The sequence below is a fragment of the Dipodomys spectabilis genome, unplaced genomic scaffold (assembly GCF_019054845.1).
Source record: "Dipodomys spectabilis isolate Male_0828 unplaced genomic scaffold, ASM1905484v1 ptg000262l, whole genome shotgun sequence".
NCBI classification, from domain to species: Eukaryota; Metazoa; Chordata; class Mammalia; order Rodentia; family Heteromyidae; genus Dipodomys; species Dipodomys spectabilis.
The window spans coordinates 383,630-454,957 of NW_024870939.1; the positions used below are offsets into that span (position 1 = coordinate 383,630).

General features: G+C 43.0%; 3 protein-coding genes across 4 annotated transcripts; all 3 read right to left on the reverse strand.

Annotated features, from left to right (window-relative positions):
* Positions 1 to 9,684: 9,684 nt before the first annotated feature.
* On the reverse strand, positions 9,685 to 31,848 carry Figla (folliculogenesis specific bHLH transcription factor). Its single transcript, XM_042699716.1, has 4 exons — positions 31,627 to 31,848; positions 27,529 to 27,681; positions 25,882 to 26,021; positions 9,685 to 10,075 (listed from the first exon to the last, which is right to left on the reverse strand). Exons 1-4 carry the CDS (start codon positions 31,846 to 31,848, stop codon positions 9,685 to 9,687), a joined length of 906 nt encoding a protein of 301 aa, XP_042555650.1.
* Positions 31,849 to 36,869: 5,021 nt separating this feature from the next.
* On the reverse strand, positions 36,870 to 48,460 carry LOC122125188 (C-type lectin domain family 4 member F-like). Of its 2 annotated transcripts, none has more exons than XM_042699759.1 (6): positions 48,378 to 48,460; positions 47,440 to 47,556; positions 43,575 to 44,690; positions 39,887 to 40,038; positions 38,294 to 38,412; positions 36,870 to 37,255 (listed from the first exon to the last, which is right to left on the reverse strand). In XM_042699759.1, the coding sequence occupies exons 1-6, from the start codon at positions 48,451 to 48,453 to the stop codon at positions 37,105 to 37,107; spliced, it is 1,731 nt and encodes a 576-aa protein (XP_042555693.1). In that variant the 5' UTR covers positions 48,454 to 48,460; the 3' UTR covers positions 36,870 to 37,104. The 2 variants fall into 2 exon arrangements, with proteins under 2 accessions (XP_042555693.1, XP_042555694.1); XM_042699760.1 differs by having other exon boundaries at positions 44,499 to 44,690; positions 48,378 to 48,453.
* A 5,203-nt stretch (positions 48,461 to 53,663) lies between these two features.
* On the reverse strand, positions 53,664 to 58,600 carry Cd207 (CD207 molecule). Its single transcript, XM_042699781.1, has 6 exons — positions 58,528 to 58,600; positions 58,315 to 58,431; positions 56,582 to 56,956; positions 55,809 to 55,960; positions 54,716 to 54,834; positions 53,664 to 54,006 (listed from the first exon to the last, which is right to left on the reverse strand). The coding sequence occupies exons 1-6, from the start codon at positions 58,598 to 58,600 to the stop codon at positions 53,829 to 53,831; spliced, it is 1,014 nt and encodes a 337-aa protein (XP_042555715.1). The 3' UTR covers positions 53,664 to 53,828.
* Positions 58,601 to 71,328: the final 12,728 nt, after the last annotated feature.

Genomic DNA, 71,328 nt, shown 5'->3' on the forward strand with positions numbered 1-71,328 from the left:
AGGAAATAAGAATGGCCAATAGACCATAAAGAAATACTCAACCTCTCTAGCCATAAAAGAAATGCACATCAAAACAACATTGAGATACCACCTCACCCCAGTTAGAATGGCAAAAATCAAGAACTCTAATAACAACAGATGCTAGAGGCGATGTGGCCAGAAGGGAACCCTGCTGCATTGTTGGTAGGAGTGTAAACTTGTTCAACAACTTTAGAAAGTAGTATGGAGGTTCCTCAAAAGACTCCACATAGAGCTCCCCTATGACCCAGCAATCCCACTTTTGGGCATTTACCCAAATGATCACAAACAAGGTCATAGGAAAGCTCCCAGCACAATTATGTTTATCACAGCATTATTTACCATAGCTAAGATATAGAACCAACACAGATGCCCCTCAATAGATGAATGGATCAAGAAAATGTGGTATATATACACAATGGAATTCTATGCCTCCATCAGAAAGAATGACATTGCTCCATTTGTTAGGAAATGAAAGACTTGGAAAAAATTATATTAAGTGAAGTAATCCAGGCCCAAAGAAACAAAGGTCCCATGGTTTCCCTTATTTGCAATAACTAGTATAAGTCTAGGACAAGCAGAAAAGGTCAAAAGCTACATACATATGACCATATAAGAGGATGTTAAGTGAAATGAACCCCAAGATAGGGACACAAGTGGTTTTTTTCTTGCTTGCTATTGTTTTTAGAATATTGAAAATGTACCATGTGATTTTTTTTGTTGCTTTGTATGTTCTTCTCCCACAGTATAACCCCTGTTTTCACTCTATTTGATGTCGATGCCCCTGCATCTTGTATATACATTTTTCTAATTTGGGGAGGGGAAGGGAAATAACAAAATGCTTATATAGGGATACAGGTTGACCCATTGTAACAATGAGATGTACAAGACACTATGTTGAAAACTAACTTTACAACTTGGGGGAGGGGGAGGAGTTGGGGAGGTGGGGAGGGAAGGGATGGTAGGGAAAACACAAAGGAGGAGGTAACAATGCTCCATAGGAAATATACTCATTACCTTACTCATCTAACTGTAACCTCTCTGTACAGTATTTTTATAATAAAAACATAAGTATATAAATTAACAAGAAGCCTTCTGTGTAATACTAGTGGAACACAGTAAATAATACTAACAACACAGCCTCCAAAATTAGCAACTTTAAAGAACTGGTGTCAGATCGTACAGTAGCTGCACTCCACCCTTGGAGCACCTCCATAATGATGCGGAGTCTTGCCTGGTAGCCCAGACTCACTTCAAGGTGCCACCTTGCTGCCTGCCATAGGGAAGCTGGGCAGTTGTCCTCCTCAGCTCTGCCTTACATAGGCACAACAGACCTCACCTGGCCTAAGAATGGCAGAATCCCGTGACTGACAGCCTGGAATGTGGGCCCCACCCTTTCAGCCTTTTCCAAGTGAATTCCCCTTCACCCTACCACAAGTCTTAGCTGTGAAAAACTTCAGAAAACCCTGCAATAACTGACCCATGGGAATTACAAAGGAGTAGGGGCAGTGAAACCTTCTTCTTCAACGTCAGACTCACTTTACGTGACTACTTTACCAAGGAAAAGGTCATGGAGACTGTCAAATATGAGAGGCACTAAGACAGTTAACGATTAGCACATGGACTTGTTCTGCAAATAGAAACCCTGCTTTCTCAGTCCTGTTATTGTTCTAGCAGATTAGCTGGGATCCCAATGCACAATAGCAACCAGGCTCTTTTGCATAAAATGAAGCTATAGATCACTTTATGACATGTCCACTTAATTAACTACTGCTTGCAGGGTGCCACTGTTGCAAAATCTGTGTTTCATTATAACTCAACTTAATAGATCTATCCTTTAACAATCTTCTCTAGTTGTTTTCATTTTGTGCTTGAAGTTGACTACTAGTTAACATAATGATTCAACATGAAAAGCTTCAATTTTAGTAAAACAGTAGCTTTTAATTATAGAAAAATAGAAAATGCATGAACTCTTAGAACGTGCTACAATGAACCCCGAGGACTTGTCACTTTGTCACCAGCAGTTTGCCCAGAAGATCCAGAGTCTGCCTTCTGAACCAATGTTATTATGCAGAGCACACCTCCCTGCACCCTAAAAAATTTACCAGGTTAGATGATATATTACGCTCTGCTTCAACAATTCCACCTCATTGTCAATCCTAATTTACCTCTAGCCCCATCTGTCATCCTGTCCTGACCCCACTATACAAAAAAAAAAATACTCTGAGATAAATTTTATACATTTGACTGTTTTCCCCATGAATATAATAGACATCTTGAGTTGTAAGGCCTTTGATATCCTTAAGCTTGATGTATCTTTAGTTTGGAACTAAAGTAGCAAATACAGTCATCTGTACTAACATATTTTGCAACCTGTAACATTAAAGTTAAGTTCTATATAGGAGGAGATCTAAACCTGTTTTCAGTCTTAATTGTTGCTAAGACTGAAAAGTGAGGCCAATTATCACTCAGGTGATGGAAATACAAAGAGAACTGTACTTTCCTGTGTATTGTAACTCCAAATTTCCTGAATGGACTCTGGCCACCCACTAATCCAGCTTTCTCTTCCAGGTGAAAATGCCAGTAGCTCCTCCCTCTGTGGATCCACTGTAAGGTCACTTAACTTTGTTCGTTTCTCACTTTCTGGGACTAAATCTAGTAAATCCATCTTACTGCTGGATTTATTACACACAGTTTTGACCAAGTACAGTTAAATTTCAAAGACAAATAAATAAATAAATCCCCCCACACATTGTGCAGCTCTGTTGGTATGGAATGCAGTCAGTTCTGCCTTACCCTCAGTTGTGTTGAAATTGCACCATCTGAGCATTTCCTTGCCCTCGAGCTTCTGACAAATCTGCCTCCCAAAAAGCAAATGATGTCCAAAACAGCAAGGTAAAAGTGAATGTGCGTCATTGAAGTGATAAACATTTTGAGATTTGTTGAAATGTGGCATGTCTTTTGTGGAAGTTGGGAGGTGTTTGGAGAAAACAATCAAGCACACACGGAACAGCAGTGAGCTCTCCATCCTGAGCACTCTGGGATTTTCCTCAACAGCAGTCTCCTTGGAACCACATACCGTGGACACCAAGGATCTATAAATTATCTTCCATAGCACTGTGTTCCTAGGAGAAGTGTTCAACTCTCATTTCATCCTAATCTCTTTTATAATATCAGCCAAACTTTTTAACAATCTGTCACTTCTGTTTTTTCTGCTTTCTAATGAGACATATCTGTGCTTATGAGAATTGTATTAAACTAAACAGCAACAATCGAGTGGAGTAAAAGAATGTTCTGATGTTTCTGTGCTACTTGAAATGGGAGAACATACTGAAACTGAATTATTAGGTACAAAATCTATCTGAGGCCATTTTTATACAAAAAAAAAACCCACCAAACTTCACCAGGCTTAGAATTTAAATTAATACGGATTTATCTTACTACTCTGCATGGATAGGTTGAAAAGTAATGCACCTGGCTTTGGTTACAACATGACAAGGTCCGCTCATGTAATCCTTGCTGGACTCCATTACATTAATCATAAGGAATAAAAACAGAATCCTAAGAGAAAGTAGGATATAACCAAAGGAAAGACTTCAACAACTTCCTAGAGGATAACAAAACATATGGTGACTAATGTCTAAGAAGACTGAGCCTAGATTCCAAGCAGAGGAGTCTAGAGCCATGGAAGCAGCCAATCTGTGTGTCAGAGTTGTAAAGATGTCTAAAAGTCTGAGATGGCAGATACTCTACAGAGAGCTAGAAGATGCTGAACACAGGCACAAAGTACAGATCCAATACAACCTCTCTCCTGGTCCACATACAATGGTCCACATTCGAGCATTCAAACATGGCTTACCTTTTTACTTTAAAATGCTATGCATATGCTGCTTTTTTAACTCATCAGCTTTGATCACAGATGGGCCCTCTTAAAATAAGGCCCATCATTCATTGCAGGAGGGGACTGGAGTAGAGGTGATGGTGCCCTCAGGGCAAGTCCTTCTCAGGGGTTGTCTTTGGCTCTCCAGATATTCTGTTATCTGTTATTCACCTACTTAGCCCAAGGGTTGCAATATTGGAGCCCTGGATAAGGACATAAGATCCTAGCATGTCACTTACTGTGCAGTATCAGCCCACATACATAATGAGCACATTAGAAGTTTTCAGCTTTTACAATTAGCTTATGGACAAACCATACAGACCAACTATGATGGTGAGACAGAATGAATATTTTATCCACTTTGACAATACAAAAGTAGATGTAGAACTAGAGGGAAAGAGTAGGTAGTAGCAAGAGTAGGTTGCAGTGAAGTGTGATCTTCTGAAGTAAAATTCAAGTGACACTGAAAACAGTTGAAGGAATGAAAAGTCTGATTCTAAGATATATGCCATCTGGTATGATCAAGAGAAAGGCAAGGAGGAGATGGAGGCTCAGCACAAATAAGCTTCATCTTCCACTTTCATGATAGAAAGTCACCAGATGATGACTGAAGTTAAGCAATTCAGAAACAGCTTATGTACAGATTAAGATACAAAGGTAATCACAGACAGAAGCCAAAACTAAAAGTGGTTTGGTATGGGATGAAGATTAGGAGTGGAGCAGGGATTGTTGCTTTACTTTAGAACTCCCTTTAGTCCTATTTGATTTATTAACTATGTGCATGCCTTGCCTTGAAACTAAACATTTCCCAGGCAGGGTGATACACACCTGTAATTCCAGCAGGACAATCAAAAGTCCGAGGTCAACCTGGGCTACACAGTGAGATCCTGTCTTTAAAAAAAAAAAGAAAAGAAAAGAAAGGAGACAGGAGATAAAAGAAAATAATGATCTATTTCATAAAATAAGAAAAAGGAAGTCTTGCCCAGCAAAGTCAAAGCGAGCATGGAATGGTTAAGTTGGCTACTGCATAACCATGGTAGCAGATGTAGCTAATTTAGGACACAAATGAGGGTGTTGGAAAGAGCGAAGAGAAACCTTGGCGTTCAGAGGGAAAGAGAATTCTAAATAAAGGGATGCTGAGATAATCAGTATGGATGCTCTGCCATCTGACACAGTGAAGAGGAAAGAACTGAAACCGCCCTAGCTTCTCCTGTGTCTTTTGACTGTAGGTTTTTTTTTTAAAGTAAACAACAAATCCTTATGGGGGCCTTGTGCCAAGTAAAGAAAACAAACATGAGGAAATTCACATTCAATAAAATAACACAGATGGAAAGCTATGTCCATTGTCAATGTAATTCTGTCTTCCTAAAGTCCCCATTGCATCTCAAAGTTCAATAACTTCATTTGTTCTTCCATAAAAACAATCTGTCAGTGACATTCAAATGCACTTGAATGGATTTTCCCTTCAATAAAACAGTTCACTATTGAACACCAGCATTTAACCACTCTTTCAAAATTCTACAGAAAAGTACCAAAAGAGTGTGAAAATAGGAACAAATTCGCTTCGCTCTGGGTTACCAGGAGCTGCCATCCACGCACAGGAACTGTGGAGATCTGCATCTTTGCAACATGGCCCTCCCCACACAGAAACATGACATTCTATTCCTTCAGTGTATAAAGAAGTTAGTACTTTCTGTGAAAAAAAAAATGTCCTTTTCATTAAGAACTTCACATGTTGGGATTCAATGAGGCAGCGTCCTTATGGTTTTAAATCTTTCCTTCCCTTTGATCAGATGTTGTTTCCAGCATGGTGAATTTTTTTTCCTATATTAATTAGTATTGCTGGAAGTTTGTCTATTTCACTGACTCTTTGCAAGAACCAACTTACTAGACAAAAGCTATGGGAGGACACACAATGGGGAAATGGGCTCATGAGAGATGCTGAAACAGAGCAGGCCTCCAGAGGATGTAGTGCCCAGCCCACCTCCCAGTGGAGTGGAGAGGAAGAAGAAGGAAGGCGGTAGTGGTAGACAAGTTCTAGCTTTATCCTGAGAGTAGAGGAATGATAAAACTCCATTTCTGTTTCAGAAAGATCAACTATAGACGGCAGCGGGAGGTCAGATTAGAAGCAGGGAAAAGAGGAGGGCATTTGAGTACTTTAGATTCCAGCCAGAAATCGTGCAGCTGAATGAAATAGAGTCCCAGGCAAATGAGCCCATGTGGTATGGAGGAACAAGCTCACCTACATGGGGATCAAAGTCTAGCGGGGTCTCAACGAAGCTACTAGAATTGGAATCATTATGTCAAAATGCTTGTCATGTTATCTTGGTCTTAAGGTACTTTTATTGGGGAGTTACTTGATCAGCATTAAATGGAAATATAATCCAGTTATGGCTAAAACCAACAACAGCGATTTACTCATTACATTCTTACTACAATACCTGCTGCTAATAAATTGCTGCAACTTGGTCTAAAGGAAAGTCGAATTGGCAGGAGTTCCTCATTCTCTGCCAACACAGCAGTGGTCATCAGGAACTGTTCTTTTGAGTTTGGCAAGCCTATGCCCTTTACAGATCAACCTCTAGCTCCCAAATTCAAACTTCCGGCCCTTCATCTATGCTGTGACCAACACACCAGACCTGCCCCTGGCTCAACTCAAAAGACAGAAGCAAGCTCAGGCCCCAATATCACTATGTGGCTTACCTTCAAGATGATCCAGAGCATATTTTTATTATTGCTGGAATAAAGCTATGCATTTTAGAGAATATAAGATCACTTAAAATACTTGTACCCTTAAGAGTGTGAGAAACCCATGGTGCAGTATCATGAGCTTATTCCCAGGGACACTACAAATTTAAAGGGGTGATACACACCATATCTGGTAAGATCCCTAAAGACTTTACCTCAAACACAGCATTTGAGAGATCCTGTCTGGTCTTAGAATCCTAAGAACTATTGTGGTTCTCTAAAGCTTTTATGCTTTTATATTATTCCGCATATGTGATGTTTTATGTTGTTTTTCCTACAATAAATCTGATCATAATTTATATTTTTTTATTTCGAGAGGGTTTTCTGTTTATTGTGGCTGTTTTGGGTTGTTTTTGGTAGTGGGGTTTGAATTCATGGTTTCATGCTTGATTGGCAGGCATTTCATTACTTGAGCCATGTCTTTAGCCCTTTTTTGTTTCAGATAGGGGTTTGTTTTTTGCCAGAAGAGTATCTGGACTGTATCTTCCTATTTATGCTCTCTGTAGTAGCTTGGGTGACAGTCATGAAACATCTTTTTTTGTTGTTGATAACATGAGGTTTTACCAGCTTTTTTGCCTTGTCTAGCTTCAAACCAAGATCTCCCCAACTAGCTAGGGTCAGAGGGGTGAGCTACCAGTACCCAGTTAAGAAATGACTTAATATCTATTTCTTGCATTTACCATTAAATGTCATTAGGGCAGAGACCCTGTCTACCCGTTACTTCTTTGTTCTCAGAACTTCTCACAGAACCTGGCACATAATAGGTTCTCACTGACTATTGAGTGAACAAGTGAGTTAAAGAATAAAATGAAGGAGCCATGGATTGGTCAATTACCTTTCTGCATAAGCTGCTAGAAGGCTTAGAACAGGATATTATTTCCTGTCCTAGCCAATATCTCCAACCTGAATTTCCTTTTTCCTACTTCTAAGTTAGACTACCTTGTTATAAACCTATGAATCCTTATAAACTGTCTTAAATCCTCTGTGAACCAAGACAAAAGATGTATTTTCCAAAATTACATATATATATATATATATATGCATATTAAAGCTTATCATTAAACCTTCTGCCAACAAAAATATTTGATCATCTGTAAACCTTAAGAATAGCTGAGCTTAGGCTGGGCACCAATGGCTACTCAGGAGGTTGAGATCTGAGGAGCATGGTTCAAAGCCAGTCCAGGCAGGAAAATCTGTGAGATTCTTATCTCCAATTAGTCACCTGAAAACACAAGTGGTGTTGTGGTTAAAAGTGGTAGAGTGCTAGCCTTGACTGCAAAAGCTCAGGGACAGCACCCAGGCCCTGAGTTCAAGCATCAGGACTGACAAAAAAATTAGCTGTAGCTTCACTAACTCCAGTATTATATTAATACTTAAAGCAAGTTTCAAACCATATCCAGAAACTCCAGATGGCATGATGGTCCAGGTACCACAAGCACATTTCCAATAAGGCCCCAATTCTGTGCACAAGAAAGAACATAGGGTTTGCTATTGTTATGGATTTAGGGTCAAAGAATGATTAGCTTTTGGTGTATTTTCAAAATGTGTTAACGTCATGCTCATAATGGAAAGTTTGCTTTCACTTGTGCTCTATGTTAGGGATATGGAATAAGAGTGCTGGGCAGGATCCTGGCTCATAGGTACGGAGAAAAGTCTGTTTGACAGAACAAAGGTAGAGTGCAAAAGCAAAAATACTGGGTTGGGAATGTCTATCAGTGATAGATTGCTTGCCTAGGCTGAGTGAGGTCCTGGGTTCTATTCCTAGTATGGTAAAACAAAGAAATAGCTAAATAAGTAAAAAGCATTTAGAAAGGAAATTGTACAAATACTGAATGGTTTAACCCCCAACTTATATTTTGTTAATCTCCAACTTATGCTATTCAGCTGCCACAAGACAGAAATTTCTCTGGTCAGACTCATTTAAAACACCTTCGCTTCAAATGTTGACCAGCTAATTTTTTTCCTTAAGTGGAATATAACTTCCAAATCCCATTAAAGTGAACACTTCTCACTGCATAAGTTAAAAATCTCACTAATCCCACCAGGCTCCACAAACTAGATGAAAACAGAGCTGAATCTCTCCTGTTGGACCCTCCACACACACTGTACCAAGTAACCCTTCCTTCTGGGCTCAAGGAAAAGGTCCACACAGGAAACTGAGCTTTGACTTCAAGGTTTATGAAGCTCATTTGAATCTTGGATGACAAACTGCCAGAGGAGGGAAGAGTGGGTGTAAAGAAACAGATGGGTAATAATCATGTGTCATAGATAAATGACATTTTTAAGGGAATTTGATAGGGTGTGGGCTGGGACTCTTTTTTTGTGGGCAATGTTTATTTATTTTTGGCAGAGGGTGGAGATGAGGTTTTAGAATAGGAAGGAGGAGAAAAAGCAAGACAATAGACCAGACAAGCGTCTGACCAGCATCCCAAAGCAGTCTGCTCCTCCCTCCCTTCCCTACAACCCCAGGTAGCCTGTGGATGAGATTTTCAAAACAAGCAGGGGACAAAAAGGAGAGAGAGAGGGAGAAAGAAAGAGGGAGGGAGGGGGAGAGAGGAAAAAAAGAAGACACTGCCTCCTGAACTGAAGGTAGCCTCCTCTCTGGTGGCAAGAAGGAGAGATGGAAGCTAAAGACCAGTAACATCTCCTCAGGCACAGTAGCCTTCACCCCCCTCCTGCCCCTCCCAAATGGTAGAATCACATACAAATTCAAGCCATGGGGGCTGCTCATGTGCCAGTCGCCCCAGCGAAATGTGGGCAAACCGCACGCACCACACCTGCTCCGCGTGCGCCCCTGCGCCCTGGGGTGGAGCACTGGCCTCCGGGAGAATGCGCCCAGCCCAGGCTGGACCGAGCCCACAGCACCGCTCACCAGGAGGGCGGAGGCCAGCCGAGCTGGAAGGGAAGGAACGATTAGGGAGGGGTGGCCCGCAGCCTGGCAGGGCAGATCAGGATCGAGGTAAAAGCAACATCCCATCGGCCCCATAGGGGGCCCTGCATTTGCAGCCCCAGGTTCCAAAGAGCTCCACGTTACACGGTCATCGCCAAATGTAAATCACTCGCCGCACAGCCGGGCTGCACCACCGATGCGCACGCACACAGCCCTTCTCCCGCTGGACCAGCGAGCAGTGGGATGCTGACCGGTCTCCAAAGCTATTCACCGCCGCCGCCGCCACGGCCCCTTCCCAGGACGGCCTTACCTCCAGCACGCCGCCGTCTCCATCTCCGGTCTGCCTCTGCAGGTTGGCGAGTGTTTCTGTGGCGTTGGGGAGGGAGCGGGGCGGGGTGAGGGGGTGCGCTTCTGGAGTCCGCCCGCTACTCTGCAGAGCAGCGTTTCCCACCCATCCCGCAGCCTCCCGGGTCAGATCTGCCCGGAGCCCCGCAGCGGAGCAACTCCAGCCCTCCTCGCCCGTGGGTCGGAGGGAAGTACTGCGCGGAGGCTGCCACTCCTTGACAAAAGGCTGCAATTCCCGCGCCTCCGTCCCTCACCGCCCTGCAGTCAGAATTAAATCCATTTCCCGCAGGAGGCTGGGAGGAAATGAGAGCTCTGGGCTGTGCGCGCTGACAAAAGGCAGCCCGGCAGCGCCCACAGCGCCCCCTCTAGCGGGCCGCGGCTGGCGTCCAGCGCTGCTGCTGCGGCTGCTGCAGTGTCCCCGCCCGCCCGCCCGCCCGCCCGCCCGCAATGCCACTGCCCTGATGCCGCAGACCCCGCGCAGCCCTGGGCCACGTCCACCTCGTTCCGCACAGCTCGCTGCTCAAAACCCAGCGCCTGCTGGCGCGAGGGCCCATTAGTGGGGAGAACACAGAAGTGGGGTTTTTGCTCAAGCCTGTCCCATCCAAGGATTTTTAACACAAAACAAAGTCATATTTGAGAGGTGGGTATTTTTTTTTTTTTTTGGAGGGCAGGGCCAGGTCTGGGAAAGACATCTTACAAAGATAACTATTAAGTGATGTTAAGTGGTGGCGGTGCTCTGAACTCCAAACCAAAATTCTCCTTGTTCTAATTCTGACTCCATTTCCAACTAGGACAAAATTTCTGTGGGGGCCCTGCCTGCCGTTCCAGGCTGTGGGCTCAGCTGGCTCCCCAGGCCCCTTCCCCTCCCTCTGCTCTCTTAGGCCACAGAGATACCGGTGAGGCGAGTGGGTAGCTGAATGGGGTGCTAGCTCCTGGCAGCACTCAGACCTGCTGTGTGACCTTGACGAAGCCATCCAGGCCCCTAGGCCGTGTTGTCTGCCCCCAGAAAATGACTATGCACTTGAGTTACCTAGGCTATTTTGTGAGTTTTCGGATGGTAATTTTCTACGCCTGACTCTCAGCGAGAGGGATGTCCAGCGCTTTCCGTCTCCATAACCTGCACCAGCTCTCCAAATCTCCCCCAGATCACCTTTGCCCTGCCTGCCTTGCTCTGTCTTGTACGGGTTCTCACTACATAGCTCAGGCTGGCTTCCAATTCAGACAGCTCCAGCCTCCCAACTGCTGGGATTACAGGGGTGGACCACCATACCAGGCCTTCTAAATGTTTTGTTTGAGGTAAAAGTGTCCAGACAAGTCTTCCAAATTAAACTACAGCCCTTCTTCTCCTTCTGGGTTTTTCAGCATCAAAGCTTTGAGATAATTTTTGTGCATAAGACATAAACTCACTGAACTCCATCACAGTGCTGTTAGGCAACCAGAATCTCTGAAATAAAATTTTAATGCCCTATTCTTTTAGCATTTAAGAGTTATCTCTGAGAGCTACTTTTGATTTAGAACAGAGAAAATGCTATCACAACCACCCTGGAACACCTGGCTAGCGTTTGGTTCCAGATGCCATGGAAGATTTGATCTTTCTTAGTCCCTCTTCATTACTACCCTGACATACCCATGATCCCCTCCATCAGAATCCAGAGTTGATAAACCTTCCTCCATTCTCTACTTGGAAACTTGTAGACAGTAACAACTAGCACAACAGCGCAAGGTGAAACTCATTCCCTTTTCCAGCCCCAGGACCTGAAGCCTGGTAGCCAAGGAAATCTGTAAGTTTATTGAGACTCTCCTGAGGGGCTGGCTATATCATCACTGACGCCAATGGTGATGGATTCTGAAGTCAGCTATTGTGGGCCACACCTGTAATTCCAGCTGCTCAGGAGGACCACAGCTCAAAGCTAACTTAGAACAAATGTTAATGTGAGACACTGTATTACAAAAAAAAAAAAACTAAACTAAAAACATAATGACCACAAAGGCTCAAAGAATAGAATCCTTGCTTTCCTGACTCCAAACTCCCATAAAAAGATCTGGGGAGCTCAATATGCTTCTCCAATGTGTAGAAATCACAGGTAGACTATTCCTCAATAGAACTCCAAAAAGGAATAGAGACATTTTGTTTAGTTCTGAAATAGCAGGTTTCATAAATCCTTCCAGTCATCTCTATCACTCAAAAATTTTCTCTTCCTAGTTAGTATGTTACTTCTCAAATAATAGCAAACACTCATTAGCCTCAGGCACTGTTCTGAAAGCTTTACCGGCATTTTTATTTAATTCTGTAGTAGCCAGGTGCCGGTGGCTCACACCTGTTATCCTAGCTACTCAGAAGGCTGAGATCTGAGTATCCAGTTCAAAGCCAGCCCAGGCAGGGAAGTCCACAAGACTGTTATCTCCAATTAACCATCAGAACACTAGAAGTGGCACTGTGGCTCAAGTGGTAGAGTGCTTGCCTTGAGCTGAAGAGCTCAGAGACAGTGCCCCAGTGTTCAAGTCCCATGACCGACAAATAATAATTATTCTATGGCAGTAGTTATTATTACAAACTCCATCTTACCAATGAAATATGGCACAGAAAGGTAATTTGCCCAAGGACTCACAACTATAAGATGATAGAGCCAGGTTTCAAACTCAAGCACTGTATCTCTAGAGTTTATGGATCCTGACTGCTGTGCTATATGGACTTCCCACAGAGGGAGGACAAGAAAATAGTTCTCTCAAAGAACAGATAATGTGACAAGCAGAAACATTTTCCTTTACTCCAAAATGATTCTGTCCCTCTAGCCATCACAGATTTTCAAAATTAAAACACACACACACACACATACACACAAATGTGTTCTGTTTCTAACAACTCCAACTGAACACTGATGCTGAGAACAGAGCTGTCCTGTGGCTTTAGGAATTGTTCAAATGACAGGCAAGAAACAAAACTTCCTTTAGTTCTACATTAGTGGTCTTACATTGGAGTTCCAAAATCCCCACCTCATTGAATTCCAACTGAAGGAAGTATAAAGGCTAACTCCACTCAATTTTATCAAACACTAACCTAAAAGATTAGGCGCCAAAACAATAGTGGGAGATTTAATATCCTATAGTATAGATAAAAAATTTAGCATTTACATTCCGTCTAACAGCGACACAACATATACTATTCCATAAAACAAGTCTCAACAAATTAAAAAAAACTTGAACTTATATCCTGTTTATTTTCTGATCATAATGGAATAAAACAAGAACAATGAAATTTTAGAAATCGTATTGTATATATGCATGGAGCCAGAACATATTCTTGAAGGATCAGTAGATCACTGAAGAGAAATATAAATTTTTACCAAATACATGCAAATGGTGGTACATGTCTATAATCCCAGCATGTAAAAGGTTGAGGCAGGAGGATTCTAAGTTCTAGGCAAGTCTGGCCTATATGAAAGGAGAATGTCCATCCTTTCCTGTCCAACCATTGTATTTTGGAAATACATATGTCTGCTTTTATAGATCACAGCTGGGGAATCATTTTTCCTCTGGATAGGAACCATATTTTAATTCTTACACATACCTTAGATGATATTTAGATAGGGCTTTGCCTTAAAATTTCAGATTTAGTGATACTCACTGGACATTATATGGAAAATGAACTATACAACTTGTGGGTGGGGATTGGAGGGAAAAACTGGGAAAGAGCAAGGGAAGGGGGGACATCCAAAAAAAAGTATTCTTTACCTGACTTATGTAACTGTAGCCCCTCTGTACTGTACATCACCTTTATGATAATAAAACTATCTCTGCATTAAAAAAAGACCTTAGATTTGATTTCAGAATGAGTTAATGATTTCATGCTGTTGGCATGGAATCAAAGTATGATAGGTCATGAATTTGGGGGAAGGTAAGTGGCAGAATACTCCAGACTAAATTGTGTTTTTTCAAAATTCATAGATACTAATTCCAATGTGACTACACTTACAGTATCTTTTGGGGGGCGCGGAGGAGTGGTGCAGAAGGGACACCCTGAGTCTTGAATTCAGGGCCTAGGTGCTATCCCTGAGCTTTTTTTTCTGAAGGCTGACATTCTACCGCTTGAGCCACAACTCCAGATCCAGCTCTTTGGTGGTTAATTGAAGAGTATCACAGTCTTGCCGGACTGGCTGTGAACTGCAATCTTCACATCTCAGCCTCCTAAGCTAACACTTGTTAAGTGTAGCCACTGGCTCCTAAGTTACAGTATCTTTTAATTAAGGACAAATCAAGTCCTAAGGGTATAGCCCTAATCCCTATAAGGTGCGTCTTTATAAAATGGTAGAGACCAGACCTAACCAAGTCCTTACTCTATAAAGACATGGGGAGAAGGCAGACATCTTCAAGCTAGGAACAACAGACTGTAAGAAACCAAACTCTGTCCTTGATGTTGAATTTCCTGATCTTTAAAATGACAATTCTGGTATTAAGTCACCTAGTCAATGGTATTCATTATGCTAGACTGAGATAATATACTTGTTGAGTCTTCCTATATGCAAGAGAAATGATTATACCCATCTATTTAGGACTGCAATAGGAAGAAACACAAAGCGAAGAGTGCAGACCCAGTTTATATGAGGTACCAGGTCTTTGTGAGCAACTATCAAAGGCCAACACTTTCCTAATGCTCAATGTGCTTGGGGCCATTTGTCCTTAGCTGGGCATTTAGAAAACCTTGAAAAATTTTGCTCTTTGAGCCAATGCATCCAACTCCCCACCTTTTTAAACCCTATATTCCAATTAAAGGTTAATTTCTTAAATTTTACTCTTATTCCTCAAAGTGAAGAAAACCATGAAATAAAAGATGTAGTAGGTATAGTCCTGAAAATATTAAAATGGAAATCCTTTCAGAGGTTGGCAGCAAAGGCTGAAGTCCTCAAAGTCTAGTTTTTCCTCTCATTATGCACAAAAATGGAGTTGAGTGAATGTGACAGGCAGGGCCATTTGAAGAGTAAATATAAAGTTTGAATTATTGTAATAATTTTTATTTTTAAAAAAGACTTCATATAAGATGATTTCTTTGTTGCTTTGTATGCCCTTCCCCCACGGTATAACCCCTGCTTTCACTGTATTTGATGTTGGTATAATTTGGGGAGGTGAAGGGAAAAAACAAATTGTTTAAATAGGGATACAGGTGGACTCATTGCAACAATGAGATGTACAAGACGTTTTGTCGAAAAAGGAACTTTACGACTTTGGTGGGGGTGCGTGTCAGGGGGGAGATGGGAAGGGATGGTAAGGGGAAACAAAAAAGGAGGCAACAATGCTTGATAAGAAGTGTACTCATTACCTTGCCCATATAATTGTAACCCCTCTGTACGGTATTTTCACAATAAAAAATAATAATAAAATAACATGTTAAAAAAAAGACTTCAAAAACTTTCATGGTTACATTTATTTGTCTCCTAGAAGGTAACCTGGTCCTTTTCACTCTCATACTTGGAGTCTGAAACAGAAAAAACATTCATTATTTGTAAGTAGCTGAATGATAAGAGCACACAGTTCACAAAAGAAATATAACTAAAAGAAATATAGGAACTTGGGGTGTAGTTCAGTGGTAGAATACACTTAGTATACAGGTACTGGGTTTGATCTTCAGCACCAAAACCAAAGACATTTTAATTTAAATATACCTTTTACTAATTTTAATAGGTCTTACTGTTGGTGAGAACGTGATGAATTTGGCATGATGGCCTTAAAAAATGGGCATCATGTCAAGAAAAGTACCTACCTGTGACTCAGCAGTTCTGGAAACTCATGGAGGGAATATATATATACATATGTGTGTACACACACACACACACACACACACACACATCTATACAGGAAGGACTAAGAACATCAAGTTATTTGCCATGTTTATAAGAACAAAAAGCTAAAGACAAGCATCCAGTAATTAGGAAACATTACAGCCAGGTACAATGATACATATCTATAGGTCCAGCTTCTTGGGAGGCTAAGGTAGGGAAATCATTTGATCCCAGGAGTTCAAGACTAGCCTGGGCAGCATAGTGAGACCCCAACCCTACAAGAAAAAAGCAAAATACTATCTCAATTAATGGGCCATCTAAGCATTCCCATGACAAAAAAATAGTATGTAAACACAGGACACATGATGTATGGATAATTTCTAAATTTCATTGCATAGGAAAAATATGGAAACATTTTATTAGATCTCTAGCAGAGGTTTTTTTACGGTGGTAATATATTTTCTGAATTCTCAGCTGAAAGAAAAAAACATGTGACTGAAAATACTCAAATCATATCAGATGACTCAGATATTTGAACTCACTAAATATATGTATGAATGACAAAATACATCAAATGCTTTAATATTTAAATTTTCATCCATTTTCTGGCCCATTGTCAATTATATTTCACAGTCAAGCTTTGTTAGAAAGAGACTGGATACAAAAGTGTTCATACTACTTACCAGTATCTCCCAAGTACATCTCACTGATATGCTGTTCCTAAGCTTCCTCATATGTAAAGGAACATAACTGTGTGTCATGGAATCATAGTGGAAAAAAAATTAACTAGGTTCCCATACAGAGTGCTGTGAGCAGTGTCTGCCACAGAATAAATAGGAGCAAATATTTTTTAAATCTTGATTCTTTGCATGTCATTGAAATTGTTAATATTTAGTTCCTTTCTGGAATTATTTTTAGTGGTGATGATGGTATTCCAGTGAGGGAATTGAACCCAGGAACACAACATGCTAGGGAGGTGTTCTACCATTGAGCCTATTCCTCATAGCCAGAACCTCTGTGTAAAAAAGAAATGAAGTTTTAAGGCATCTAGAATGTTTTTAAACTTGAGGTAAATTCATATACTGCTGTGTTTACCTAAAGGGTAAAAGAATTGAATCCTATCCGCATATAGTCTAGTATATTTCAGTCATGTTTTTAGTTTATTCTTAATAGTAGAGATTTTCAACAATGTAATATCTATGTATTGAAAGTAGGAAAACTTGATAAAGTTTAACAATGTTGTCTTTAATGCCACAATTTACTAAAAAAAAAAAAAAAAAGATGGCTGTTGGCCTCATCTAAGTCAAGAAGATTAAGGTACAAGAAAGGGGAAGTTAAGGAATAGAAACCCAGTTGTTACTCAGTTTCTGTGATGGAGTGCAAAACTGGATGCTGGTGACTCACACCTTTATAATCCTAGCTCCTCAGGAAGCTGAGATATGAGGACACAGTTCAGAGCCAGACGGAGCAGAAAAGTCCATGAGACTCTCATCTCCAATTTACCCCCAAAAGGCTGGAAGCAGAGCTGCGGCTCTACTAGCTGTGCTAGTCTTGAACAACAACAAAAAAAACCTGGGATGGGGGAGGAGAAGGGGAGGGATGCTACTGGGAGAAAAACAAAGGAGTGGGTAACAAAATTGACAAGAAATGTACTCACTAACTTAATTATGTAACTGTAACTCCTCTGTACAGCACCTTTACAACAAAATATAATTTAAAAAATTTAAACCTAATTTTAAACCTAGGCCCTGAGATCAAGCCCTAGTCCTGACACAAAAATAAAAATGTTCAGTCCTATTGTTGGTTCAGGAGTTGGATAATTTTGTATTCACCCACTGAGCCAAAGCCCGATAAGGGAATGAAAGCAGATAGAAGTCCTTGTTCTCGCAGCTTTAGTAATTTAGTCTCAAGCCTCACATAAAGCAAGGTGCGAGATGCAAGTAGTCCACATCTATAATCCTAGTGACTAAGGAGGCTAAGATTGGAGGATCATGGTTCAAAGCCACCTGGTTAGGAAAGTCCATAAGACAGACAGACAGACAGACACAGACACAGACACACACACACACACACACACACACACACACACACACACAGAAGAAGTAGAGCTGTGACTCTAGTAGTAGAGTATTAGCCTTGAGCACAAAAGCTCAAAGACAATGCCCAAGCCCTGAGTTCAAGAATAAGACCTATGTCTCCAAAAATGGATACAAAGTTGAAATAGTATGAAGTAGGAATTCTAGAGGGTATGAACTAATGTGTAGAAACTGCCTATCTCTGAGAAGGGCCCTCCATGCTGCTCTCACAGACTCATCCAAAAGTATGCTTTACTTACCTCCTAGGCATTGCTCTATCCAATTACAGTGACAAACAAGATTAACCATTATAGCCACCACGATCACTGTAGCCACATCTCTTCTTTTGGGGATTCTGGTTTTGATCACATGATTCACAAGGACTCTGTCACTTGGTTCCTGGCCTCTATCACTGAGAAACCTTCTATCCAATCTGCATTTCTTGTCTATCTATCTGGAGCCAATGAGATAGGCCTTTAATAAGGCCCCTTTAAAAAAAATCCCATAGGTGGACTGGGAATGTGACTTAGCAGTAGAGTGCTTGCCTAGCATGCATGAAGCTCTGGGTTTGATTCTTCAGAACCACATAAACTGAAAAAGCCAGAAGTGATGCTGTGGTTCAAGTGGAAGAGTGCTAGCCTTGAGCAAAAAGCAGCTTAGGGACAGTGCCCAGGTCCTGAGTTCAAGTCCCAGGACTGGCAAAAAAAAATCCCATAGGTGAAGACTTGCTGTAATTAATTTTACTCCAAAGCCCATTATATATAGAGAAGAAAAGGAAGGAGTTACTAGTTCTTTCAAAGGATGTTCTGCTTATTGACAAGCTTAGGCCACATATACCAAGAATTCTTGTCACAGAAACACCAAACTTCACATAGATGTGTATGCACACAGAAATCACATGAACCATCACCAATTCAGTCTTCTGTACTCATATAAAAATTTAAATTACAATATTAAGGAGCCTGTTTATATTTTCTTGCAGAAATAGGAATATGTCTTCCTTAAACATTTTCCTATCTCAGCTTTAAAAGTCATCGTGGGCCAGGAGTGGTGGTACACAGCCATAATCCCAGTTACTTAGAAGGTAAAGATTCTAAGGATCTCATTTAAATCTAGCCCCAGAAAAAAGTTAATGAGATTCTCATCTTAAATAAACTTTGTCTGGTGATTTACACATACAACCCCAGCTCCTGGGAAGGCATAGATAGAAGTCAATCCAGCCCCCGGCAAAAGAATAAGACCCTATCTGAAAAATAAAGCAAAAAGAAAGGAGTGAAGTTGTGGCATTAGTGGGAGAATCCCTGCCTAGCAAGCCAGTCTGGAGGTCAAAACCTCAGTACTGGACATTTTAAATTGGAAAAAAAAAAGTCTTCTTGTAGTGTCTTGTTGGATTTCTTCCTCAGTAGCATAATTCTAAAGATAGATCCAACCTGTCCCCTTCTTACCTTTCTAAAGTCCAGAGAACTATGAGCGTATGTACCATAGCACTGATTCCTAGACATCAAAGCTTAGAAGACAGTCAAGTCCAGAGTAAAGTGCAGGGAATGGCCAAGACTTTCAACATCTTGCAGCCTAGGCTGCAAGTCACTGGTCCAAACAGGGGAGTGGTGCCAATGCTGCACAGTGAGTGAGGAGAACGCTGCCCAACCAGAGCACCAGCCCCATCAAAAGGGAAGCTAATTGGTCAAAATGCATTGTACACACAAACTGACATGTGTAACTGAAGCTCAATTTACCAACACATTCAGCTAGTTAAAGTCATCAGAACGTACCCCCTTCAGCAGCCACCAGTAAACTCTGGGCCACCAAAAATGTGCTTCCCTTGCAAAAACCTAGACACTAGCTAAGGTCGTGGCTCAAGGTATAGCATCTGCCTAACAATCATGAGGCCCTGAGTTCTAACACCAGTAATGCCAAAAAATCTCAGTGTGTCACTGTGGAAGAAGTAAAAGCTGGAAGATGAAAGCAGCTTCAGGCCTTCCCCCAAGGTGCTAATAAATTCCTCCCAACTAGTCAGACCACTTTATTTCAGAGCTTGAAATGCTATTAGAATATAAATGTCCCTGAAGACTAATTTCACAGATTACAACAACCTAGAGAGGGGGTAATGGGAATCCCTATTCACCAGGCTTCCTTCTCATGAAACTCATTCAAGGACCATGCCTCTGACAAGCAAAAACTTAGAAGTATGTGCTGCAGATGACATGATCTTGTATTTAAAGAATCCCACAGACTCTACTCCCAAATTACTTGAGCTGATTTGAAACTTTGGCAAAGTAGCAGGGTATAAAATTAACCCTCAAATATCAGTGGCTTTTCTGTATGCCAACAATGAGAAGAGCACGGCTGAAATCAGGAAAGCAACTCCTTTTGTAATAGCCCCACAAAAAATAAAATACCTAGGAATTAACTATAGAAGTAAAGGACCTCTACGATAAAAACTTTAAAAACCTGAAAAAGGAAATCAAAGCAGAACTTAGAAAGTGGAAAAACCTCCCATGTTCCTGGATCAGAAGGATCAACATCATGAAAATGACAATACTTCCCAAGGCTATCTACAAATTCAATGTGATACCTATCAATATCCAACCTCATTCTTCAATCCAAAAATTCATATGGAACAATAAAAGACCCTGAATAGCAAAGACAATCCTTAATAGAAAGAACAGTGCTGGAAGAATATCAATACCAAATTTCAAACTCTACTACAAAGCCATAGTAATCAAAACAGCTTGGTACTGGCACAAGAACAGACCTGAGGACCAATGGAATATAATTGAAAACCCAGAAAGGAACCCACAAACCCATAGCCACCTAATCTTCAATAAGGGAGCTAAAAAAATAGAATGGAAGAAAGACAGCCTCTTCAGTAATGGTGCTGGCAAAATTAATCACCTGTAGAAAACTAAAGCTAGATCCTTATGTATCACCCTGCACCAGAATCAACTACAAAAAAAAAATGGATCAAAAACCTCGAAGTCAAAGTAGATACCCTGAAAACATTACAGGAAGGAATAGGAGAAACCCTAGGTCTCCTTGGCACAGGCCAAAATTTTCTTACTAAAGACCCAGAAACACAACAAATCAAAGAAAGGTTGGACAAATGGGATTACATGAAACTGCAGAGCTTCTGCATAGCAAAGGACATTGCTGGCAAGATCAATAGAAAGCCCACAGAATTGGGAGAGCTTCACTAGCCGTACAACGAACAAGGGTCTCATATCTAAAATATACTTGGAACTCAAAAAATTAAATCCCCCAACAACAAATCCTGAAAGAAACAACTGCCCAATAAATAAGTGGGCTAAAGATTTAAAGAGAAAACTTCTCTGAAGAGGAAATAAGAATGGCCAATAGACCATGAAGAAATGCTCAACCTCTCTAGCCATAAAAGAAATGTACATCAAAACAACATTGAGATACCACCTCACCCCAGTTAGAATGGCTATACTCAAGAACTCTAATAACAACAGATGCTGGAGGGGGATGTGGCCAAAAGGGAACCCTACTGCATTGTTGGTGGGAGTATAAACTTGTTCAACCACTTTGGAAAATAGTATGGAGGTTCCTCAAAAGACTCCACATAGAGCTCCACTATAACCCAGCAATCCCACTTTTGGGCATTTACCCGAACGATCACAAACAAGACCACACTAAAGCTACCAGATAACTTTGTTTATCTGGTATTTATTTATTATAAGATAGGGAACCAACCCAGATGCCCCTCAGTAGATGAATGGATCAAGAAAATGTGGTATATATACACAATGGAATTCTATGCCTCCATCAGAAAGAATGACATTGCCCCATTTGTTAGGAAATGGAAAGACTTGGAAAAAATTATATTAAGTGAAGTAATCCAGGCCCAAAGAAACAAAGGTCCCATGGTTTCCCTTATTTGCAGTAACTAGTATATGTCTGGGACAAGCAGAAAAGGTCAAAAGCTCTTTACATACGATCATATAAGATGATAAGTGAAATGAACCCCAAGATAGGGACACAAGTGGTTTTTTTTTCTTGCTTGCTATTGTTCCTAATGTATTTATAATGTACCATGTGATTTTTTTGTTGCTTTGTATGTTCCTTCCCCACAGTATAACCACTGTTTTCACTCTATTTGATATTGGTGCCCTGCATCTTGTATATATACTTCTCTAACTTGGGGAGGGGAAAGGAAAAACAAAATGCTTAAATAGGGATACAGGCTGACCCATTGTAGCAATGATATATACAAGACATTATGTTGAAAATGAACTTTGCAATTTAGGTGGGGAGGGAGGAGGGGGAGTAATGAAGTTGTGGAGGAGGGAGGGAAGGGATGGTAGGGGACAAACAAAGGAGGAGGTAACAATGCTTGATAGGAAACATACTCATTACCTTGCTCATGTAACTGTAACCCCTCTGTACAGTATTTTTACAATAAAAATGTATTTTAGAAAAAGAAGTGTGTGCTGCAGCACACCCAAGCTCCTGGACAGACAATTATGTTCATTCATATGTCCCTTTCCAAAGTTCCTGGAACTCAGGCACTTTTGGAATCCCAGTCCAAAATTGAGGGTGGTTTGCTTCAGTCTCTGTGGTACCACCAGTAACTCTAATCACAGTTCAGAGCCACAAATGACATAAAAGCCTGAGCCATAGTCACAACTAACCAAAAGGAACAAATAAATGACAGGACAACACCTTTGATCCTATCTTTATCTATACCTCCTGAGTAGCTGGGATTGCTGTGTAAACCACCATACGAATGCCCAATCATAATACAGTAAAAACAAAACTACCTATACCTCAATTCCCTATGTTAAACAAACATCTTGAAATGAGTCCTTCTCCCTAGCAGAAACAGATGTGTGGCTTTGTGTGGCTCACAGCCCTGGTCTTTCTGCACACATCACTTGCTGTTTCTATTTCCAAGTGAACCTGCTCTGGCCCCAGAAGCTAATCTCTCTCCCCGCCATCAGCAGATTCTTCTGCACATCCATTCAGGAGCCTGCCTCCCAGGAATGTTGTTGATCTTGCACAGCCTGTTCCAATACCATCTCCAAATCCCCCAAGAAGGCCCATCCCTGCCAACTCCAGAAATTCTACTCCCAACTCCTCCCTGAAGAGAAGAAGGTGCCACTTCTGCAAACTGAAGATGGAAAGGACTGCCTCCTAAATTCTAAGCCTGTCTGCCAGTGAGCATTTCTGTCCAATGAACTACACCAGCTATCGCAGTCTCCAGTTGGTATATCTGACCAAGTTTGTGAAACACACTGTAGTCACTTCTTCAGATTAGTTAGGCTGAACCTTTATGGCCCTCTTTTTGTCACATAAAAGCTAGCCTGAACATTGCTTCCTTGGTCTCTTTATCTTGGATCTATCCTGGTCCCTGACTATAAAATGCAAGCCTTTTAGAAAGTCAGTAAAAAGTGATGCTGAAAAAGTTCTCAACTCATATGCAAGTCAATTGTGTTAAGAAAACTAGCTGGGAAAATGGGTACGTGAGCAAGAACTTCAAAGAAAATGTGATTTCTCTTCCTCCTTCCCACTCCTGAACAAGTCAGTCCTAGTGCCAGTAGCTGGGTCACAGTAAGGCAGGAGGAGCCACAGTGACCCAGAGTGAGGTCTCAGGGCCCATGTGTGAGGAAGCATCAAGGCCTGATGTGGGAGAATGGCCTGAGAGCGTTTTTGTCAAGTGTAAAATATGACAAAGACCATGAGAGAACAGTTATGTAGGGAGGAGATGCACCAGAGACAGAGAGATGATGTGCCAGCATATTCTTAGAAAAGTGAGCAGTTTCAGGGCTGGAAAAGTCCAAAAGTCGCTTGGGATCTCCTCTGATCAAGCAATGACAATAAGAGACCAATCAGAAGATACAGTAGTGTTAGACTTTTCACTGCTATGACAAATACCTGAGGGAAACAATTTAAAGAAGGATTTGGCCCACTATTTCAGTCCATGGCCAGCTCATTACTTTTAAGCCCATGACAAGGAAGAAATACAATCTAATCAGGAGAAATCTGTGAACACCAAGAAACATCCTACATAAACTGCTGGGTAGCAACCTTCAAACTTGTCAAGAAAGGCCAAGACTGAAGGAAACTAAAGACATGACAAGATGTAATTCATTATTCTCGGCCAAGTCTTTTTATTTATGCAGGACATTACTGAGACTACTAGTAAAACATGAATATAAGGACACTAACTTCCTGGTGTTTGTGATTGTGTTGTGGTTTTATAAAATGAAAATGGCCTCACTTGAAGGAAACCCACATGGAAGTAACTGTATACTAGGGCACCAGGTTGGCAATTTGCCTTCAGTTAGAAAAGAAGTTACTTTGAACTACATTTGCAATTTTTTCTTGGGGGAGGGGGGTCCTGTCATGGGGCCTGAACTCTGGGCCTGGGCGCAGTCCCTAAGCTCTTCAGCTCAAGGCTAACGCTCTACCACTTGAGCCACAGCACCACTTCTGGCTTTTTTCTTTTTTTGCTTATGTGGTGCTGAGGAATCGAACCCAGGGCCTTGAGCATGCAAGGCAAGCGCTCTACCACTGAGCCACCTTCCCAGCCCCGACATTTGCAATTTCTATATGCTAGTGTTTCCACATGTTTGAATACCAGTCCTGGTGCTTTCCCTGAGCTTTTGGGCTCAAGGCTAGCTCTATCACTTAAACCACAGCTTCATTTTTGTTTTTGGTTTTTGGTTTTGGTGTTTAATTGGAGATTAGGAGTCTCACAGATATTCCTGCCTGAGCTAGCTTTCAATCATGCAGAATCCAGCCTCCTGAGTAGCTGGGATTGCAAATGTAAGCCACCAATGCCTGGCCAGATTTTTTTTTATTTAAAAATAATTGATTTGGGGGGCTAGGAAGGTGGCTCAGTGGTAGAGCATTTGCCTTGCATGCATGAGGCCCTGGGTTCGATTCCTCAGCACCACATAAGCAAAAAGAAAAAAGCTGGAAGTGGCGCTGTGGCTCAAGTGATAGAGCGCTAGTCTTGAGCTGACAAGCTGAGGGACAGCGCCCAGGCCCAGAGTTCAGGCCCCACAACTGGACCCCCCAAACACAAAAAAATAATTGATTTGGTACAGGTTGAACCATTGTAATAATGAGATGTACAAGACACTATGTTGAAAATGAACTTTATAACTGGGGGGTGGGGGGGGGAGGGAGGAGGTGGGGAGAGAAAGGATGGTAGGAGAAAAACAAAGGAGGAGGTAACAATGCTCGATAGGAAATGTACTCATTACCAATTACTCATGAACTGTAACCCCTCTGTACACGAGTTTTACAATAAAAAGTATGTAAAAATAATTGATTTGGATGTCAAAATATGATAAATCCTTAACAGATGAAAATCCCAAAATACTCCTGCAAAAATCTGGCTTTTATAGCCAGGCATTGGAAGTCCGATTTGAGAAAATAATGTGTCTAGGAAATAAAAGTCTGAAAGTATATATTTGTTCTTTGTTCGGCCTAAGAATCAGCACACTCTTCTAATTAACAAATTTTGTTAGCTACAAAGACCAAAAAGTGATGGGCACAGTGATGTACACCTATAATCCTAGTATTTGGGAAGATTAAGGCTGGAGAAAAATTCCAGTGAGAACTTTTCTATTGTTATAGAAAACATTAGTTCTCACTTTAAATTGGTAAGTGGCCAATCACATAATAATTTTCCAAACTATCAGGCTTACTTCCCATGTAGGTCCTTTCCCAAATTATCTTGGTTTAATCCTGAGTATGGAAAATGCCACACTAGTGGTAGAGGAGCTATCCAAAATTTGATCATGTATATATGTGTATATATATATATATATATATATATATATATATATATATATATATATGCATGTATGTATGTATGTATGTCAGTTGTGGCACTTGAACTGAGCCTGGGCGCTGTCCCTCAGCTCTTCAGCTCAAGGCTAGTGCTCTACCACTTGAGCCACAGCATCACTTTTGGCTTTTTCTGCTTATATGGTGCTGAGGAATTGAACCCAGGCCTCATGCATGCAAGGCAAGCACTTTACTGCTGAGCCACCTTCCCAGCCCCTGATCATATATATTTTTAGCCTTTTGATATCTACATAGCTATATAAGAAGGAATCCTTTACCAGATTTATTAACCAGGGAAATAGCTTATAGTCACAGTGCAAGCCAGCTCACCACTGCCAGGGCCCTTCCTCTTCCCTCTTCAAGACAATGGCATTGCTGGTATGTTGGCTGTTTCTTGATAGCTCTATAGCCAAGGACATATGTGGATCAGAAGTATTGTTGCTGTGGTTCTGCCTCTCTGGGTCCTGTTTCTAGAAACCATAGTAAAAAAAAATTGTCAGGCAATATAGCATGTCAGACTTTACAAAGCTTTAAATCAATCTACTTCAAACTTTTAACAAGGCTTTATTTAAGTCATCAGAGCCATGCAGACAAGTTTTCAAGTATTGTTTCATGAACTTAATTTTGTTCTTCTATAACATCAATATGTTGGGCAATGAACAACTGAATTTAAAATACTATGGCATGAAAAAAATAATGTATTTTATAATGAATGCCTTAAAGAATGCAGCACTTCCATTATACAAGACACAAAGTGAAAACAAAGGTAGTACCTAGGCATGTCCAAACTATGATCATGCCACAACCCAACCATCCAATTGAGCCAATAGAACAGCTTATTCCTGCCACTGCAGAATGTTTTCTAAGTCACCTGAGATGAACAGTATGCAAGGATGAAGGAAGAGACTATACTATACACACATTTCTAGAATGTTTATATTTCTCTTCTCTTTTCCACCTAATTGTGATCACATTGCTGCTTTAAAAAGATTTTTCACAGTAAGCTCAGGTCCTGAGTTCAATTTTGATCCTTCTTTAACTTTCAAAGTAGGTTGAATGGACTTGAAGTTTACCACTTCCCTCAATAATGCATCCTTGACCACCCATTTGTCCATCTTTCAAATGCTGGACCTGTTTGCCTTCACATCTTGGCCTTCTTTAGTCTTCTACTTCCCTCCCTGTTTCTTAGGTGTCTGTCCTCCTCAATGTTATGACTCCATCTTCTCCCCTGACCTGCTTCTCTAATAAATCCTCCTGCTAAAGCTATATAGGGCTTGTTTGAAGGTCTTATCTCTTCATATTTTATGGCCCCTAACGGCAGGTTTATTTTCAGCCCTTCAGTGTTTGCCTCTTGGTGAAACAAGCCCACAAATCCAGTCTACAGCCTCTATTGCCTACTGGACACTTCTGCACCAACCTAGATAATGGGGATGATGGCATTATAGAACTTCACAGTTAACAGGTTCATTTGTATCATCCCATTGAATAACATAAAACTCTTTTCTGAGTCCTGTCTAGTGGATGATCTGCTCACAGGAAAAATCTGCCACAAGGTGCTTCTATGGAAACTTATGTCCTAATCTTGCATCTCATTAAAGATTCAACAGTTAGCAATGAGGTGCCCTGAAAAGTGAAGGAAGTAGACTTGGCTAGCTCATTAGGAGCTGAGTTCTAATCTCAGTCCTATCAGGGCTTCTTAGCTATGTGGTCCTATCTTTTGATTTCCTCCTTTATCAAGTGGGAATCATAAAAAGCTAAGGTGACTTTTTCATTCATTTTGTTTTGTTTTGCAGTACTGGAGTTTGAACTCAGGGCTTTGTATTTACTATGCAGGTGCTCTTCTACTTTTGCAAGTCCCCATCACTCAGGATGATAAATTACCTGGGAAGTACATGTAAATTATGTGGCATGCCATCTATACATAGAAAGGGCTCAATAAATGGTGGCTACCCTTGTTCCAAATTCTTAAGCCTTTACCTCCAAGTCTTTGGCTCCTTCCAAAACATCACTGAGAACTCGTATATATTCAGTTGCACCCTTAAGGATATCAACTTTACTAGGCTTCCTGTTTTGGGGAAGAAATGGCACCAGGGCTTTCAGCTTGGCAAAACCATGGTTGAGGTTTTTTATCTAGAAAACAAAAAGTCGCAGTGACATAGAGAACAGCTAACTTGTATAGACATTCCTCAAAGCCACAGGAGGGGGTTAGGAGGGATGAACTCCAGCATTCTGGGAAATGAATCTAAGCTGGCACAGACCAAAGAGTCACATTTCCCCTACAATAAGGTTCATTGCAAGGGTAGTGAAGGGATGCCCTCACATCTCTGCAGGTACACAGGCTGGAAGATGTGTCTGTCTACGCTGAACTCATTCTTCCTCCACTGATAACATACTCACTGTTCTATCTTTTAGAAGCAAGAGTAGTAGTTACCATTAACTACACTTCCCGATCATTTATTAACTTTACAAAAGTGTGTGAGATATTTCTGCTAAGCCTTTGCTCATCTGCAAAGTGGAAAACACCTACCCTCTATCTTTTGGGGTAGTGGCAATTATGTGACATAATGTACACACAAAATGCCTCATTCAGATCTGGAACATTTAAAACCCTCAACAGGTGCTACTGCTTCTGATAAGTACAATGTACCAATACCGACCTACTGAACCACTGCACCCTCGACTCAACCTTTTGCCCAATGAGGTAATGATACAGAGCCAAGTATGAGAGGCTGCCATGTTAATGCTCACATCTATCTTCCTTGTTCTACAGAGTCTAGTATTCCAACACTGAAGCCAGACCTCTTATAATCATCTCCTATAGGACTCAGGCCTGGGAGAGCAGGTTCCAATTCTACCATAAAGCCAAAATATACCATAATGCCAATAAATATACTCAATAAAATTAACAGCTTCTCCTATCGTGAACCAAGCAGGCAGTGAATATAGCTAATTCACAAAAGAACTCAATCACTAGAAAAGAGTTGAAAGATTACACTTCAACAAATCAAAATACAAACTAAAATTAGAAACCATTTTTCATGTGCCAGGATGGCAACATTTTTATCATATCTAGCATCAGAAATAGCTTCAAAGAGAGAGACCATTCTTGTATTTTATAATGGGGATAGAAGTTACAAACTATTTTAGAAATCAACTGGGAAGGTGGCTCAATGGTAGAGTGCTTGCCTTGCATGCCAGAGGCCCTGGGTTCGATTCCTCAGCACCACATAAGCAAAAAGAAAAAAGCTGGAAGTGGCACTGTGGCTCAAGTGGTAGAGAGCTAGCCTTGAGCTGAAGAGCTGAGGGACAGCGCCCCGGCCCAGAGTTCAGGCCCCACGACCGGACCAAAAAAAAAAGAAATCAACTGGACAATTTATATCAAAAATCATGAGCTGAACCTGGCATTACATATTTTTAGCAATGGCCTACTTACCATTCTAACTACTTGAGAGGTAAAGAGGATCTTATGTTGAATTCAAATCTCTTTGCACAACTACTAAAATAGAGGATCTCAGTCCAAGGACAGCCTAGGTAAAAGTTCAAGACTCTATCTGAAAACTAAGTGAAAAGCAGAAGGACTAGTAGTAGAGTTTAGCCTACTTGGAAAGCTCAAGGCTGGGAGAGTTCAATTCCAGTACTGAAAACAAAAACATGAAATTGTAATGTCTAGTAATTCTAATATTTTATTCTTATTTTAAGGCAATTGTCACACATACAAATTTGTGTAACAGCAAAAAACTACAAACAACACACTTTCCTGGTGATAGGGGAATACAATAACATGGTCCACTTATATTAAAACCTCTGCAAATACAATAACATGGTCCACTTATATTAAAACCTCTGCAATCAAAAGTTATTCAGTCAGGGGTGCTGGGAGTGTGGCTCAGTGGTAGAGTGCTTGCCTAGCACGCATGAAACCCTGGGTTCGATTCCTCAGTATCACATACACAGAAAAAGCTGGAAGTGGCACTGTGATTCTAGTGGTGGAGAGCTAGCCTTGAGCAAAAGAAGCTCAGGGACAGTGCCCAGGCCCTGAGTTCAAGCCCTAGGACTGGCAAAAAAAAAGTCATTCAGTCAAAAGACTGATATCTGAGTATCAAAGTTTGAACTAACCCTGGTAGAGTAGGTCAGTAAGACTCCATCTCCAATTAGCCAGTAAAATAATGGACTGGAGATGTGGTTCAAGTGGTAGAATACCAGCCACAGGCAAGAAAAAATACCCTACTCTGTAAAAGACTACTTAAGAATGTGAGAACTGGTGCCAGTGGCTCATGCTGTAATAGCTACTCAGGAGGCTGAGATCTGAAGATCATGGTTCAAAGCCAGCCCAGGCAAGAAATTCTGTGAGATTTTTATCTCTAACTAAACAGAAGTGGAGCTTTGGCTCAAGTGGTAGAGGGCTACACTTGAGCACAAAAGCTCAGGGTCAGAGCCTAGACCCTGAGTTCAAGCCCCAGGCCTGGCAAAAAACAGAAAAAGAAAATGAGAAAATGCTTTTCATAGTGCTAGGTGCAAAAGCTTAAATATTTATTAAATGATCAATATTTATTAAATGATCATAATTTTATATACATGTCATCTAGAAGAAAGGACTAGAAGGATATAGATAGAGATGTTCACCACCATCTATTTGTGGTATGAAGCAGCTCATTTCATTCCCTCTTCAGGTACTTTGGTATCTTCCAAGTGTGTTAATTTTATTATCACAGAATAATAAAGGTCATTAACTTTTAGTGGATAAAATTGATGTTTTTTGGCCTGAGCCGGGAACTCAAACTCAGTACCCAAGGCTTGCTCATTGGCTACCTCTACCAACTGAGCCACGCCTCCAACCCCAAAACTGATTCTCGGGGAGGCAATTCTTTCCTGATAGAAAGGGCTGCTTCAAATATTAGATCCTAATCTTATTTTAGGGAAACCAAGTCAGATCATAGGCTTTTATGAAATGTCTGATAAAAGTGTACTTCACTCTTGGAATTTTCTGTTTCCCTTATGCCTTCCGGTCCCTTTTCCTCATATTTTCCCCACACAAAACTCCAGTAAGTTGGGCTGGGAAGGTGGCTCAGTGGTAGAGCACTTGCCTTGCATGCCTGAGGCCCTGGTTAGATTCCTCAGCACCACATAAGCAAAAAAAGAGAAAAAAGCCAGAAGTGGCGCTGTGGCTCAAGTGGTAGAGCGCTAGCCTTGAGCTGAAGAGCTGAGGGACAGCGCCCAGGCCCAGAGTTCAGGCCTCACGACCGGACCCCCCCCCCAAAAAAAAAAAAAAAAAACTCCAGTAAGTTCACTGAGGCTAAATTATACGTAGGCATCTAGGAAGAGCTCGAGTAGAATTTTCCCATCCTAGGCATAAAGGTACTACACCATGTTCCCCGTGTCAGCCTTCCCCTCCCCTCTCTAGGATAACCTCTGTGGGAAACCAACCCAAATCCTCTAACAGTTAACAAGGAGCTCAGACTTGACAAACGCGGTCCTAAAAGCTACCCGCTGATAGAGCACAGGACCACTCAAATTGGTTTAAAAAAGTTCAGTCCCAGTATGACTGGGAAGTCACTTTCTCCTGATGGGTGGAGAGTCTGAATGCATCCTGGGATATTGTGCTCCGTTTGGATTTTTAAAATGAAAAGTAGCTTCCATGCAGGCTCCTTACACTCTCTTGGCTTTGAGACCCGGACACAGTAGGCAGAGAAAAGAAGCAAGAGTCCCATTTGCACCCAAGTTCCCCAAGTGCCTACAGCTGAGACTAAAGGCAATGCCACGGGCCAAGCATTTTAAGACACCTGCTGAGGGGCTCTGTTTTATCCTCAGGCCTGTCTCCTTCACGAGTCCGGGAGGGTCAGAGGCCAGCGGCCACCCCAGTGACCACGGGCAAGCAGTCGGACGTGGATGGAGGACCAAGCCACTGTCATTCTTCTGGCCAGCTGGAGACTGCAGAAGGGATTCAGGGGGTCGAAGTCGCCAAGGGGGGCGTACCAGGGGGTTGCAAGATCTACGAGGTGTCAAATGGGGAGCTGGCCCCTTCCTGGGGGTACATACACGAGGCAGCCGCGCCCAGGTAGCCCTGGGGCCCCTTACCCGCTCGCGCTCCTTGGCGTTGGCCACACGCCGACGCTCCAACACCAAGCCGAGGTCCTCGGTGGACGAGTAGCCGCCGGAGGGCAGGCGCTTGAGCCTGCAGATGGCGGCCATCTGGGGCAGTGGGCCAAAAAACTGGTGGAGCACCTCCTCCAGCATCTCGGGCTGCGGAGTCACCATGAGCAAGGGCACTTCAGACCCAGACTCCAGAGCAGCGTCCATGGCGACACTGGGACGCATAGGCCACAGTCGAAGCCGCCTTTTATCTGCTGCACCTGGGGCGCACACGGCCCGCACGCGCGCGCATGGGGCCTGGCCCACCCCTGCACGAAGCCTATACAAATACACGAGGCAGGATACGCAACAGGTGTGGGGCAGGGCGAGGGGTGAGGCCAGGGGCCGGGCGGGGTCTGTCCAACTAGACTGCAAGCACTCTCCTCTACAGGCGGCAGACTTAGAATCCGCTAACAAACCAGCTGCACAGGTGATTGTGGTTACAATGACTCGTGAATTACAGCATGAGTTCTCAAATGTGCCAGCTTACTGCGATCCCTGAGTGCGATGGGTGGGGCAGGAGTGGTTGCTGTTGTTTTAAAGCTGGTGGCTCACGCCTGTAATCCTAGCTACTCAGGAGGCTGAGATCTGAGGATCGCGGTTCAAAGCCAGCCCGGGCAGGAGAGACCGTGAGACTCCTATCTCCAATAAAAACCACCAAAAAACCGGAAGTGGCGCTGTAGCTCAAGTGGTAGAGCGCTCGCCTTGAGCTGAAGAGCTGAGGAACAGCGCCCAGGCCCAGAGTTCAAGCCCCACGACCGACAAAAAAAAAAAAAAAAAAAAAAAAGCCACATGCTGGGATACTGAGCTCCCCTAAATTCTGATTTAATCAGTTTGAGCTGAGGCCTGAGCTTCTGGATGTAACTGTGCACATGTATACATGTAGGTGGACATACATTTATACAGAAAAAAAGTACACATTTTTTGAAAAATCATTTTGAAATAAAAGCTGAAAAGCTACAAAAACAGTAACCAAGTGCACCTGTGCTCCCTTCGAGTGGGATTCCACAGAATCTCACATTTGTTTCAAGTCCTTTTCCCCCTATCTCCCCCTCTTCCCCCCACCCCTCGCTATTACCATTATTCTTTTTCCAGACTATTTGAAACCTTTTTTTTTTTGGTAGGTAGAGATAGCAGAGTCTCACTAAACTGCCCAGGCTGGCCTTAAATTTATGATCCTTCTGTGTCACCCTCCTGAATGCTAGGATTATAAGTATAAACTACCACACCCAGCCCGTCTTGATTTCTGTTGCTACTGTTTTGTCTTTTTCTGTCTTAAGTATCTTCAAGAGAAATGAGAAAAGTCTTAGGTGTCATTTTGAAGAGAAGAAATTATCTCCAGTATAGACTTTAAATTTTTTTATTTAAAATTAACAAAGTAGTTTCTTCACCTAGGGAGAAGACATGCAGTAACTCTTCACCTTTCCCTGGGTGCGTCTCTTCCTGCACGCCCCCCTCCCCTGTCCACTGGGCAGAAACTAGAGTTAATATCTTTTTTAAAAATGTGTGTATATTATTTTATAAAGATGTTTCATTGTGAGAATTTCATACATTAATATAATTTACTTTGATCAATTAGGTTAGTGTCTTGGTTATACTGCTGATGGGCTTAACAGTGGATCAAAAGTATGCCTTCACAAATAAGAGAGAAGAACAGAGCACACCCTCCCATACTCTGGCTTCATCCCTAAGGGACTGCTAGAGGTCATTTCCTCAAGGGACCCTTAGCTCAAACTTTTATTCTCATGCTGTCGGACTTCAAGCCATATGACACAGGAAGACCCCTTGAAGCCTTGAGAAAAGGTAGATGGAAGCATCTAGGGCTGTGGGTTGTGGTGGCTATAGAGGAGCTCTGCTATAGGGGATATAGCAGAGGGTAATGGTCAAGAGGGAATTGGCTTCTACAGCACTGGGTTGACCTTGAGGCAAGTCACTCAAACTCTTTGGGCCTCTTCTCCCCAGCTGCTAGTGAGAAGAAGGTGAAGTGGAACAAAGCCCTCTAGAGAGGCAAGTAAGGAATCAGGCAGTCCACCTGAAAACCAATTGCAGTTGACCCTTGGACAGTGCCATGTATGACTAGCTGTCATCCTGTGAGGTAACTCTTTTTTTCCCCACTCTAGGTGTAGTCCCTTAGCTTTTTCACTCAAAACAAGTGCTCTATCACTTGAACCACAACTTCCTTCTGGCTTTCTGATGGTTGATTGGAGATAAGAGTTTCATGGACCTTCCTGCCCAGACTGGTTTGTACTATGATCCCCAGATTTCAGCCTTCTGTGTAGCTAAGATTTTAGGCTTAAGAAACAGGCCCTCTGCCTCTATGTATTAATTCTATTTCCACAATACCCCAAGAAGGAGATGCTTTAGCTATTGCTATTTCACAGAAAAGCAAACATATAAAAGTCAAAAGAGAGAGAGAGAGAGAAATCTGTCTTTCTCAACTAGAAAGGGCAAAGCTGCTTCCTCTCCCTCATGTTATAAGTGATGAGTAAATGGCAGTGACAATTTCTGAGCCAGGGAGAAAGGTAGAAACTCTGCTATTGTACACAAACACTGCGGGGCCCAGGTTGAGGGTGGCCTGAGTTCCATTGCAGAAGCCGCTGCAATCATAGCTGGCTGAAGGGTCTTTGCTGTTCTGGTGACACTGTTTCAGAGATGAAACACATCGAGTGTCTTGGTGGGGGACACCTTGAAGAGGGCTTGGATTCCTAGTCCTGGCATCAGCTTTAAGAAAAAAAGATTCGAAGGGCAATGTAGGTACAGCTGGGGATTATTGCTTTTCCCTTTGATGGAGGCGGGGTAGTTAGATGGAGCAAAAAAAAAAAAATAGCTGTGCTGCAGACACTCTGCTGCTTGGGGTCTCACCCTGCAGGAGGAAGTCAGATTGGCCTCCCCAAGAGGCCTAGCTGGCAGGCTCTCTTGCTATCCTAAAGCTCAGGAGCCCTCACATCAACTAGAGCAGCCCAAGTCTCCTTGCTCATCCTCTACTCTCACTGGGGCTTGGGCTCTCACTGGAATCTGAAGCTCAGGCTTGGATGCCTTTGAGCTGCAATGGGACTTGCTGGAAATAGTGGCAGAGCCATTTATAACTGGCACTTGGAGGTAAGAGCAACACAAAAGGGGAGGATCCTTGTAATAGGTATGATGCAGGCATATAGAAAAGGTTACCCTGAGCTCAAATAGTGCTTAAAAAAACACCATTCATTAATTGAACAAGGAGGAGGGTGGGTTCATTGTGCCATTTTCATACATGTATCAACTGTATCCCAATCAGTGTTTATCCCTTCCATAACTCTCCTTCATTCTTAAAACAATCTATCAGGTTTCACTCTTTTATTTTCATACATGCAAATAAACTATATGGAGCGCGCATTCATCCTCATTCACTCTGTTAGGCCTTCTTGATTCCATCGGTACCCACTCCCATCCAGGCCTGCTTTACTTTCTTTTTTGGGGGGGAGGGGGATCCAGTTGTGGGGCCTGAACTCTGGGCGTGGGCGCTGTCCCTCAGCTTTTCAGCTCAAGGCTAGTGCTCTACCACTTGATCCACAGTGCTACTCCTGGCTTTTTTCTTTTTGCTTATGTGGTGCTGAGGAATCGAACCCAGGGCCTCATGCGTGCAAGGCAAGTGCTCAACCACTGAGCCACCTTCCCAGCCCCTGCCTTCCTTTCTTATCTCCCCCCCCTCTCCCTCTTCCTTCTCCTCTCCCTCCCCTCCCCCTTTTATTAATTGCACCAAGGGTATCTGGTATCTGAGTTTTAGTATATGGACAATAAGAGTGGGAGGGGGGATTATTTGGAAAGGACAAAGTTACTGACCAACATCAAGCATAGTGATTATATCTGTAACCACAACTCCTTCAGAGGCAGGATAGAAACTTTGCAGTTTAGGCCAACTTGGGTAAAAAGTTAGTGGAACCCTACCTCGAAGACAAAGCTGGGCAAGGTGGTTCATGTCATGGTTTATGTCTGTCCAAAGTCAGGCCTAGGAAAAAGTAAGACTATCTGAAAAATAATGGAAGCAAAATGTCTGAAGGTAGGGCTCATGTAGTAGATCATTTGCCCAGCAAGCATAAAACCCTGAGTTCAAATCCCAGTACTGACTCAAAAATAGTAACTATAAAGCTACTAGTCAAACAAACTTTTTCTCTAACCTATTGACTTTCCTCATCCTCAAAATCCTGTTAACACATTATGTATAATGTATCAACTGTCACTCTAGTCAAACTTTTCTCTGTCCCCAGAAAACCAGACCCAGGTACTTCATGACAACTGTGAGGTCTTTGCCTGCTCATTTTGTGTGGGTCAGGTGCTTCCCTAAATCTCATGTAGGACCCAGATTTCCATCAGGTTGGGTGCTCAGACCAAGAGGAGACTCAGGCACTGGAGTGTCGACAGCATAACTCATGTGCTGGCAATTGTCAGCAATCCATGTCCCAGCACGTGGCAGCTTTGGGTGGCGTTCCCACAGTGGAGGCAGGAAGGCAGGGTTGTCTAATCCAGAGTGGCAAGCTGGCCACTTCCCCAAGTCAACTGAGGACTTCTGGCTCCCCAGACAGCTCCAGTCAGTCTGTGAAGAAGTTAATTCCTCTGCCTGTGTCTTTAGGAAACTGAGAGTGGACAGCAGGACATGAAGACTGACCCTGGGGTGTTTGCAGGAAGGGCCCCTTTATATTTGTCTGCTCCTGTCCCACAGGAGGAAGATCCACAGGCCCAACAGAGACATTCTCCTTCTAAGCTGAGTTGACAGAAAGCTAAATTCCTTGAAGGGTGAATGGAGGCCCCTAGAAGAGGCTGGATCCAGAGACACAGCTCTAAAGTTTAAACATGAAATGAAACCAGCTCACAGGATGGAAAAAGAAATGTCTTCAGAGTAGTTTAAAGGCTGGAAATCCAGCCCTGGGCCCATCTGGACTCCAAGGAAATCCAGAGAACAAACAGGATGGCAGGAACTTCCTGGGTCTTTATATTCCTTGTGAAGTCCCTGGAGTCTTTCGTAAATCTCTGCTGTTTTCCACAAAGTAGGTAAAAATTACTAGCTGTAAAGCTCTTAAAGAAAGATGTGATTGTTTGGAGACAGAAGGGACAGTCAAGGAAAGAACCGTTTAGAGAGAAACATGTGATAACTGTCACAAGAGACAAGCAAGCACAACACCTTGTTCATTCAATGAGACTTTATGGAGGACCTACAATCTCCCAGGCCTGGCAGCTGAGGCAAGGCAAGGGTTCTGCTCTGAAGAGTCATTGATCCCACGGGGTTACGTAGCACAAACATGTTCAAAATTGTTCAATAAAAAGACAAGGCAAGAAATAACAAAAGGCCAATGACAAGCCCTAGAGAACAGGTTGGGCGCAAAGGCCTTTAGAAGTGGAGTGGAGCGGAGTCCAACATTGCAGGCAGGAGTGACCCCTCAGTTCTGGGCAGCCTCAAGCCACAACGAAGTCCCTGGGCTTCTTGCAGACCCAGGGATAGGAGGCGCTGCAGTATATGTCATTCCATTTCTTCTGAATTTGCACGCAGTCTTCCCTCTCCCCGTTCTTGTGTAGCCAGTTGTCTGGCTGATTTGTTTCCCAAAACCTGGAAACAACACAGCTTTATTTTGTTAGACAGAGCAAGTGTCCTTTCCTTTGCACTGGCAGAAGGAGCTGACACAATACTGATGTAGATCCCTCATCCCTCATGTCCCAAGATGGGAGCAAGGTGAGGGCCAACAGAACTCTGAAGATGGCTCACTGAGGCTCACTAAGGCTGCCCTTAGTTATTGAAGATCTGGGCCAGAAACGAACCTATGATGCTGCAAGCCCACCCCAGAATTCGAACTAAGAGGCTATCCAGTGAGAGTAGAGGCCCTTGGCATCAGATAAAGTAGAGCATAGGGTAGAAAGCAAAGATTTAAAAAATTTTTAAAAAGGTAGCTGGGTATTGCAGCACACACATACAGGCCTACCATAGGGGAGCCTCAAGCAGAAAGATCACAAGTTTAAGACTAGCCTGGGTGACATAGCCAGATCAAAGCCAGCCTGGACTACATAGTGAGACCTTGTCTCAAAAACAACAACAACAACAAAAGAACAAAGAACAAAAACCAAAAATGCAACAAAACAAAAAGCAAAAAGACCCACCCACAGACTATCAGCTATAGGACCTATCCTTTCCCCAAGGCTCTCTGGGAGAAATCATGCCTCACCACACATGGTTTACACCACATATGCATAATGTACCACACATACCACATACACATCACACATCATATACATGATCATATACACATCATATACACCATCCACCACATGCACGTCATACCCAACACACACCACATGTACATTATACATCATATATCCAGACTACATACCCATCACTCATGCATCATGCACCCCACACACCACACCTTATACATGTATCATGCATCCTATACATCACACAGCATACACCACAAATACCATATATGCATCACATATAAATCATATACCAACTCATATACTACATACACATCCCACACCATATGCCACCCCATATCATACACCACATATACCACATGCAACACTAATACACACAAGACAAGGATACATGAGTCTCTAGCCAGGCCTGCCAAAATAATATAGCAACTTGACTCACTCCCTGCTTTCTGTGCTGTTGAATGGTGTCCCATCCACCCAGTACCAGGAGCCCTCGGTGTCCTTGTCAGTGAGGCCGATCCAGTGGTGTGCAGAACTTGTGAAATATACCATGAAGTCCTATGGAAAAGAGGTAGGACTGTTCATGTGTGCCAGTAGCTGGTTCTCGAGGCTGTCTTTTCGCTAGTACTGGGACATGAAGCCTGCTTCTCTGCAGGAACTAGGCCACTGTCTTTGCTTTCTATGTTTTGTTGAGGCATAGGCCAACAGCCACACCCTGCCCATGAGAAGCCCAGCTTCTCTCGTACTGATTAGCCATAAAAAGCTCCTGTTCTTGATGAGGGGTATAGCTTTACTTGGACAAAGATGAATTTGGGAGTTGAGAGTATGGCTCGTGGTACTTGTCTAGCATTCATGCAGTTCTGGATTCAGTACAACCAAAAAGAAAAAATACGAGGAGGGAAGAAATGTTTTACAAACAATTTAACCTTCACTGATCCTATAACAATAGCCTGATTAACTTCAAGGAGTGGATCATTCTATAAGTTAATTGAACCAAAGCTATTGCAGCCCTTGTTAATAACCTGGCAGGTTCTGGTAAAGATCCTTAACCTTTATCAGATAAATAGATGGTCTTCCTGGAATATTGCTTATTGTGGTCCTCAAATATGGAGTAGTGCATCAGCTCTCTAGAAGGCTCAGATCTCGTGCTCAGGAGCCCCTCATAGCCATTGGGTTAACTGACACTTACATCTGTACTAAAGGCCAGAAAGGAAGCTTATCAGGAACTCCATGGCATAAAAAGGACACATCTTCCCAACAATTGAGAGCAGTCACTTGGTACCACCTCTCTCTGCCCTCCCTTCTTTCCCGCTCACCTCTGCTGAACCCTGGACATCTTCTTTCATCATTGAGTATGTGCAAGGTACTGTTCAAGCTTCCTCCTCCAGTACAAAGTGCTCCTTGGAGCTCAATAAATATTACGTATACATGTATGCACACACATTGGGATATGATTAATTATATAGTAGTCTAGTCGTTCACATACTGAAGCCAAAGTCAGATATGCATAGGAATGGTGGACAAAGGCTCAATCGCTATGTAAAGATAATCATATAAAATAATATTCTATGAAATGGAGCCTAAGAAAAGGAAACAGGAGACATTTTTTAGTCTCCACTGTTGCTGTTTTTGTTCTCTTTTCCTTTTATCTTGTTTGCTAGTTTGTGTTTGGGAGGATCAGGGAGGGCACATAAAAGATGGAACAAGGGTGAACAAATACAACAGTATTATATGGAAAATGAACTGGATATCTTGTGGGTGGGGAAAGAACTGGGAGAGAGCAATGGAAGGGCAGACATGGTTCAAAAAGAATTGTACTCATTACTCATTACCTGACTCATGTAACTATAACCCTCTGTATATCAACTCTACAATAGCCATAAATAAATATTCATTTAAAAAATCCCACCTGACTTGGAGAGTTGAAGGTCTCCACAGCCACACCACTGAAAGGATTAAAAACCAAAGCACCCAGATCTCTGGTCACAGACCAACATCCCCAGCCGATGCCGCCCTCACCCACATCCCGCACCTGCTCCTCCTGAGAGGTCACTGATGCCAAGTGAGCTCCCTGGGACACACAGAACTTCTCAGCCTCGTGCCAAGACTTCTTCACTTGAGAAAAATAATACAAGTTTCCCTTGTGGGCCTTCCAGCCTTCCAAGGCCAACTGGAGAAGTTGATCTGGAGCAAAGATTGTGGAGAGAGAGAATCAGAAACAGATAGTGGGTGACCCAATGCTGACCTTTCTGTCCCAGAGCTAGCCACTTAGGTTCAGGAGCCCAGGCCATTCCTGAAAACAGTGCTCCAGTGCAAGGCCAGAAGGCTATAGCCTTATCTCACTACACAATCCTGCAAGCAGCTTTCGGTATCCAAGTGTGGAGGTCCCTCCTGGGAGACTGAGCTGTGCCACCAGTCAACACTCTTTTTCAGATGCCTGCTTTCTGGCTGTGCTGGAGCCACAATGTCCTCTCCATCCTTGACTCTTTCTTGACTTTTTCTTTCTTTACAGCCTCCTTCCAGCCTTCCATCTTTTCTGATTGCATCTCCATCCATTTCAGCTGCTCATATCATAGCCATCACATATTCAAAACACCGATTTCCCATCTTGCCAGCTGAAGACTGGCTTTCTGTGTGCCCCCTGGTCTTCTCCATGCTGTCTCATGTAGCCACATCCCACTGTAGAAACCAGAACCAATAATATCCCATGTCTCCAGATCCATGCCTGAAACCAGGCCTCTCTCCTTCTCTAGACAACCTGTAAATGAGAGCCATAACCACCGCCCCCCCAACATCCCAAACTCAGCAGGTGAAATCACCCCATTCCCATTCCTCTTCTATTTCCAACCTCAGTCTGGACACAGCCTACGGAGCCTCCTCTTTGAAGTTCCTGGAGGGAAAACTCAAGTCCCAGGCCCTTCCCCATCCACCCTGTGTCTCCCACTTGCCTCCCTAGCTCAGTGTTATTCAAACTGTACTCTCCAGCCCATTTGTAAATTGTGAAAAGCATACATATTAGATTGTAGTGGCTCTCACCTATAATTCTAGCTGATACTCAGGGGGCTGAGACCTAAGGATCACAGTAAAAGCCAGCCTGGGCAGAAATGTCCAGGTAACAACTACCTCTAATTAAGGAGGTGTGGCCATCCTTAAATGAAAAAAGTAAGCAATGCATGAAGCCCTGAGTTCAAGTCCCACTACTGACCAAAAACTCAAAAAAGGAATAGATTCAGATTGTAAAGTATCAGAGTGTATTGACACAGTAAATTTTGCTTTTCTTAAAAGTGTGTCTGTAATTCGACTGGCTTACAGTGTAATATGAATTTCATGCTATGATTTCATTCAAACTGAGACCACCACTGCTGGAGCCCCTGTCTTCTATGCTTTTAGTCTTTACCTTATGAAGTTGCCTTCCTTCACCAGGCTTTCATGTCTCCATACTTCTGAACTTACCATTCTCTTACCCTGTTATCTGGCAAATAACTACTAATCCTTCAAGACTCCATTCAAAAGCCATCAACTCAATAAAGTACCATCTGATGTTTTCTCATGAAAGATGTCTCTCTTACACACACACACACACACACACACACACACACACACACACACACACACACTTCCTTCATATTTCTTCTTTGTTTTTGCCCCTCCTTCACCCTGGTTCCCAGTACCAGCTTCTTACTCCTTACCTCTTACACCTGTCTTCTATACAAGTCTGCCGAAAGCTTGGCAAAACTACAGGACACATCATATTCATTTTTCTTCCCCTGGAACTTGATAGGGCCTCAATAAAATGGCAATGAGTGCATAAACACAAAGCACTTTATTAAAGTTCTTTTATTATGTTCCAGTATTGGGGCATGAACTCAGAGTCTCATGCTATCACTCGTTTTTTCTATGTTTTTATTCAAGGCTAGTACTTTACCACTTGAGCCATGTCTCCATTTCTGGCTTTTTGCTAGTTAATTGGAGATAAGAATCTCACAAATAGGCTAGACACTGGTGGCTCTTGCCTGTAATTCCAGCTACTCAAAAGGCTGAGATCTGAGGATTGTGGTTTGAAGCCAGCCTGGGCAGGAAAGTCCATGACATTATTTCCAATTAATCACAGGGAAAAAATGAAAGTGGTACTGTGGCTCAAGTGGTGCTAGTCTTGAGCAAAAGGTTCCTAGGGACAGTTTCCAGAGTTCAAGCCCTAAGACTAGCAAAAAGAAAGAAAAATAAAAGTGATGAAAGGGATGGTTTGGGAGAGATGTATAAGAATGTTGAGGGCGGGCTGGGAAGGTGGCTCAGTGGTAGAGCACTTGCCTTGCATGCATGGGGCCCTGGGTTCGATTCCTCAGCACCACATAAGCAGAAAAAGCCAGAAGTGACGCTGTGGCTCAAGTGGTAGAGCACTTACCTTGAGCTGAAGAGCTGAGGGACAGCGTCCAGGCCCTGAGATTAAGCCCCATGACCAAAAAATAAAATAAATAAAATAAAATAAAACAACCCACATTTAAAAAAAAAAAAAGAATGTTGAGGGCTAGGAAGGTGGCTCAGTGGTAGAGTGCTTGCCTTGCATGCATGAGGCCCTGAGTTTGATTGCTCAGCACCACATACACAGAAAAAGCTGGAAGTGGCGCTGTAGCTCAAGTGGTAGAGCGGCTCACCTTGAGCTGAAGATCTGAGGGACAGTGCCCAGGCCCAGAGTTCAGGCCCCATGACCGGAAAACAAAACAACAACAAAAAAAACCAAAAATGTTGAAAGGGGTGACATTGGTCAAGATGCATTGTATTCATAAACTGCTTTGTTAAATGGCAACTCTTTTGTACAATTACTTAAAGATTGTGGGGGAGAGGGAGTCCTGGGGTTTGAACTCAGGCACTGTCCCTGAGGTTTTGTGCTCAAGGCTGGTGCTCTATCACTGGAGCCACAGCTCCACTTCTGGCATTTTTGGTAGCTATTTCAAGATAAGAAGAATCTCATGGGCTTTCCTGCCCGGGCTAGTTTTAAACCCTGATCCTCAGATCTCAGCCTCCTAAGTAGTAGGATTATAGGCGTGAGCAACTGGTGCCCAGCCTAAAATGCTTTACATGTCACCTCATTTGATCTTCACTGTGGAACAAATATTATTGTCTCCACTTTTAAGATGAGAAAAGCAAGGCTCAGAGTTAGTAAGTAGTTTATTCACCATTCTTTCTTCCTTTTTATGTCCAGTACTGTGGCTTGAATTCAGTGCCTTGAGCTCTTCCTTGGCTTGCTTACCTGATAGGCACACTACCAGTTTAGTTATGTCTCTAAACCAGCTTTTTGTACATTAATTGGAGATGCAGTTTCCTGGATTCTCCTACCTACGTTGGCTTCAAACCTTACTCCTCTAGATCTCAGCCTCTCAAGTAGCTAGTATTAAGAGTCATTAACCTCCAGCCCCCAGCTACATGTTCAACATTTCTAAAGGCAGGGTATCAGTACCTAGCCCATACATCCTTATTTCAAATTCCTGTCATATGCAGTTGGTTTTCCACCTCTTTTGTCACTGGCCAGATCATAAGCACCTCTGGAGAAAGTATAATGCTCCTGTGTTATCACCACTGCCTATTTCATTGGGTTTGGTCTCATCTCAAGCACCTATTTCCTCCCCAGAGACAAACATGTTAAACAAAAGGGCTGAAGGGACAAAAGACGCTAGTCTCTTCCCTCAGGACCCCTCCCCTCAGAACTCCTCCCTGTCACTTACTTTGCTTCCTCAGCTGCTCCTGCAGAGCATCAGTCACAGGGAGGTTTCCCGGGTGACTCTGTTCCTCCTGGATCTTGGTAATGAGAGCCTGGATATTCTTCAAATCCTCCTTTAACCTCTGCATATCAGCATTGGTATTCTGTAGATTTCTCTCTAACATCTGGGCCTGGGAATTTAAGGCTTCAACATCCTCTTTTCTTGTTTGTATGGTCTGTATCTCTCTGTTGGCATTTCTCAGCTCACTATTTAGTACCTGAATCCGGGAGTTTAAGGTATTGGTGTTTTCTAGCTTTGCTTTTATACCTTGAACCTGAGCATCTGCCTTCTCCAGGCGGCTGTTAGCTACTTGCATCTGGGCAGTAACAGTTGCCAATTCTGTTTTTAACAAGTTCATTTCAGGACCAATCTTTTCTAAACGACCTTTCAGTGCCTGGGTCTCAGCTCTGGTGCTGTCTAACCTGACTTGAAGAAGGGTCTGGGTCTGGTTGTTTAGAGCATTTGCTTTTTGCAGACTTCCCTTTAAGCTCTGAATCTCAGTCTGAGCTTCTTCCAAACTACTTCTTATAACCTGGTCCTGGGTCCTTAATTCATTGATACTATCTAGATGACCTTTCAAAGCATGGATTTCAGCATTTGCAGTTTCTAAACTACTATTTGCCCACTGGGCCTGGTCATTTGCCATTTCCAATCCTGCCTTCAATGTGTGAATCTCAGCATTGGCACTCTTCAAGTCTCTGCTTAACACCTGGAGCACAGTGCTGGTGTTCTCTGAGCTGTTTTTTAAGAAATTCTGCATCTGGGAAGTTGAAAAATTTGCCTTTTCCAGATCTCCTTTCAGCCTCTGGATCTCCCCACCCGTCTCCTCCAAGGAACGTCTTAGCACCTGTGTCTGAAAACTCCAGACACTGGCATCCTTCAGAGCACCTTTTGACATCGGGACGGCAGCAGAGGCATTTCCCAGATGACCCTCCAGGACTTGGATTTGAGCACTGGCATTCTCCACTCTGCACTTCAACATCTGGATCTCCATGTGCCAGGAACTGGAATTTACCATGTGGTCTTTGAATATCTGGATAGCAGTTTCCACCTCTGCCACCCTGTCAATGGAATGGTGATCTGGGGGGAAAGAAACAGACAAGGCAGCCAAAGACACTCACTATGTGAGATTGTAATCAGCATGTTCTTCCAGATTCCCAGAGAAACATGTATGGTACAGCCCTGAGGGTTTAGTCAGCTGGATGGGTGGTCATTGCATTCACCCAGACCCTGGGTCCACATGAGAATGTAAACCAAAAACCAAAGTAAATGAAGACTTACTAGCTGCCACAGATGAATGAAGGGTTGGAAAGGATTACTTTAAACTAGCCTATGAGAATCATGTGATAAATCTGGCTTTTTTTTTTTTTTTTTTTTTTTTTGTCGGTCATGGGCTTGAACTCTGAGCCTGGGTGCTGTCCCTCAGCTCTTCAGCTCAAGGCAAGCACTCTACCACATAAGTCACAGTGCCACTTCCAGTGGTTTATTGGAGATAAGATCTCATGGCCTTTCCTGCCCAGGCTGGCTTTGAACCACGATCCTCAGATCTCGGCCTTCTGAGTAGCTAGGATCACAGGCATGAGCCACAGGCTCATATAACTAGTTACTTAAAAGTAACTAGTTATATTGTAAGATCTTAAAGTTTAATTCTACTGAGATTTTGCTATGGATGGGTTATTATGAGGAAATAGATATGAATAAAGCCCAGAGTAAGTTCAATAATGTTTTAAAACTGGTATACATTACTTCCTAGAAGTGTGTAGACCACAAACATAAATTTTGTCCTCACAAATCCCATGTGAGGAATGGAGGGAGGCAGAAAAAAGCATTTTCCTAGAAGAAAGTATGGTGTTTAATCCAAAAGTCCAGGAAGGAGACATGCCATACAAGTGACACTCGACCTCTGCTGAAATGGCCTTTTAAAGGGCCAGTGCTCCAATGTTACATGGAGAAAAGACTCCTACAGAAGAGTTCAGGGTCCTTACCACCACCACCCACTCTGGTATTGCTGGTATCTTTGGCTCCCCTCACAAACTAAGATCCAATCTTAGACGTTCATGGTCACCTTACTGAAGAAAGAGAGGGAAGAACCCAAGTAGGCAAAGACCCTTCTAGAGTACTCATGTGCTGTTCTACACATTCCATCCAGGTTTGCAAGTTCAGGTGGCCTTTGAAAGTGTGGAAGGCTCAAAGATTCTACCTTACAAGATGGATGAATACAAACAGATGAGTGCAATCAGATGGAGAATCCAGAGGTGCAGCCATACAAATATGGACAAGGGCAATTCATGGAGAAAAGATCATCTTTTCAAAAAACACTGCCAAAATACTAGGATGTCTGCATGCAAAAGAAAAACAAAACCATTTATCCATCCCTCTATACAAAAATTTCTAAATGTGAACTCAAAAAACTACGAAAGAAAGCAAAAAAGGAACATCTTTGAGACTTTGACTTGAGCAACGTTTTCTCACATACAAGACCAAAAGCATGATCCATTCCAGAAAAAAAAAAGAAAAGAAAAGAAGGGGCTAAGGGTGTATAGCTCAGTGGGAGAGCACATGTATGGACAAGGCCCTGGGCTCAATCCTCAATACTTTTAATTTTATCAAAATTAAAACCTTGGAAGAGACTGAGAAATGAAGTCACAAACAGAGAAAATGTGTGCAAACCACATGACTGGTAAAGGATTTTAGAGGAGTGAATATATATGGTCCCTTTTATATGAAGTGTTAGGAAAGGCAAATTTTACTTTAGTTATTACATAGAAGTGAGTGGTGACCTAGGATTGAAAGGTGTGGGAGAGGGAGGAACCACAAGGAACCACAAGGGCCACAAGTAAACTCTGGCAGAGAACTATGACTCTGTCCCTTACCTTCACATGGTTGATGGTTTCATGAGCACATGCACACATCAAAATTCATCAGACCATATGCTTTAAAGATGGGAGTTATAGATTATATATGTATACATACATACATATATACAGTGTATCTATTATATTTTTAAAGCTATTTTTCTTTTTCTTTTCTTTTTTTTTGTCAGTCATGAGGCTTGAACTCAGGGCCTGGGCACTGTCCCTGAGCTTTTTTGCTCAAGGTTAGCATTCTACCACTTTGAGCTACAATGTCACTTACAGTTTTTTGGTAGTTAATTGAAGATAAGGGTCTCACAGACTTTCCTGTCCAGGCTGGCTTCAAACCTCAATCCTCAGATTTCAACCTCTTGAATAGCTAGGATTACGGGCATCAGTCACTGGTACCCAGCCTATTTTCATTTTTGTTCTAAAAAAGACTGCTTTTTTAATGAGGAGAATGGAACCCATTCAAAGATCTGGGGGTATTGAAAGAGAAGCTAGTCCCAGAATTTATACTCCTCAATGCCCCAGGTCCCTCCCAGCCCCCAGCCCCTCTTGGCTGCTCACCTTTGGGTTCCACAGGTAACTGTCCAATTTTGTTGTCTTCCAGAAACAAAGAGCTTGAAGCTCTTTGGAGACAAGATCACTCTTCAGTTCAGGGTTTTGTGGCTGCAGAGCTGAAATACCCCATTCCTGGGTTACTGCTATCCTCAGCCCTGATCTGGGAAAACAGGATGCCCTATACCAGCTAGGGTATTAGAAAGAGGAAGATGGAGTTTCCTTCACAAGCCTCAATTATTGGGAGGCTTCCCTTGCACAGTGGCCTCTCTCTGCTCCCAGGGCCAACGAAGCAGCCTTGGAATGACCCTTTGGGGAACAGCAGGAGTCAGAGAATGTGCATCTGGTACTCTTTGGGCCTTTGTACAGGAATAAGGAGAGAGAATCAGTAAAGTTCTGGACACTTGATAACTCACCCACTACAAAGAGAGCCACCAAACAGGAGATCACAATCCCAGCCATGCACACCAAGGCAATCTGAACAATTCTTGACATCCTGGGGGCTATCAATGCCGCTGATGTGGAGTTCAGTCCTGTAGAGTAGAAGCCAGAGTCCAAGATGAGAGAAGGACTGGGATAGTTGGCCTGTCTGACCCAGGCTCCTGGTCTGTCCAGTGGGGACAAGGACACCTGCCACACTTCTCATCCAGATGGCAGCAAGGTGAAAGCACTCTTTGGTGTTCACAAAAGCCAACTGTGAGTCACAGTAGCAGCCCAAAGGTCAAGAACACTGCCAAGACCCCAAGACTCAAAGTCTCAAGAAGGCAGTGGGGGTACTCGGAGAACAAAACCTGGTTGTAGAAATCCACAGAAATGTGGTTTGAATAAAAGAAGAGAAGGAAGGAAAGAGAGTTGAGGGAGGGAGGGTAGAAGAAGGAGACAAGACAAAGATACCAAACAGGAGCCCAGACCTAGGGCTCAGAGCCAATCCTGCTCATGGACTCTAGCTAAGGTAAGAGTCACCCTCTTGGGGGCTAAGTGCTGATCCCCATACAGTGACAGTCCCGAAGCCTTCACTTTGGGCCCTGCAACCATTAATGTTCTGAAAAAAGCCATTCCTGAACCTTCTTGAGATTTATTAGCAAGAGAGGATGCTCCAGAGCCTCCATGGGCTCAGCTGGTATACAGAGCTGGAGTTCAAACCCAGATCTATCTAAATTCAAAGTTCTTTCTCCTGCCAGATTACTTACTATGCCCAGAAAAAGGAGTCTAGGAAGATTTTATGCAGACACTGGGCCTGCCCAGAGCTCTAGTCCTTTGCCTGACTCACATTCTGTTTACTGTGCAGTCCAAGGACTGCCAAGGAGGGGTACTGGGCAGAGAGACAGGCAAGGAAGGCCCTGTGTTTTCTCACCTCGAGGATGCAAGGAAACACATTGGTTGTCTGTGCAGAAATGGGCTGTTTCACCATTCATCTCTAAGTCCTTCATCTTGCAAAGCTTCCATCAGTCACGGGCCTGCAAAAAGACTGTCCTGCATGCAGGATTTATAAGCTCCTGATGAGGTCATGACCACTTCACAGTTGTGCCTCCCCCTCTATTGACTCTGCAGAAATCCAAACCAGTGCAACCCTTACCCTCAGGATCCTAGGAGGCTGGCTGTCAGCCCAGGGCCCTAGTCTCTTCCTCTTCCCAATAGCACCTCCTCAAAGTCCCACACACAAGCCTCTGCTTCCAAGTCACAAACTTACTTGATCTCTGGGGGTCAACTTGGGAAGGGACATCACTCAGTTTTATAGAAAAAATATTCTGTGACTGCATTAGACCCTTACTCTTAGTCCCAGTTCCTCCAAACTAAAAGGCTAACAGGTTAACTAGTCAGTGTGCAGAGGAGGGTCTAGCTGGAAGCAAGATGAGTAGGTGACTCTGCTCATTGAGAATCTCAGAACTCATTTACAGGAAAGGACCTCAGGTAGCTTTAAAATGTGTTTGTCTTTGTCCTGCATCCTGGCCTAGAGCTCTACCAACCCTATTTCCTAAATGACAGGAGTGTCTTTTGGTGTTCGTAACAGTCCCCTTTGGGCTACATCTGAATTTATGTTAATGAAGTGGCTCAGGTGCCCTAGACAGCTTAGGTAGGATGGCAGCTAGTCCCAGAAAGTCCAAAGTGTTTTGGGCAATGGAACTTACAGCTACCCACCCTCACTCCCTATTCTCAGATGTTTGGGGAAGGAGAGGAGAGGAAATGGATTTATAAAAACTTAAACAGGGACTGGGAAGGTGGCTCAGTGGTAGAGCGCTTGCCTTGCATGCATGAGGACCTGGGTTCGATTCCTCAGCACCACATAAGCAAAAAGAAAAAAGCCGGAAGTGGCACTGTTGCTCAAGTGGTAGAGCACTAGCTTTGAGCTGAAGAGCTGAGGGACAGTGCCCAGGCCCAGAGTTCAGTCCCCACGAGACCGGACCCAAAAACAAACAAACAAAAAACTTAAACAATGAAAGGCCAGGCATGGTGGTACAGGACTGGAGTCCTACCTGCTCAGGAAGCAGAGATATGGGGATCAAGGTCTGAAGCTGGACCACAGGCAAAATTACAAGCCCTTACCTGAAAAACAACTAAAGCTAAAAAGGACTGGAGGTATGACTTAAGTGGTAGAGTGCCTATCTAGCAAGAATGAGGCCCTGAGTTTAAACAGTGGGGGGGGGGGGGGGGGGGGTGGATGGAGAGCCAGAGCTATCGGAAACAAGTAGACCTGCAGAGCTCCAGGATGGTGAATACATATGTGTACAGGGAGGGGCCTCACTCTAATTCCACAAAGACAGGCTCTTGTGCTCAGAACCCATCTGGACTTTGTCCTGTATCCTTCTTGTTGATAGTATTCTTTAGAATAAACTCTAACATCAGTCTAGTGTTTTCCTGAATTTTGTGAGTTGTTCTAGTGAATCATCAAAAGTGAAGTGGCAGCCGGGCACCAGCGGTTCATGCCTGCAATCCTAGCTACTCAGGAGGCTGAGGTCTGAGGATCACAGTTCAAAGCCAACCCGGGCAGAAAAGGCCACGAGACTCTTATCTCCAATTAACCGGAAGTAGCTCTGTGGTTCAAGTGATCTAGCGCTCACCTTGAGCTGAAGAGCTGAAGGACAGTGCTCAGGCCCAGAATTCAAGCCCCATGACCAAAAACAACAAAAAAGGGAAGTGGCATCATGGGATCCTCCAGCTTTGTTGTCAGCCAGGCAAGAAGTGTGGGTTCCAAGCCCGGCGCTGGTGGCTCACGCCTGTAATCCTAGCTACTCAGGAGGCTAAGATCTGAGGATCGCGGTTCAAAGCCAGCTCAGGCAGGAGAGACCGTGAGACTCCTATCTCCAATAAACCACCAGAAAACCGGAAGTGGCGCTGTAGCTCAAATGGTAGAGCGCTCGCCTTGAGCTGAAGAGCTGAGGGACAGCGCCCAGGCCCAGAGTTCAAGCCCCACGACCGACAAAAAAAAAAAAAAGAAGTGTGGGTTCCTGGCAATTCTTCTTGTCACAGCTTCTGAAGTAGAAGCAGCCTTATAACACAGACCCCTTAAGAGTTGGGAACTGTTATAACTCAAGGAGTCAGTGTCTGAGGTCAGTGGAATTGCTGGATGCCCAACTGATGTCAGGAAGTACATTTGATTTCAGAAGTATTGTCAGAAAATATAAGCAGGGGCCACTTTGATCTAAGATCTCAGCTCTAAAAGATTGGATCTATGACTCTGGGATATGAAAATAATAACTGGTAGCTAAGACTGGTCCCAATGCATTTATTTTCAATGAGATCTATAGCTTACTCTCAGGATAAATAAATACTGCTTCAGGGGTTCCTGCCGCTTGGTAGGCCTAAAATTAGGAGAATGAGAAGCGAGGAATCCCAGTGGATGGTGCTGTGGAGCGGTGCAAGTCCATCCCCACTAAGGGAATAAACAGCGGAACAGTATCCCACTAGCTGGCCAAGGCTCCCCTCCCAAAATCAGTTCTGGAAAGGCTGGCAGGTTCTTATCTCTTGGCTCCCACTTTCCCCCATTACTTCATATTTTTACAGTCTACATGACATGGTTCAAATTTTCTCCAGGTCATAAAAGTATAGTTACACTAATAGGGTCTCTCTTAGAAGCTTGCAAATGGTTGCTTCATCCTCATTGTGTGGGTAGGTGTGAGTTTTCTTCATCCTCAATTCTTACATCTCAGTTCAGTGTCTTTTTCACAAATCTTGAGATTAGCCTTCAATAGCCCTTGGGAACTGACTAAAAAGACTAGAGACTACTGATGGAGAAGCCACACTGAAAGAAGCCAGGACCTCAGTGTGGTAAGACAAATGTATGTTATAGCAGCTGCGCTGTCAGCTCAGATGACAATGGACTGCTGAACCTGATCTATGGTGTGAGAAAGGTGTAGCTGTCTCACCAGATCCTGCTGCTATGTGCATGCACATGTGTATTGAGCTGTGCAGGTAGGAGGATGGCATGTAGAGTATAGAGCCTCAATCTGTTGGCCTTTTATTTTTTACTTCCTGTCTGTTGATAGCTGGTCTGAGAAGGAGGAAAGACACCTTATTTCTGAGCCAGTAACTAGCCTTGCCTGAAACCCCAAGAGTTTCTACTAAGCCCCTCTTTCTCCATGTTGGTTGGGAGCTGCTGGAGACTTCTCCCCACAGATGCCAGTAAGAAGGAAGGGCTAGTCTTGGTTTCCATTTCCCCACAAAGAAAGGATTGGGCTGGGTCCCCTAAGAAGCTATTTTCTCTAGGGCTTGAGACACTAAGATGACCTCCAAAGCAGAACTTGGGGATCCCTTGCTCAGCAGAAGGAAAGTGTCTGGACAGAAGAAGGACATAGTCTCCTACACTATGATAACCCCCACTTTCTCTCTTCCCCTAATTTTACTCCCCCCTCCCACCTATTTCCTACAAGAACACCATTTGCAGCAATTCCCAGGATACTGCTATTTTGCGCATAGTACCAGAACCACAACTGAGATCACTCACACATTTGTTTTTCCTGCCCCTACGGATGGTCCCAGGATTATGCTCTTGGAAATCCAAGTAGACCCACAGCTGCAGACAGCCTGGTAATTGCTTCAGTTGACCATATCATCCCCTAACACCACAAAGCTTGTTGTAAGGTATCTCAGCTATAAATCCAGTCGTGGGAAAACAGAGAAGCCACCTTTGGAGAGGCCGAGTTGGGGATCTTTACTAGAAAGCTGGTGTGTGCGTGACAGACTATTGTCTCAAAGACCAGCAGCCCCACACAGAGTTTGCACCAAGCTTTTAAAGGCAAAAACTACATGCTTGGGTGGAGACAAAGCCCAAATGTAAACAAAAGCACAAGGAGCAGCTTCCCTGCAGCTAATTAACATAATACCTACATACCCTCTAAAGCAGAGACCTTTCCTTGCTCTACCTACTGAGCTAGGCATCTGCAATTCAAAGGATGGCCTGTCTCACATCTAGGCCTCTGAAGCTGGGTAAACAGCTCTCATCACCTGGTTAGGCACCAGGATAGCTGTGAGAACAAGTCTTTCCCTAACTTCAAGCTAGGGACTTGTTCCACATAAAGTTTAAAGTCCAATAGTTTATGGAAAAGAAAGACTAAGTAAGGGTTAAAACCAGAAGCCCTGGCAGCAAAAGGCTGACACATCTCCTTGTTTCAGGTATCATGCCCCGAGTTTGCCCTGAGAACCACCCTTCCCTTATCCTCAGTCCATCTGCTATGAATGAAGCTAGACTTAAACCTAATCCCCAGCTCCAAGGTTGAGCTTTGGCTTGATCCATAATGCCCTTTTCCCTAACTTTCCTCATTCCGTCAGCAAAAAAGCAGTGCTAGAGTCATGCTCCAGTAGTAGAGTGCCAGCAGAACAAGCAAGCCAAGAAAAGTATGAGTCCCTGTGTGAATCTTGAGTGTGCCCCAGAATATCATGTCCAACAAAGCAGACTGCTTTTGCCACTAGGAAAGAAACGTGTATACAGAGCATTTACTTCAGATTCAGAGAGAATAGTTCCCTACACCAGAGGAAACTGACAGAAGGTGGAGCAAGAGAAGTCAGGAATGGGCAGATGATGACTGTGGCTGGTAGAGCTAGGCATCCGAGTATGAAGAATGAGTGAGTAAATGTGTGAGTGAGTGAGTGAGTGGGTGAGGTACTTACCCAGCTCAAAAGGAGGCACAAACCATGTCTATCCTAACCTGAACCAAGTTAAGCTCATCCAGGGAAAGAAGGGATTCTGGCTTCAGAGGATGTGGATAAAGAGAGCAATGGAACATAGCATGGACAGGGTCACAAAGAACAGAGCTATGTCCATGGAAAACATAGCCAACTGCCAGCCAGCAGCATGTAGGAAGTCTGAAGGACCAACCAGGAACAGTCCTGAAGAACAGTATCAGAATTGCTTAGTTGGTCTTACACAATGTGATTTAAATCTGTTGTTCTTCCTTTTTTAACTAAAATTTATTTTTAACTGATACATAAAACCATGAATATTGTACATATTTATAGGGTACTATGTAAAGCTTGGATACATGTACACATTGTATAATGTTGAAATTGGGCTCAGAAGGAAGTGACGGCCCAAGGTGATGACCTAAGATTTTGGAGTCCTGATATACTTTTCTTAGCCAATGTGAACTTCTAAATCCTCTCCAGCTTCCCCTTCCATTGAACCCAAGTCTTTGCCAGTCCAACTGCCCCTATGGAGTCAGAGAACTCTCAGCCAATGTAGATAAGAATTCAGGATGCCTTCAGGACAATTTTGAAGCAATAAAATAAAATAAAATAGAAGAGGTTGTAAAATTTTATCCTGGAGTGAGGACTAGTTCTTCCTGGAGTATTTCTTCAAGTTAGATAAGCATTAGGGCTCAAGGGTTGATGTGGGGGCAGTCGTGTCATAGCTCTGATAGGGCTGTTTACAGATGAAAAGGAGCTTACTGTCACAGGAATCATCGTTCCAGGACTTGAGTGAGGACACTTTTATATTGCCACAGTGTTCGTTGTTTCCCAGATTGTTGGGCTCACCTGGAATCCAGAACCTACCAGAGTGAAAATACAAAAATATACTCACAAACTTAGAAAATAAAGAGCTTATCTCCAATAGAGAAATGAGTTCTTAACAGGTGCCGGTAGAACATGCCTGTATTCCTAACTACTTAGGAGGCTGAGATCTGAGGACTACAGTTCAGTTATTTGGACTCTTATGTCTACATAACTAGCAAAACGCCATAAGTGGAAGTATGGCTCAAGTAGAAGAGTGCCAGACTTGAACAAAAAAGCCAAGGGAGAGCATGAGACCCTGAGTTCAAGCCCCAGGAGTGGTGTGCACATGTACGCATGCACACACATGCACACACACATACACACAGAGTTGCATTTCTTTCCATCTCAGCCTTGGTCTTTGTTATGATCTTTATACTCAAGCTTAAGAGGAAGGGGATTGGTAAAGTTCAGCTCTAGTCTAAATTAGGGCCAAACAGTCTACCATGTTCAAGTCCCTACACAAACCCATACTGCAAAGACATAGGCTTGGGACAGGATCTCTGCCTGAGCTAAGGAGAGGGTCTTACTGTCAAATCCTATAAGACATGGAGGGCTATGGACTCATCCCAGGTCCCACAGCCAATGAGAGGCAGCAGTGAGCTGTTAGCTCCAGGATTTCTGCTATGTTAAAACAAGGGAAACAACCTCCACTCCTTCATGCCTTGGCTCTCACTCAGACTGGGAAGGAAGGTCCTAAAGGCTCACCTCTTACTCTGGACACTGCTGAATGGAGTGCCATCCACCCAGGACCAATTCCCTTCACTCCCTGTTTTAGTCAGGCCAATCCAATGCGGACGTCCATCTGCTGTCTTGTACAGAAACTCCTGTGGGGAATACAGAATGAACAGAATTGTCACCACATCCTGAAGTGTAAATATCTGTCTCTAGGCATTCTCTACTTGTGCTCAGATAACTGTACACACAGCTTCTCTCATTCCTCTTCCTGCCCTTATTCAGAGTCCATCTTCCAAATTCTGATTTGTCTTTGATCTGCAACTAACAAACTCAGGACTCAGGTTTTTTTGCCCCTCAGGAAAGATACTGGAGTACAAAAAGATTCAGCTAAATTTCAGATCAGGATCCTGATGGTGTGAATGATAATAACTAAATTCAAGGAATCCTTAAATGTGTAAGTCCTTCATACGTGTTTTCTCCTTTATTCTTAGAGGCAGACACCATTATGATATGTGTTTCCTCAATGAATAGGCTAAGGCCTGAGAAGGTAAGTAGTCTATCTAGGGTTCTAGGACTAGAAGATGGTAGGTTGGGACTCTTGACTCCAGAGCACATACTCTTAGCTGTACTGATTGCCCTGATGGAAGAGACCCAACTCATAGAGTACCTCGCCAGAGAGGAGACTTCTTGAGTCACGCAGTGCAATTCATGGTATTTGCAAATATTTCTGTTTCTGGAAACATGCAAAGAGCCCCCCTTCCTTGTCTCTTTGAAGCGAGGAGTACTGTACAATTTACTTCCACTAGGGACATCTGAGCAGAAGGGACATGTGTTCTCTCTGGGCAGAACCTTTAAGAGCCATGCACAGTTTGTTCCCTTTCTATGCTTCAGTAATTATAAATTCATGTGAAGATGAAGTCTTTCTGGCTTAGGTCCTTGAGTATGACAATGAGTAGAACCCACCCATCAGCCCTTGCTAGGTGGGTAGCATCAGTGAGAAATAAATTTTTCATAGGTAGATTGCTGACATTTGAAAACTTCCACTATCACCATATCATCTTGCCCAGCCTCTGGGAAACATCGGCCCCCACACCCTTAGAGAGCCCATGGAAACAATACTCACCTGCTCAGCCTCTGAGGTCACTGAAGCCAGGTTTGAATTCCTGGACACACAAAACTGCTGAGCACTGTACCAGGTCTTTGGAGTATGTGAAAAGTAGTAGAAGTTCTCTCTGAAGTACTTCCAACCTTGGGAAACCATCTGCAGAACATCATCTGGAAAACAGGGCCTGGTGGTTAACAGGATGTACCTGGTTCTGCAGAGTACTGTCTGGGGGTGGAGTAGGATCCCAGAGATATCAGTGAATGGAGCAGAGCTCTGAGATCCTTAGGTCCTATAAGGGCTTGAGCACATTTTCTTGGATCCTCAAAGTCTGACTGAGACTGATGGATAGTCTCTGGGGTTAGAGAAGAAACAAAGAAATAACCAGAAATCTGTTTTTCCCACATGGGAGAAGCAATTCTTCATAGGCTATGACAAATGGCTGAGCTTCTAAGTTCAAAGGAAGAAAGCTACTGGGAAATGGCAGGTTTGTGCCAGAACAGAGACCCTCTAATACTTTCACACTCTGCATCTCAGTGATGCTACCTAAACTGGGTCCTGATATCTTCTCTCCTTATAGCCCATAAGTCCTCCTCAACCCCTCTCTCCTTATAGCCCATAAGTCCTCCTGAACCCTAATGCTAAGCCTTCTCTTTTTAACTAGTCCATGCCTGCCCACCTCCTTTGCTACCCTGCGCCCTGCTCACTCACCAGCCCATTGCCCTCACATCTAACTCAGGTGAAGTCTTATAGGTCACTGAGCAGCTTACAATGCTCTTTTTAAAGTCACTTACTTTGTTCTTTGAGCAATTTGCTGATATTCTCCAAGCTTCTCTGTAGTCCCTGGACCTTTGTATGTAAAGTATTGGCTTTATCAAAATCTCTTTTCAACTCTGGAATTTGGCTATTTAACGAGTCAACTTCCTTCCAACTTCTTGTTAAGTTCTGGATCTGTGCATTGGCTTTGTCCACACTGTTCCTCAATGTCGAGATGTGAGAATTCACCTGATCAAGGCTAACATGCAGCATCTGGATCTGACTGCCAGCTGCCTCCATGCCTTTGCTGTTCTTCAGAACTTTAGAACCCAGGGTGCTGATGTTATCCACACGACTTTTCAACACCTGAGCATCAGTCTTTACATCTGATAGTGTGCCTATCAGCCAGGGATCTGGATTTAAGAAAGTCAAGAGGTCAATTGAGGAGATACCTAGAGATTCTAAAACTGTTGTTCTCATCCTGCTGGCAGGATGTTAGTTCTTAAGGAACTAAGATAGTCCAAGGATTGTAGCCACCTCCCTACAATCATTCACTAAGGTAGAGCAAGCATGCAATGGGCATCCATCATGTGCTAAGAATGAAGGTGATGCATACAGTAAGAAGACAGATAAAACATGGACTGCCTCTGAGAGATTTCATGAGCAAGCAGAAGCAGGGAAAAATCCAGTCCTCAATTTCCTTTGAGGATTCAGAGTACACTGAAGTGAAAGGATGCCTTCGGTCATCTCCTTGTCACTCTCTGCATCACTTAGTCCCTTTTGGGCATGACAGTTGATCCCCTGCCCTCTACTTTCAGAGACCCCTCCAGTCTCCCACATCTCCCCATGGGCTGGCCCCTTCATGACAATGGGAGCTCCAGTGTATAGTCTCCCAGTTCAGAACGTGGAAAGAGAGATTTAAGCCATCTCTCTCTTTCCTTTTCCCCATCTCTTTTCACATTCTTCTCAACTCACAGTTTTGGAGTGTCCGAGAATGGTCAAAAGAAAGTCCTAGATTTAAGATTAGGGGTCTGGAATGGAGTAAATGATGGATTTGGGGTAAAGAGTAGAGTCTACAGCCTCAGATTGAGTATATTACGAGGCCTTGAAGAACGAAAAATTATATTCCCTTGCTCTGCTCTCTGATGATCCTGCAGAAAGAAATGGGCTCTACCAGCTTCAGAGACCAGGAAGCTTCCAGAAGAGGGAAAACAGATGAAGAGAAAGTCTCCACTGGCATGATCTTCATCCAGACAAGACAATGAAGAAAACATGAAAGAGTCCCAGTGCATGAACTAAATCTTGGAAATGTGACTGCTCATTGGCTAGCTTCTCCACCTGATCAGTCAGACCTAGGACCACTTGGAACTCAGTCCCTCATTGAGTCAAGAAACATTGCACTTACTGTCAGAGACTGTCCACAAGGATCTGAATCCAAAGGACCCAGAGCTAAGAAGGACAAAGGGGGGAAAGTTGCATGAAATTAAAAACAAACAAAAAACCAGGTAACTACCTCAAGATAGAAGACTGCATCCTTGAAGACAAATGTGTGAGTACTGATGTCATTCAGAAAAACCTTCCAGAAACTGGAAAAGGAAGTGAAGTGGCTCATCTCACTGGGACTACAGTGAAACTACAGGTGCAGAGGAGAAATGAGGCAAATGAAACACCACAGGTAGGAGAGACAGAGGAGAACCAGAAAGAGAAGGGTCTATATCTCCAGGAAGCCAACTGGCCAGAGATCAGCAGACAAGAAATCCTGAGGACTTACACAGAATGACCTGAAGGACAACAGAAGTGGCCAGGGTCAGTGACAGACAGATTAAAACCACACGAACGGTAAGAGGTTGTCTCAGGACCAGATTCGGACCTTGCTTAGGAAGAGTCTCTGGAAAAAAGAAAAAGAAAAAGTCATGTTAAGCACCAATTAAAGGTAGATTTAGTCTCAGCATCTAGCAGGTGCCAAGAAGCAACTCATACTTGCCTGGGGTCCAGAGGGAGATGTTCTGTTTGTCCACTGTGAAGTGGGCACTGGAGGCCTCCTCTGTAGCATTCATCTTGTCCTTGTAGCACAGGTGTTCTAGTTGCCTGTCTCTCCAAAGATCTTTTATTTAAAGAAAACAGGAAATGAGTCCTACAGCACAGGTCATTATGTCATCCCAAAGTTCCCCATTCGTGGCTTACATATCCTGCCTGGCCAAGACCACAGCTTGGTCCTCTCCTCAAAGGTCTGGGCTTTTAGGGAGAAGCCATTTGTCTTCTCTGACACTCTATCTTGTCCAAAGTTATCCCATTTCTCTTGTAAAAACTGTCACTCAAGCAGTTCACAATCTGATAGGAAAGACAGATTTAAGCAAATCAGTTATAGTCAAAGGTGCTGAACTTAGCAATAGATAAATATGCCTGGTTCAAAGAAAGTACAGAGAACAGAGTAATAGGGGATATTCCAGGCTGAGGGGTGATCAAAGTCAATATATGGAATAAGAGTGTAGAATGCATGGGAATGTGTAAACTATTCTAGTCATGTGTAAGTGCAAAGTTTATGACATGGGAAGAACATGGGGCTAAGGAGACACCTGAGATTAGATCATGAAGATCCTTTTGGATTGTCCTCTGGCTTATGGAGCCAACAAAAGGCTTCAAGAAGAAGACAAGACCAAGGACATTGTAGAAAGATTACTTTGATGACAAGGAGCTTAGAATGGTATGTAGGAGATCTGAAAGTAGGCAGACCAGTTAAGAAACCACTGGAATAAGATATTTGACCTTATTTTGTGAAGATGTTTTAGGAGTTACAGCATCCCTTTCTAAAATGAGGACGCTTAGAGGTTTAAAATGTAAATATGAGATTCGTATTCTCCTCTCCCTGCTTCTTGACTTTGGGTATCTCAAAAAAGCAGAGAGGATCGACAACATCAGACTAACCACCTTTCTTTTTCCCTTTTTCACTCTCCTTTTTTTACTTACCTTCTTTCTCTCCCTGCAATCCTAAATGTATAGTCTTTTTTTTTTTTTTTTGTCAGTCGTGGGGCTTGAACTCTGGGCTTGGGTGCTATCCCCTCAGCTCTTCAGCTCAAGGCGAGCGCTCTACCACTTGAGCTACAGCACCACTTCCGGTTTTCTAATGGTTTATTGGAGATAGGAGTCTCATGGTCTTTCCTGCCCGGACTGGCTTTGAACCATGATCCTCAGATCTCAGCCTCCTGAGTAGCTAGGATTACAAGTGTGAGTCACTGGCATCCGGCTAATGTACAGTCTTATGTTTAATAAATGCTTTGGGCACAGAGAAGTCATTTGGGGCTCCATAAAGGAGTAAATTTTCACCTAGTATGGTTTTTATGTTTTAGAGAAATCTGCTAAACTTGAAAAACTTCATACACACTTGAGACAAATATTTCTCACAAGGTAGGAAAGAGGAAGTAGAAAAAGGAGGCAGAGAATAGGAAGTTTGGTACAATTAATCAAATACAATTAATTGGATGGATAGATATATTGGTAGGTAGATGAATGGAAGGAAGGAAAGAGGGGCAAATAGATGTATGGGTGGGTGTATGTAAGTATGTACGTATGGATGGATGAAAAATTAATAATTTAATAGGTGGAAAAAAGACTGGTGGATAAGTGAGTAAATGAAAAATGAATAGACTAACAAATGGACAGGACTGATGGATGAGTAGATGAACAGAGGACCAATAGATGAATACAGTGATGGATTTATGGATGGGTAGGTTGATGGTGGGTGGAAGGTAAATGAAAGATTTGATAACTGGTCATGACTCTGCACAGTCTGTAGAGTGGGATCTGCCTTCCAAAAGCTACCATATCTTTCCACCACCTCTTGACATTCACATTTCCAAGAAAGAGGCATAAGGTGTGGCTTATTCCTTACCCTAATATGAATAAGTGGGACTAGAAAACAGGACTGTCCTCACTGAATCTAAGCACTGGCACTGTAACATCACATGTTACAGGCTGAATGAAAAGGACCAAAGAAATAGCTACCTACACTTTGCCTGGGACTTGCTTTTGATGTTTGGGGGTCTCCTTCCTTCCTGCTAAGCATAGTCACATCTGGCAACCCAGTGTACTTATAGCCCCTTGCTACTCTCTGGGCTTTCTGACTGGGTTCCTTCTAGAGCTGAGTCTATGACTGGATGAAGGAACACGGAGAGGACTTCAAACTTTCTCCCTCATCCTCAGGAATGAAGTCAGAAAACAAAGATAGTGCTCCATTTACCCGGTCTCATGTTCTCCCTAGCCAAATTCTGTCTGTAGCTTCCATGCCTGCGGTCTGCATCTCACAGGCCTGCTGTCTGCTCTAATCCTTGGCATCAGCAACTTCCTAAACTAAGGGCCAGACTCTAATTCACTGCCCACTGGACTTTAGTGAACATAACTGCCCTCTCCAGGCTGCTAAGAGCCTTGGTTCAACCAGGGCTTAAAAAAGCATTAAAATGTTCTGCTTCTGGACCCAGTCTAAGCCCAGAGTTATCTCAGCCCTTCTGCCCCTGACTCCTAGCTCTGCATCTACACACCATTACAATCCAGGGCTAAGAGGCAGAAAGGGATCTAAGTTACTCAAGATCCTGATGGAAGACACCCTTTAGGGGTCCTAATTTCTTGTGGGGGCATTGAAGAAGCTACCATACAACATGTTTTGGCGGTGTCTGCTCCCTCCCTGCTCTGTCAAGAAGTTGACTTTTTCAGCATCATGGTTAGTTTGTAGGATGAGTTAATGATAGAGCCCCAGGTGGAACCCCTCCCTCAGTGGTTCTAGGAAGGATCGGGAAGTCTCACCAGGATTTGGCTCTCTGAGTAAGAGAAGATTGGGGAGTATTTGTTCCAAATGACAGAATAAAGACCTCAAGAAGATATTCTATAGATCTCTAGGCCAATGGGTGACCCAGCTATTGAAACCCACATTGAAAGCCCATAGTACTTGGCTGTTGGTTTCCTGGGGTTTCAGAGGAGATAGGTGTAAAAGTCCCAACCCAGAAGAAGTTTCATTTCCTACTTTACATAGAAGAAGTTAAGTCATAAGCTATTGTTTATGCCCATGTTTGGCCATAGATATTCACTAAGCACAAATTCTGTGAGATCCTCTGGATGCTTTAGTTGGGCCCCTGAGGCATGAGGAAAACAGACAGATAAAAGGCAGGTATCCCTGCCACACCTTCCTTCCAGTAAAGTAGACAATTCTCCAGTACACTAAGGATGGGCCTGCTCTTCCTAATAAAAGAGGAACTTTGGCCTAATCTGGAGTGACCAAAAATCACTGCTGTGACAAGAGAAAGGGAAGTCTGTGCTCACTTTCATGTTTCCCTCTCCCCATGCTTCTGGGGTTCTAAGACTTTCTCTGAATGAAAACAGCTCCATCACTTTTTCTCCTTGAAGGTAGGCTGACAATATCAAGAAGCATGGAAAAGAAACTCAAGTTGTTTGAAACCTCCCAGAAGTACTGAGAGTCACCTATCTTAAAGGAGTAATCTGAGGTTGGGAGCCCATGGTCATGCCTATAGCCATATATTCAGGAGGCTAAGATCTGAGAATTGCAATTCAAAGCCAGCCCAAGCAGGGAAGTCCATAAGACTCTTATCTCCAGTTAATCTCCAAAAAGCCAAAAGTGAAGGTATGGCTGAAGTGGCAGAACATCAGCCTTGAGCAAAAATGTCCAGGCCTTGAGTTCAAGCCCAAGTACTGGCACATGTACAGACGTGTGCCAGGCACACACACACACACACACACACACACACAGGCTGGTAATCTGAGTACCTCCACTCAAGGCATGAGTAGTGGACAACAAGCTGCAGAGTGGGAAAAGGAAAAAGAAAGGAAGGAAGGGTCAGGATAGACTGGAGAGTAAAGAGTGGATGGCTATTTGAGATAACTATTAGAGCTGATCCACAGGCTTAGAGGAGAATCTTGTACCTAATGTAGAAGGGAATTTGACTAGAAGAATCAAGATCTTCAAGGAATTCCATGAGCCCCTGTGGATATGAGTCCTATTGAGCTATAATTTAGTACCTATTGGTCAACCTGAATGGAATTAATTTGCTATACCTAGAGACCATAACCCTCCAAATTTAACTGCTCCAAACAAGGAACTTTTTCTGCCACCTGGAAAAGGCACAGTTTAGTTGGGAGGAGGAAGGGGGGATAAGCAGGCCTGAGGAGGGGAGCAAGATAGGGAAGGAAACAAAAGGTGGCCATCATCTCAGACTTCCAAGACTGAGCCTGACCTGGGAAAAGGGAAAGATGCCAATTTGATGAGAGATACACTTTGTTGATTATTTGACTGGATTTTTCTGTATATACATAGGATCAGAAAAACAACTTACCTGAAATTCCATCCAGGAATGAGGAAGAATAAGTTGGGGAAGCAGGTTTGAAGGAGGAATTACAAGAAACAGTGAAGTTGCCTTCTACTTGGTATCCTGGATATAGGCTATTTAACTGTTAAAGAGTCCTCAGAGAGCTAGGTGCTGGTGGCTCACACCTGTAATCCTAGCTTCTCAGAAGGCTGAGATCTGAGGATCACGGTTCAAAACCAGCCCCGGCAGGAAAGTAATCCATGAAACTCTTTTTTTTTTAATTTTAATTTTAATTTTTTGTGAACATACTGTACAGAGGGGTTACAATTACATGGGCAAGATAATGAGTACATTTCTTATCAAGCATTGCAGCCTCCTCCTTTGTTTACCCTTCACATCCCTTCCCATCCTTCCCCCGCCCCCCACCCAATCTCCTCTCCCCTCCCCGCACCAAAGTTGTAAAGTTCGTTTTCGACATAACAACTTGTACTTCTCATAGTTGCAACGGGTCCACTTGTATCCTTAAACAACTTGTTTTTCCCCATCTCCTACACAAATTATACCGACATCAAATATAGTGAAAGCAGGGGTTATACTGTGGGGGAGGGACATACAAAGCAACAAAGAAATCATCTTATAAATGCATTAGAAACAAATGCATGAAAGAAAAAAACATTTAAATACATATCTAAGGGTTCATTTTCCTAACATTACATTATCTGACCTTTTCTGCTTGACTCATACATATACTAGATATTGCAAATAAGGGAAACCATGGGACCTATGTTTCTTTGGGCTTGGCTTACTTCACTTAATATAATTTTTTCCAAGTCTTTCCATTTCCTAACGAATGGGGAAATGCCATTCTTTCTGATGGAGGCATAGAAGTCCATTGTGTATATATACCACATTTTCTTGATCCATTCATCTACTGAGGGGCATCTGGGTTGGTTCCAGATCTTAGCTATGGTAAATAATGCTGCAATAAACATAGTTGTGCTGGTAGCTTTAGTGTGGTCTTGTTTGTAAACATTTGGGTAAATGCCCAAAAGTGGGATTGCTGGATCATAGGGGAGCTCTATGTGAAGTCTTTTGAGGAACCTCCATACTGCTTTCCAAAGTGGTTGAACAAGTTTACACTCCTACCAACAATGAAGTAAGGTTCCCTTCTGTCCACATCCCCTCCAGCATCTGTTGTTGTTAGAGTTCTTGATTATAGCCATTCTAACTGGGGTCCATGAAACTCTTATCTCCAATCAACTGTGGCTCAAAATGATAGAGTGCTCGCCTTGAACTGAAGAGCCGAGGGACAGCCCCCAGGTCCAGAGTTCAATCCCCAGGACCAACCAAAAAAAACCAAAAACAAAAACAAAAAGAGTCCTCAGAGCTTTAGAGATTCTAGACTCGACATGGGATACTAATCATAGCCTTTCCCTTCATCCCACATCCCTAGGCATTCTTCCCAGGCCACATAAAATGAACTTCCATGGTAAATTGACAATTGTTTCCTTGAACAGAGAAGGACAGGAGATAAAAATGAGTGTAGCTTCAACCATCATGGGGAAGAGATGTTATGAGACACCCAAAGAGAATCCCCAGGTGAAAGCTATCCCCTTGACCACACAGGTCAGGAGTTAGCTCCTAAGCAAGGAGGAACTGAAGCTGAGGATAGCAAAAGCTATCACTCACTCATTCATTTATTTATTTATTCTTATTTCACATTGTTCATGGCCAGGATCTTTATACATCTGTTTCAGGGAAAGAAGGGCAATGAAATGAGAGCTGACCACTCATGTATAACATGCATGCATCATACATAATATGTTCTCCCATGTATGTTTAATGTGTGGCTTGGTTGATAATCCCTGAGCTTTAGCTACATGGATCCTGGTTGCTATTTGGAGTCAAAAGTACCTAAAGTGGAGACAAGTATCTTGGTCCCTTCCCTGCAGAAAAGTGCAGGGATAATTCTTTACCTTCTTTTAAAATATGTAAGTAAATAAAATAACTTATAACCCTGATTAAGCCTAATACAACAATAAATACATATGGTTTAAAGTAATGTAAAAAATGAGTTTTCCAAGTATTTTTATTTAAAACACAAAACAAAAATCACATAGTTACCTGCTTTTGTTTCCTACAAATAAATCCATTTCTTATAATAATGCAGACTCTCCACTGGTCAGCCTAGCATGAACTACTACATGTTCATAATTCCTCTCCCTTTCTCCAGGAGAAGTGAGGGTGGGGGAGTGAAGTGTTGTGAGAGCTATAGGTCTAGGAATGTAAAAATGTATAATGGCAGCACCCCTGCCCCCTGCAAAAGACGATGACTTGAACAGTGCTGACTAAAGCTCAGACATCAGTACTTTCAATAACTCTCCAGGTAAATCCTACATGAAGAAAAATGGAAAACCACTGCTTCTTTGGAAAATGTGTCCTATACCAGAATCCTGCTATCATAAACCAGAGTGGATGACTTGGGGGAGCCTCGGTCAGCTCAACAATTCAAGTCAAGTGAGAAAACCTCATGTGGAAGCACCCAGTTCAGTGTCACCTAACAAGAGCTGCTCCATCAAGATGATGGCTGAGAGAAAAATCTTTGCCAGTGCTTGCTAAGAGTAAAGGGTTTTAAATCATAAAGAAGAAAGAAAAGAGCCTTTGGTGACCAAAAAAATTAGACCTCCAGCCTCCATCCATAGATTAACTGCTCCAAGGCTTCAAGTATATATAAAGTTCTTGAAAAGAGTAATCCGCCATTCATCCAGCATAGATCATTGAATCACATTCCTAGGGAATCAAGAGCACACCCAGAGCTGATCACCAGAGAACCATGGAATACAAGTGTATTGCATGCCTTCTGCATGCCAAACCTGCATAGATACTGAGAAAGAGTAAAGGTAATACTAATTGCTGCATTCCAAGCTGTGTTATGTGACACCAAGAGAAAGATGGTGCCGCAGAGCAGGTAAAAGAGAAGTTGGCTTTGTTGGCAGGGATTAAAGAAGGCTTCTCCGGGAAGTATCACTGGAATAGGGAACTAAGGAGAATGTAGGAATAAGCCTTTGGAACCAAGGAGAAGGATTCCTGCAAAAGTTGAGGTCCTAAAGAAATGTAACACTCTGGATGAAAGAAGAAAGATTAGAGACTGGGAAGAAAGGATAGTATAGCATGGTATTAAGAACAAGGGCAAAGCTGGGCACCAGGGGCTCCTGCCTGTAATCCCAGCTACTCAAGAGGCTGAGATCTGAAGATCATAGCTCAAAGCCAGCCCAGGCAGGAAAGTCTAGGAGACTGTAATCTCCAATTAACCTCTGAAAGAGCCAGAAGTGACACTGTGGCTCAAGTGGTAGAGTGCCAGCCTGTAGCTAAAAGGAGTCCAGAGACAGCACACAAGTCCTGAGCTCAAGCCCCAGACCAGCCAAAAAAAGAAAGAACAAGAACAATGGGCGTTGGAAGCGTGCCTCAGTTGATAAAGTTCCAGCCAATCAGCGAAAGTGTCAGGTACTAAATTCGAGTCCCAATACTAACCCTAAGAAAAGAACAAGGGCAATGGAACCAGCCCACCTGACTTCAAATCCAGGTCATTCTTTTCCAAGAGAGGAGTTTGGGTTGGTGCTCTAGCTCACAGGTGGAGGGCTTGCCTAGCATGAAACCCTCAGTTGACTCCCTAGCACTGAAAAACATCAAAAACATGTTTATTTAATGTTAAAATGTCTGTGGTGCCACTGCCTTATCTGTAAGTGGGTATAATGATGCCTACCTCACAGTTTTTGATAGGGATTTCTTGAGTTAATATAAGCACAAGTATCTGCATAGTACTCCAAGAATATTATATAATTATTATAGTAAGAATACTAGGGGTAACCTAGTAAATTAAATCCTTTTTGTCAGGGGTGGAATACTAAATTGCATGATAATAGAATATATCAAGTTAATTCTTACACAAGAATTACCTCCTAAAATAGGATGCTGTGAGTAACCAGAGGACCAGAGGACCTGTCTGCGGATGAGAGTCTGCCTTTGGTCAGCCTCCTCCATGAGTACATGGTAGGTGTATGATCAAACTGTCAGTCACAGCAGCTATGTATTTCTCCCCTCCAAGGCTTCTACTGCTGAGTGCCTAGCCTTCTAGACCTTCTTAGCTAACTCTGAGTCCTAAAACTTTGCTCACCAAAGCGGCCCCTGATGGCAGGCTGACACATTGGATCCCTGTCATCATGGAAAGCAGGGTCTTGTCCACATTGATTAACAACAACAACAACAAAATAATAAATGCTACTTTTGGATTTGTTCTCACTGCTTGCCATGATTCTGCCAGCAACATCATCCGTAGTGTCACTAAATGTCATGGCGTCCCATACAACACACAGCTATCTCAAAGCAACTCACTTCAGAGCAAAAGAACAATGGACTCATTCCTAAGGGATCCACAGGATTTGTCCCCATCACTGCCAACGCTATAGAACATCAGACTAGAGAGGAGTTTGTAGAAGAGTCTGTTGCCAGCTGGGAGACAATGCATTGAAATACTGGGGAGGTATTCCACACCAGAAGGGTATGCTTCAAAATGGGGCTATTGGACTGGGGGAGTGGTTCCATAGAGTGCTTACCTGCATGCAAGAGACCCTACATTCAATCTCTAATGATGCCAAGAAAACAAAAGAAAAACAATGTCGCTGATTCACCAAAACATCCATTGTTAGCCCAGAAGCCTCCTCTCTCATGGCTTAGCATGCTCTTTTCCTAGGCAACACTAGGCCCATGTTGTGAAGGCAGTAAATGATTAGCCCCAACCCCCTTTACTCCTGTAACCACATAAGGCAGCAAGAGCCCCTAAACCTCATAGGCAATATGGGTCACCTGAGAGGGCACTCCTTTGGGGCAGCTATAATCATATAAGGCAGAAAGATTCCCCAAATCTCGGATGTTATAAGTCACCTGAAACAATAGCTGGTACTTCTCACTTCCTCTCACCTGGTAAGAAGGGGTCTTGCCAGTCCCTTTACTGGCAATAAACCTTTCCTTTCCCCGGTTTTCTGGCAGAGTCTAATTTACTCTAACATCCATTGTTCTGAGTAGCCAACAGCACAAACAGCTAACCTCTCCCCTACTGACATACAATAACCCATCCACAAAGGTTTTACTTCTTGTTTCTAAAAGAGAGTATTTCAAGCATCTCATGCCATGAGGGAAATAGAATTTTTGGCTTTGTTTTTCAAAGATCATGAGTTTGGCTCTGTTTCCCACTGTGTTTTCCAAAAGCAGATACTAGAGAGGAGTTGGGTGTGCTGATTGCTTATGAAGAATCAACATCTGTTAACAGGACTGGGAGAAGGCAACTGGGCAGACAGAGAAGCTGAGCTAAGCCATAAGTTCCCATAGGTCACTCTGAAGCAAAGATGCCCCACCAGACATCTTTCGTGGCACAAATGGCCAGACGTGGCTGATTCATACATTCACTAGCTATAGGCTATTCAGGGAAGGGCATTCCCTAATATTTGTAGTTGGATAAGATACAACTATATGAGACCAGATGACAGTTGCTTGGGGAATGTCACTCTTAAGAAAAAAACATAGATTGGTCTGGGCTGTAGAGAACACTGTTCTCTTTCATTGTCCACAATACCTTTTTTTTTTTCCAGTGCTAGGGATGAAACCTAGAACCCCATACCTGCTAGGCAAGTACTCTATCACTAAGCTACCTCTTCAGCCCTCAGAATATACTTCCTAATAAAGATGAATCTCAATGATAGACAGGACTTTAACCCCCTAGTTCTTTTCTGGACTGCCTGACAGATCTCAGGCCAGTTACATAGGCTCAGGCTAGCAGCTGCCACCATCTGTGTGGCTGACATAATAATACACTGTTTCAGAGACATCTGAGATTCTTCAAGGGACATTTTGAGAGTCTTCTCTGATTTTACCCTCCTTGATCCTGTCTCATTTCCCAAGCTTCCCATTGAGTCTCAGAGCAAATAGTCACCTTCCCAATAAACTATGCTTAAATCATGCAGCTATGAGTTTATTGTTTCCATTCAAAGACCCTGAGTAATATGCCACCAGAACATCAACTCTCCTTTGAACACTGATTCAACCTTCCCATGTTGTGTATGGAACACTTGTCCAGACATATGTTCTCCTTAGAAAAGATTAAGTACATTTATGAAATATCCCATATCTTGTATCTTTCTTGGCGATTCAGGGTAATTGTGACTATAGTAAAGGTTCTAAGAAGGCCCATGTTAAAGAAATCCATTTAACATTTTTAAACTAGGATTTCCATTACCAACTTTTTTTTAACAATAAACTTAATGCACGAACACTTCTCCCTCTGAGAAACACGGGCCTGAACTGATGAAAGGAAAGTTCCCAAAGGGATTGCAGTTCCTCTGATTTCCAAGTCCTAGATTATTCATGAGATCTTGTGACTCCCTGCCCCCCACCCCTGTCGACTCACACAGTGAATCATTACCTGCGTCTAAGGAGGCCACGCCATCCACAGAAACCAGGACTGTTCTGGCAAGTAAGTTCTGCCTTCTCCCACTCACTTTACAGACTTCCTTAGGCAACGGTAAGGTATTTTATTCCAGATACTGTTTAAGATTTCTCCAGTCCATTTCATTGGTCTTCTAAATCTTTTAATAAACCGTTACTTTATAAAATATTTTTAAATTAAGCAGTTCCCCCTTTCACTTTTGAATAAAGTTTTTCTTAGCTGTTTTAAACTTCCATATTTTTTTTTTCAGACGTGAGGCTTGAACTCTGGGCCTGAGCAAGCTCTTCAGCGCAAGACTAGTGCTCTACCACTTTGAGCCACAGTGCAACTTCCAGCTCTTTTAAACTTATTCTTTAAAATTACCTTTTGGCAAGTCCTATAAAGATATTAAGTAGGCTGGGCAGCGGTGGCTTATACCTGTAATCCTTGCTACTCAGGAGGCTGAGATCTGAGGATTACCATTCAAAGTGAGCCCAGGCAGGAAAGTCCATAAGACTCTTATCTCCAGTTAACCACCAGAAAACTGAAGTGGCACTGTGGTTCAAGTGGGAGAGCGTTCACCTTGAGCCAAAGAGCTCAGGGCCCGGGCCCAGTGTTCAAGCTCCACAACTGACAAAAAAAAGAAGATATTAAAATAAAGCTATAAAATAATTTAGTAAGCAAAATGAACCCCAAAATAGGAACACAAGAGGTTTTATCTTTGTTGCTGTTGTTTTCAATGTACTTATAATGTACTATGCAATTTTTTTTGTTTCTTTTGTATGTTCTTCCCCATGGTATAACCCCTGTTTTCACTGTCTTTGATTCTGGTGCCCTGCATCTTGTATATACATTTTTCTAATTTGGGGAGGGGAAGGGAAATAACAAAATGCTGAAATAAGGATACAGGTTGATCAATTGTAGCAATGAGATGTACAAAAAAACTATGTTGAAAACAAACTTTACAAATTGGGGTGGTGGGAGGGAGGAGTTGGGGAGTTAGGGATAGAAGGGATGGTAGGGGAAAAACAAAAGAGGGGTAAAAATGCTCAATAGGAAATGTACTCATTACCTTACTCATGTAACTGTAACCCCTCTGTACAGTATCTTTACAATAAAAATATATACTAAAAATAATAATCTAGTAAGATTTGATAGTTTTAAAAGAGCCCTTATTTGCCAATGCACATGGTATTTCTTTTCTTTTCTTTTTTTTGTTTTGGTCAGTTGTGGGGCCTGAACTCTGGGCCTGGCTCTGTCCCTCAGTTCTTCAGCTCAAGGCTAGCACTCTACAACTTGAGCCACAGCGCCACTTCTGGCTTTTTCTGCTTATGTGGTGCTAAGGAATTGAACCCAGGGCCTCATGCATGTGAGGCAAACACTCTACAACTGAGCCTCCTTCCTAGCCCGGCACATGATATTTCTCTTATGCTTGTCAGTCAAAATGGTTTTGGTTTCCATCTCATAAGTCCAAACAGTTTTTTTAAAGGGAAGAAGTTAAAGCTATTGTGGATAACATGATGTTTTTAACACATGGAATCTATGAAAAACATTGGGAAGAATCATTAAATTAAGAGAGTTCGTATGGTCCAAAAAAATCCATATGAATATTTTCCCTTTATACCAAAACAAGCTAAATGGAAAATATGGATGTGCAGAGAAATTGTGGAGATTCGGATATGTTTAGGAGCAGGTTTGCAGTGGAGGACACTGGATGGGAACATGAATGAACTATTTCAGAGTTCTGTCTGGACTCCTACCCCTGGACACTCTGCAAGGAAAGAACCACGTTAGACTACACTATTTCATTTCGGTCCGACAGCCCACATTTCGGCCTCTAGATGGCACTTGTTAAGGTCCTTCTCCTTCCTGGTTTGAGCACTGCCTCTATGGCCTTCACTACCTTGTTCTTCTCCTTTTGTAAGTCTGTTCAATTGGCTAGTTGGCAACTATTCACTATCTTTCCCAGAAATCTGCCTGCATGATCCTCTGCTGT

Coding starts and splice junctions, on each gene's coding strand:
- Figla (XM_042699716.1), bottom strand. CDS start 31,848: ATGGACGCTGCTCTGGAGTCTGGGTCTGAAGTGCCCTTGCTCATGGTG. Junction 27,682..31,626: donor ACGCCAAGGAGCGCGAGCGG/GTAAGGGGCCCC, acceptor TTTGTTTTCTAG/ATAAAAAACCTCAACCATGG. Junction 26,022..27,528: donor AAGGAGCCAAAGACTTGGAG/GTAAAGGCTTAA, acceptor TATGGTTTCTAG/AAACAGGACCCAGAGAGGCA.
- LOC122125188 (XM_042699759.1), bottom strand. CDS start 48,453: ATGAAGGACTTAGAGATGAATGGTGAAACAGCCCATTTCTGCACAGAC. Junction 47,557..48,377: donor TGTTTCCTTGCATCCTCGAG/GTGAGAAAACAC, acceptor TCTACTCTACAG/GACTGAACTCCACATCAGCG. Junction 38,413..39,886: donor TGACCTCTCAGGAGGAGCAG/GTGCGGGATGTG, acceptor TCTTTTCCATAG/GACTTCATGGTATATTTCAC.
- Cd207 (XM_042699781.1), bottom strand. CDS start 58,600: ATGAATGCTACAGAGGAGGCCTCCAGTGCCCACTTCACAGTGGACAAA. Junction 58,432..58,527: donor CATCTCCCTCTGGACCCCAG/GCAAGTATGAGT, acceptor TCTTTTTTCCAG/AGACTCTTCCTAAGCAAGGT. Junction 54,007..54,715: donor AGCAGTGTCCAGAGTAAGAG/GTGAGCCTTTAG, acceptor TCACTCTGGTAG/GTTCTGGATTCCAGGTGAGC.